Genomic DNA, 72089 nt, shown 5'->3' on the forward strand with positions numbered 1-72089 from the left:
AGCTTGGTCTTTTTATACCCACACAGGGGCTGAAATGAAGGCGGTACAAGGCACAGAGCGTTGGTTTCAAATACATATAAGGTCATACAGAGAGTGTGCTAGCAACAAGTGGGAAGGGCTGACAGTTAGCTAATTCTGGTGGACACATCTTGACAGTTACAAGTTGGAGACAACTGTATGCTCAACTGAGCATGTGAAAAGCAGAAGAGGATAAATATATCTTGTCTCTAGGCAGATTTCAAAAGCAGTTAACAGGAAGGTAGGACAGAGGACATGGCAAACAAAATGGCCGACAGCAATACAAAATGGATTCCGTAAAACGGACAAGATAGTCTCTAAATACAAGATGTCTTCTGCTAATGCTTAACCTAATCATTGCTAAATTACCACAGACAACCCTTTCAGCATTTGCTGAAGACATTCGTCTGTCTAGGGTAATCTGGATCTGCATCCTGTATATTGATGTTCATCATCTCAGTAACTTCACTATTTAGCATTTGTTGTTCTTTTGTAATATTTCTTTTGGCAGGTGTACAAGCAGTGATGCACATGGAGAAAATCATGGGACCACATTGTATACAAGTACAGCATGTAAATAGTATCACCAGTAGTATACATAGAATAGTCGGTAGTTTCCAGCCCCAAGTAACAAAGAGTGTCCATATCCAGTTTGAAAATGTCCATGTACCAGTCTCTGGGTGAATGTCTGCAGCAATCTTATGCAGCTTAGAGATTGCATCATAAACTGAAGGTGAGTGGCCAGGTATAAAGACGCAGCAACTGCTACCGATGAAGCGGCATGCACCACCTCGATCAGCCAAAATCACGTCGAGCACCATTCTATTTTGGAGTGCTACAATTCTTGCAATTTGCAGTTCTTCTGTAATGTTCCCAAGTGCCATGGCTGTCTGATTGGTGACAGCTTCCACAACACGAGTCAATCGTCTGATTTTTCTGCTATTCAATGCAGCACCCACAAAGAAAAACAAACCCAAATTGAAATTGACATATTGTTGCAAAGCGGTATCTGTCTGGTCAATCTCATCTGTACTTGTTGTTCGTTTGTATCTATTCTTAGAAATATCATTGTACAACTTCAGGTCAAGATGATATGATGCAGGTGCTAAAAACACAGGGGGTAACAAAAATGATATGTAGCATACCCCTGACCATCCAACAGGTAATTGATAATATCCTTTATTACCACACACAAAATAGGTGTTGTGCGACGATATAAAACTACTATTATTAATACCCTCAATGTTCAGCGTAGTTATACATTCACTTCGTCCTACGGGAATTCTCTCAGCACTGCCAATACATAAATCTGCTTTTGCTCTGGTTACAGAAATCACAAAGGGTCCAATGTTCTGTATATTCCTCATATTTGTGAAGACATATGATGTAGAAATATTGTCCGGTTGGTATTCATCCCATTACCATTTAGTCCCTTTAGCTTGAGGATAACCATTTTCATCTTGGTAACATTCTTTATTTAATTGAAAAATGATTCCACCTACTGAAGGCTTTCCATAAGCAAAAAAAAGGGCATTCCAAGCTTGACATGAACCATTATGGGAAAACGGTAGAGGAATAAAAGGTGTTCCTCCTTTCTTCTGGTGTGCAGGTATCATCCCACATACCCAACAATTGGTAGTATTCGTAGCATTGTGGGTATGATGCAACATCTGAATAAATGTGTTATTCAAATAGGATTGTCGATGTTCCTGCTCATGATAAGGAAGAGTGTAGCAGTAATACTCCAGTGGAGCTGGAGCAGTTGCAACAAAAAGCTGTCGAGCAGGAACTGCTTTCTGAACAAACCAAGTGGTTATTGCCAAAACCACCAGGGCAACAACAAACCCTACAGCACAAATGATTCTCTTATTATTAATTTCAATGACAGCGATGATCAATCTTTCTAAGAACCTGTTGAAAACAATCGTTGGAGCTCTTCTCCCTTGGGTAGCCGTTGATTTCTTCACCACGGGCCAAGCGGGTATCACTACACTAATGTAGGGCTGATCCCCCCCTTGCCTCATTGGCTCTCCGTTTCACAAACCCAGGGCGGTAGCTCAACCAGTCTCGTTCAAAACTGCAGATTCTTTCCTCAGTCTCAAATTGTATTGTGATGTTCCTGGAATCGTGTGGTCCGGGAAGACTTCCGTAGACTCGTCAGATGAGATAGTTTGACCTTTCTCCGTCTCCAGAATTTCTCAATGGTCGGTCAGCACAGCAGGTTCCACCAAAGCAGGCGATACACGCTTGCAATGCGTGGTGTGGAGCCAATTCTTTTTGTTTGTCACTCGAACTGCTGTCCTTGTAGCCAACAGCACCTGCTCCGGATCTCGCCACCTCGGTTCCAAGCTGTTCGATTTGTCGAAGACCTTGACCATAACGTATTCACCGGGACGGAGATCATGGTCCTCACCTGTAGATCTATCAGGAAGAGCTTCTCGAACCTGTCGATGAATGGAGGTCAAACTGTCAGTTAACTGTGCCAAATAATCATTCAACAGAACACAAGGTACATCATGTATGGGGCGCGGCTTAGGAACTCCCCAAATGTTCATCGGTCTCCCAAATACCACCTCATACGGTGTAAGACCTGATCGTGAGTGTGGTACTGATCTTATGGATAACAGTGCCAAAGGCAGTGCATCTGGCTACTTTAGGGGCGTGGAAGCCAGTATTTTTGCCTGCTTCAATTTTAAGGTAGCATTATACCTTTCCAACAATCCTGCTGATTGTGGGTGGAAGACTGTATGGAATTTCTGTTTGATCCCTAACCCTTTCAGGACATACTCAACAACTTGCCCAATAAAATGAGGTCTGTTGTCACTCCAAAATTTTTTACAAACACCATACCTAGGAAAAATTTCCTTCAGAAGCACCTTTGCTGTAGTAAGAGCAGTATTATCCTTTGTAGGATATGCCTCTATCCATTTACTGAAGGCACATACCACCACTAGGACGTATTTTAGATTATTGCAGCGTTCAAGTTGGATGTAATCCATCTGCATAACTTCAAAAAGTGCGGTTGGTGTAGCCAACCCTCCTGTAGGAGTCCGTGTCCCTTTTCCAAGATTGTACTGCCAACAGATCAAACAGGACTGTACCACTCTTTTAGCTGTGCTGGCAATTTCAGGATGCTCCCAGACGTGTGTAAGCAATATAGTTATTGCTAGAGCTCCAACATGTGCCAGCTCATGTGCCATTTGAACCATAGGTTGTATATAGGCTGCAGGCAATTTCCATGTATTCATTTCGTTGTTACGCCAACAACCCTCATCATCTAACGTTCCTTCTTTGGACCACTGCTCAAGTTCTTCCACAGAGGCAGATCTCTGTATATCCAATACTTCCTCTCTAGCATCATGCCAATGTTCAGCTTGTGATTTTACTACGTACATAGGTGTAGTGCTTCGCTGTATTGCAGTTTCACGAGCTACACGATCTGCAAAGGCATTTCCTTGTCCTATTTTGTCAGTGATCTTCTTGTGTGCGCTACACTTCATAATGGCAACTTTCTTCGGATATGTAAGTGCAGTCAAAAGATTATGTACTAATTCTCCGTGCATTATCTGCATCCCGTGGGATGTAAGACAGCCTCTTTCCTTCCAGAGTAGGCCAAAATCATGAACCACTCCAAAAGCATAGTGGCTATCCATGTAGATGTTCACACATAAATCAGTACTAAGCTCACACGCTCGTGTCAAAGCTATTAGTTCAGCTGCTTGAGCCGACTTCTGTGGTATGCGAGCTGTTTCCACTACTGTCTCAAGTGTGGTGATTGCATATGCGGCTGAGGTTGTGCCATCTGGTAACTTTAAACAGGACCCATCAACCCACAGCTCCCCATCAACATCTGGAAGGGGTGTATCTTGCAAATCAATGCGACCCTTTGTCTGTTCCTCAGTAAGGAATATATAATCATGAGGATCCTTTGATTGAGACTGAGTCACAGGATATGGCAACAAAGTGGCTGGGTTTAGTGTAGCACACCTCTTCAATGTAATATGAGGTGCTAACAGTGTCAATTCGTATCCTGTCAAGCGAGCACTAGTTAAATGCTGAGTTTTAGTCTGATTCAAAAGGGCATCTACTGCATGGAGTACTAGCACCAACAGTTTGTGTGACAAAACTATCCCTTCGCTCTGACGTATAGACACAGCTGTCGCTGCAACTGAATGAAAACATCCAGGCAACGCACGAGCAACAGGATCAAGAACTGCAGAAAAATATGCACAGGGACGCTGTCACCGTTTGTCTGTACTAAAACTGACAATGCACATCCATCTTTCTTGTGTACATAGAGTGTAAAGGCCTTTGTGTAATCTGGTGTGCCCAACACTGGTGCAGAGCAAAGAGCTTGTGTCAACTGGCGAAAGGCATTTTGACATTCATCTTTCCAAGGAAGAGGAAGAGGAGTGTTGTTAGTCAAGAGTGCTAGCAAAGGTTTAACAATGTGTGAAAAACCCAATATCCATTGCCTACAAAAAGAAGTCAAACCAATGAATGCACGGACATCTTTCTGGGTGGAAGGTACTGGAGAGTCTATAATTGCTTGAATGCGATCTGGTGTCCCTCCTTAGACAGAAGATGACCTAAATAAGTCACCTTCGGTCTACAATATTGCAATTTCTTCCGTGATACTTTGTGGTGATGTGTCGCAAGAAAAGAAAGTAAGGACAAAGTACATTTTTCACACTGCTCAGGTGTATCAGCTGCCAACAAAATGTCATCGACATATTGTATGAGAGCCATTCCTTCAGGCAAAATAAAGGAATCAAGTTGTCTTTTTAAGGCTTGACTATAGATCCTCAGACTCTCAGTATACCCTTGAGGAACTTTACAAAATCTGTATGATCTGTTATTTAAAGTGACACCGAACAAATATCGGCTATCAGGATGTATAGGAATCGAGAAGAAAGCGTTCTTCAAATCCACTACTGAAAATGTAGTTGCTGTTGGAGGGACCAGGGTAAGCAATGTCGTTATGCCAGACACTACAGTGTATTGTGGTACTACAATCTTGTTGACTTCTCTCAAATCAATGATAAATCTAGAAATCTTAGTGTCAGTATCTTTTTTCAAAATGGGAAGAATCAGACTATAGCAGACATTATAAGGAACTTCTTCCACAACCCCCACCTTAATCAAATCCTGTACAATACATGTAAGTGCCTCTTCTCCTTCTCGAGAAATGTTATACGGAGGCAATCTCGGCAGTACAGCACCCTCCTTGACACTAATATGTACTGGTGGAGTAGTGTCTGAAGTAGCCCACAAAGTACTAGGGAGTGAAGCTAGGGCAATGTCTTCTTTAACAATGCAAGATCTCTCAATCATGGGGTGGTTGTCATTTAAAATAACCCGTACTCCTTCCGAAGAACATCGTATTGTGGCCCTGAAATATTTGAGCATGTCAAGACCCACAATGTTGTCTGGTGTATTTGGAGAAAACAAAAATGGACATGGAGCAGTAAATTTATCAACATGGAGCGCAAGTGGTTGTGACAATGGGCTAAGGGTGGATGTTCCATCGAAACCTATCGATGTAATAGTGAAGCCAGACAGGGGAGCCCTTGGAATCAAGTGTTTAGCCAAGCGCTACGAGTAGCTCCTGCATCAACCAGAAACTGATCAGTAGAACCCAAACATAGGGACCCTTCTGATCTACTGGAACTTCAACTGATTCCTTACCCCATCCTAGGCAATCCTATGCAGAATCTTGCAAATTAGACGGCTCATAGTCGGACATTTGATATTGATTCCGTCTGTCAAAAGTATTAGCCCCCTCTTGTCCACGTGTATTAGCACCAAACCTAGCACGATCATTTGTATTTCCTCTAGGCTCTGAATATCCTGAATGATTTCTCATTTGTTCCCGACCACGTGAACCCTGCTGAGCACGTAGCACTGGACAATTAGAAATCCAATGTCCGAATTGTCTGCAATACGCACACTGATCAACAGACAAATCTACACGAGGCTAGGGAGGAAAAGACATACCATAAGATCCACGTCCACCTCTATTATTACCTCTAGAAGGTGGGCTATAAGCTTGAGCCATCATAACCTTTGTTTTTAACTCTTTAGATTTTTTATCCTCCTTACATTTAGCTTCTAATTGTTTTCGTTCATAATACTGAGCCATAGTTAAGAGAGAAACCGAAGAGGAGGTAGTCCATGAACTTTCACTTGCCTTTAGGCGACTAGTTATTTCTGGCAAAAGGTTTGTGACATATTTATCGACAAACATAGGCCTACCCGTGTTATCTGTCAATGACTGACCACTTAAATCATGGAATGCTTCTTCAAAGCGTGTGAAGAAGTCTGAAACTGATTCATCTATCTTTTGCTTACAAGACGCGAACATAGCCCAATCTATCTTTTTAGGGGGAATATTCGTCTTTAATTTAACCAAGATAGCTGCTGGAAGATCTAAAACTAGCTGACAAGGTTTTTGTGCAGGTTCTCTATCTTTATCTAATCGTTCTATATCTGTCCACAATGCCCAAAATACCACACGATCATCAACTTTACGCACAGTTCTTCACATATCAGGCAGTAATATTAATCCAAAAAACAAATCAATGTCAGACAAGGTCATAGTACAAGAAGTAATGGCACCCTCAATTTCTTCATAAAAGGCTGTCGGATTCTTTTGCGGATCAGGCAATGCATTTTTAAGAGCCATGACATCTGCTCTATTCCAAGGAGTGTAAACCCAATTATAAATAAAATATCCTTTCGCGTCAGTAGTAGTCTTATCATCACTTGTGCCTGTTCCTTTAGGAGGAACATATAAAGGGGCGGCTTCCCGCATAGGTTTCACATTTACAACATTCTTTTCTGTTTCGAGCGTCGGAGCTCGTCCCATGTTGATTCGAGATGTTTGTGCAGCTGCAGCTGCTGCCTTTTTCTCCTCCCGCAAACGGACTGCTTCATCACGTAGTTTAACCAAGCATCTGATCGTGTCAGCCACCTGGGAGAAGACAAAAGAACCTTCACGTAATTGCTTACAATCAGCTGCTATATCATCTGGCTCTACTTCCACCGAATATTTCCTAAATCGCTCAAGAACCTCTCCAGCAAATATCTCGGTGAAATATTTTTGTTCCCTTTCTGACCAATTCTGAATAGTATCTAAGATTTCAGAAGCAGTATTAGTACTACGATCGGCTTAATGCGCTGCAGATCTAATCTGAGAGGAACATTTGGTATTTAACATTGAGCGAGTGTCTCTGGCTATATCCTGCTCCGTAGGAGAGTCATCATCTGACTCATCAGGAGCAGAGGGAAGAGTATACGGAGGTGGACAATGATCTAATAAGAGAGAGTCATCTTGGGTTTATTAAGAATAGGGTAAAGAGGCCTACGAATAGCGTATTGGCCATTTACTTGTAACTGACGCTCCCTATCTTCCCTTTCTTTAATTTCTTTAATCTCTTTATTTTTCATTTCTACTGCTTTCACATGCACACTTTTACGCTGTTCTTTTTCAATCAAGGCCTGTTCACGCTTCATTCGCTCACGCACTTCCTTCTCCCACATTCGCACACAGTCAAACATATCTTGCCTAGCCTTTCGCTTGAACATCCGTTGCTCCACATACTGAATCTTTTGAAAATCAAATGACCCATGCATAGGCAAACGCAACTCAGGATCCTTGCGGGTGTATTTATTCCACAATGTGCTGTACATTATGGACGAAATACCATGCTTAATATACATGTCCCTATTAGGCGTCCCCTCCGGGGGGGCTGGTTGTGCTTTATCGAGTTTCAATGTGGTACCACCACAAAAGCAACACATCTTACGAAGTGTGCTGGAAACAGGCATGTCAAAAAATAATGCAAAATATGCAGTATTATAATCAAAAAATTACCACAGACAACCCTTTCAGCATTTGCTGAAGACATTCGTCTGTCTAGGGTAATCTGGATCTGCATCCTGTACATTGATGTTCATCATCTCAGTAACTTCACTATTTAGCATTTGTTGTTCTTTTGTAATATTTCTTTTGGCAGGTGTACAAGCAGTGATGCACATGGAGAAAATCATGGGACCACATTGTATACAAGTACAGCATGTAAATAGTATCACCAGTAGTATACATAGAATAGTCGGTAGTTTCCAGCCCCAAGTAACAAAGAGTGTCCATATCCAGTTTGAAAATGTCCATGTACCAGTCTCTGGGTGAATGTCTGCAGCAATCTTATGCAGCTTAGAGATTGCATCATAAACTGAAGGTGAGTGGCCAGGTATAAAGACGCAGCAACTGCTACCGATGAAGCGGCATGCACCACCTCGATCAGCCAAAATCACGTCGAGCACCATTCTATTTTGGAGTGCTACAATTCTTGCAATTTGCAGTTCTTCTGTAATGTTCCCAAGTGCCATGGCTGTCTGATTGGTGACAGCTTCCACAACACGAGTCAATCGTCTGATTTTTCTGCTATTCAATGCAGCACCCACAAAGAAAAACAAACCCAAATTGAAATTGACATATTGTTGCAAAGCGGTATCTGTCTGGTCAATCTCATCTGTACTTGTTGTTCGTTTGTATCTATTCTTAGAAATATCATTGTACAACTTCAGGTCAAGATGATATGATGCAGGTGCTAAAAACACAGGGGGTAACAAAAATGATATGTAGCATACCCCTGACCATCCAACAGGTAATTGATAATATCCTTTATTACCACACACAAAATAGGTGTTGTGCGACGATATAAAACTACTATTATTAATACCCTCAATGTTCAGCGTAGTTATACATTCACTTCGTCCTACGGGAATTCTCTCAGCACTGCCAATACATAAATCTGCTTTTGCTCTGGTTACAGAAATCACAAAGGGTCCAATGTTCTGTATATTCCTCATATTTGTGAAGACATATGGTGTAGAAATATTGTCCGGTTGGTATTCATCCCATTACCATTTAGTCCCTTTAGCTTGAGGATAACCATTTTCATCTTGGTAACATTCTTTATTTAATTGAAAAATGATTCCACCTACTGAAGGCTTTCCATAAGCAAAAAAAAGGGCATTCCAAGCTTGACATGAACCATTATGGGAAAACGGTAGAGGAATAAAAGGTGTTCCTCCTTTCTTCTGGTGTGCAGGTATCATCCCACATACCCAACAATTGGTAGTATTCGTAGCATTGTGGGTATGATGCAACATCTGAATAAATGTGTTATTCAAATAGGATTGTCGATGTTCCTGCTCATGATAAGGAAGAGTGTAGCAGTAATACTCCAGTGGAGCTGGAGCAGTTGCAACAAAAAGCTGTCGAGCAGGAACTGCTTTCTGAACAAACCAAGTGGTTATTGCCAAAACCACCAGGGCAACAACAAACCCTACAGCACAAATGATTCTCTTATTATTAATTTCAATGACAGCGATGATCAATCTTTCTAAGAACCTGTTGAAAACAATCGTTGGAGCTCTTCTCCCTTGGGTAGCCGTTGATTTCTTCACCACGGGCCAAGCGGGTATCACTACACTAATGTAGGGCTGATCCCCCCCTTGCCTCATTGGCTCTCCGTTTCACAAACCCAGGGCGGTAGCTCAACCAGTCTCGTTCAAAACTGCAGATTCTTTCCTCAGTCTCAAATTGTATTGTGATGTTCCTGGAATCGTGTGGTCCGGGAAGACTTCCGTAGACTGGTCAGATGAGATAGTTTGACCTTTCTCCGTCTCCAGAATTTCTCAATGGTCGGTCAGCACAGCAGGTTCCACCAAAGCAGGCGATACACGCTTGCAATGCGTGGTGTGGAGCCAATTCTTTTTGTTTGTCACTCGAACTGCTGTCCTTGTAGCCAACAGCACCTGCTCCGGATCTCGCCACCTCGGTTCCAAGCTGTTCGATTTGTCGAAGACCTTGACCATAACGTATTCACCGGGACGGAGATCATGGTCCTCACCTGTAGATCTATCAGGAAGAGCTTCTCGAACCTGTCGATGAATGGAGGTCAAACTGTCAGTTAACTGTGCCAAATAATCATTCAACAGAACACAAGGTACATCATGTATGGGGCGCGGCTTAGGAACTCCCCAAATGTTCATCGGTCTCCCAAATACCACCTCATACAGTGTAAGACCTGATCGTGAGTGTGGTACTGATCTTATGGATAACAGTGCCAAAGGCAGTGCATCTGGCTACTTTAGGGGCGTGGAAGCCAGTATTTTTGCCTGCTTCAATTTTAAGGTAGCATTATACCTTTCCAACAATCCTGCTGATTGTGGGTGGAAGACTGTATGGAATTTCTGTTTGATCCCTAACCCTTTCAGGACATACTCAACAACTTGCCCAATAAAATGAGGTCTGTTGTCACTCCAAAATTTTTTACCATACCTAGGAAAAATTTCCTTCAGAAGCACCTTTGCTGTAGTAAGAACAGTATTATCCTTTGTAGGATATGCCTCTATCCATTTACTGAAGGCACATACCACCACTAGGACGTATTTTAGATTATTGCAGCGTTCAAGTTGGATGTAATCCATCTGCATAACTTCAAAAGGTGCGGTTGGTGTAGCCAACCCTCCTGTAGGAGTCCGTGTCCCTTTTCCAAGATTGTACTGCCAACAGATCAAACAGGACTGTACCACTCTTTTAGCTGTGCTGGCAATTTCAGGATGCTCCCAGACGTGTGTAAGCAATATAGTTATTGCTAGAGCTCCAACATGTGCCAGCTCATGTGCCATTTGAACCATAGGTTGTATATAGGCTGCAGGCAATTTCCATGTATTCATTTCGTTGTTACGCCAACAACCCTCATCATCTAACGTTCCTTCTTTGGACCACTGCTCAAGTTCTTCCACAGAGGCAGATCTCTGTATATCCAATACTTCCTCTCTAGCATCATGCCAATGCTCAGCTTGTGATTTTACTACGTACATAGGTGTAGTGCTTCGCTGTATTGCAGTTTCACGAGCTACACGATCTGCAAAGGCATTTCCTTGTCCTATTTTGTCAGTGATCTTCTTGTGTGCGCTACACTTCATAATGGCAACTTTCTTCGGATATGTAAGTGCAGTCAAAAGATTATGTACTAATTCTGCGTGCATTATCTGAATCCCGTGGGATGTAAGACAGCCTCTTTCCTTCCAGAGTAGGCCAAAATCATGAACCACTCCAAAAGCATAGTGGCTATCCATGTAGATGTTCACACATAAATCAGTACTAAGCTCACACGCTCGTGTCAAAGCTATTAGTTCAGCTGCTTGAGCCGACTTCTGTGGTATGCGAGCTGTTTCCACTACTGTCTCAAGTGTGGTGATTGCATATGCGGCTGAGGTTGTGCCATCTGGTAACTTTAAACAGGACCCATCAACCCACAGCTCCCCATCAACATCTGGAAGGGGCGTATCTTGCAAATCAATGCGACCCTTTGTCTGTTCCTCAGTAAGGAATATATAATCATGAGGATCCTTTGATTGAGACTGAGTCACAGGATATGGCAACAAAGTGGCTGGGTTTAGTGTAGCACACCTCTTCAATGTAATATGAGGTGCTAACAGTGTCAATTCGTATCCTGTCAAGCGAGCACTAGTTAAATGCTGAGTTTTAGTCTGATTCAAAAGGGCATCTACTGCATGGAGTACTAGCACCAACAGTTTGTGTGACAAAACTATCCCTTCGCTCTGACGTATAGACACAGCTGTCGCTGCAACTGAATGAAAACATCCAGGCAATGCACGAGCAACAGGATCAAGAACTGCAGAAAAATATGCACAGGGACGCTGTCACCGTTTGTCTGTACTAAAACTGACAATGCACATCCATCTTTCTTGTGTACATAGAGTGTAAAGGCCTTTGTGTAATCTGGTGTGCCCAACACTGGTGCAGAGCAAAGAGCTTGTGTCAACTGGCGAAAGGCATTTTGACATTCATCTTTCCAAGGAAGAGGAAGAGGAGCGTTGTTAGTCAAGAGTGCTAGCAAAGGTTTAACAATGTGTGAAAAACCCAATATCCATTGCCTACAAAAAGAAGTCAAACCAATGAATGCACGGACATCTTTCTGGGTGGAAGGTACTGGAGAGTCTATAATTGCTTGAATGCGATCTGGTGTCCCTCCTTAGACAGAAGATGACCTAAATAAGTCACCTTCGGTCTACAATATTGCAATTTCTTCCGTGATACTTTGTGGTGATGTGTCGCAAGAAAAGAAAGTAAGGACAAAGTACATTTTTCACACTGCTCAGGTGTATCAGCTGCCAACAAAATGTCATCGACATATTGTATGAGAGCCATTCCTTCAGGCAAAATAAAGGAATCAAGTTGTCTTTTTAAGGCTTGACTATAGATCCTCAGACTCTCAGTATACCCTTGAGGAACTTTACAAAATCTGTATGATCTGTTATTTAAAGTGACACCGAACAAATATCGGCTATCAGGATGTATAGAAATCGAGAAGAAAGCGTTCTTCAAATCCACTACTGAAAATGTAGTTGCTGTTGGAGGGACCAGGGTAAGCAATGTCGTTATGCCAGACACTACAGTGTATTGTGGTACTACAATCTTGTTGACTTCTCTCAAATCAATGATAAATCTAGAAATCTTAGTGTCAGTATCTTTTTTCAAAATGGGAAGAATCAGACTATAGCAGACATTATAAGGAACTTCTTCCACAACCCCCACCTTAATCAAATCCTGTACAATACATGTAAGTGCCTCTTCTCCTTCTCGAGAAATGTTATACGGAGGCAATCTCGGCAGTACAGCACCCTCCTTGACACTAATATGTACTGGTGGAGTAGTGTCTGAAGTAGCCCACAAAGTACTAGGGAGTGAAGCTAGGGCAATGTCTTCTTTAACAATGCAAGATCTCTCAATCATGGGGTGGTTGTCATTTAAAATAACCCGTACTCCTTCCGAAGAACATCGTATTGTGGCCCTGAAATATTTGAGCATGTCAAGACCCACAATGTTGTCTGGTGTATTTGGAGAAAACAAAAATGGACATGGAGCAGTAAATTTATCAACATGGAGCGCAAGTGGTTGTGACAATGGGCTAAGGGTGGATGTTCCATCGAAACCTATCGATGTAATAGTGAAGCCAGACAGGGGAGCCCTTGGAATCAAGTGTTTAGCCAAGCGCTACGAGTAGCTCCTGCATCAACCAGAAACTGATCAGTAGAACCCAAACATAGGGACCCTTCTGATCTACTGGAACTTCAACTGATTCCTTACCCCATCCTAGGCAATCCTATGCAGAATCTTGCAAATTAGACGGCTCATAGTCGGACATTTGATATTGATTCCGTCTGTCAAAAGTATTAGCCCCCTCTTGTCCACGTGTATTAGCACCAAACCTAGCACAATCATTTGTATTTCCTCTAGGCTCTGAATATCCTGAATGATTTCTCATTTGTTCCCGACCACGTGAACCCTGCTGAGCACGTAGCACTGGACAATTAGAAATCCAATGTCCGAATTGTCTGCAATACGCACACTGATCAACAGACAAATCTACACGAGGCTAGGGAGGAAAAGACATACCATAAGATCCACGTCCACCTCTATTATTACCTCTAGAAGGTGGGCTATAAGCTTGAGCCATCATAACCTTTGTTTTTAACTCTTTAGATTTTTTATCCTCCTTACATTTAGCTTCTAATTGTTTTCGTTCATAATACTGAGCCATAGTTAAGAGAGAAACCGAAGAGGAGGTAGTCCATGAACTTTCACTTGCCTTTAGGCGACTAGCTATTTCTGGCAAAAGGTTTGTGACATATTTATCGACAAACATAGGCCTACCCGTGTTATCTGTCAATGACTGACCACTTAAATCATGGAATGCTTCTTCAAAGCGTGTGAAGAAGTCTGAAACTGATTCATCTATCTTTTGCTTACAAGACGCGAACATAGCCCAATCAATCTTTTTAGGGGGAATATTCATCTTTAATTTAACCAAGATAGCTGCTGGAAGATCTAAAACTAGCTGACAAGGTTTTTGTGCAGGTTCTCTATCTTTATCTAATCGTTCTATATCTGTCCACAATGCCCAAAATACCACACGATCATCAACTTTACGCACAGTTCTTCACATATCAGGCAGTAATATTAATCCAAAAAACAAATCAATGTCAGACAAGGTCATAGTACAAGAAGTAATGGCACCCTCAATTTCTTCATAAAAGGCTGTCGGATTCTTTTGCGGATCAGGCAATGCATTTTTAAGAGCCATGACATCTGCTCTATTCCAAGGAGTGTAAACCCAATTATAAATAAAATATCCTTTCGCGTCAGTAGTAGTCTTATCATCACTTGTGCCTGTTCCTTTAGGAGGAACATATAAAGGGGCGGCTTCCCGCATAGGTTTCACATTTACAACATTCTTTTCTGTTTCGAGCGTCGGAGCTCGTCCCATGTTGATTCGAGATGTTTGTGCAGCTGCAGCTGCTGCCTTTTTCTCCTCCCGCAAACCGACTGCTTCATCACGTAGTTAAACCATGCATCTGATCGTGTCAGCCACCTGGGAGAAGACAAAAGAACCTTCACGTAATTGCTTACAATCAGCTGCTATATCATCTGGCTCTACTTCCACCGAATATTTCCTAAATCGCTCAAGAACCTCTCCAGCAAATATCTCGGTGAAATATTTTTGTTCCCTTTCTGACCAATTCTGAATAGTATCTAAGATTTCAGAAGCAGTATTAGTACTACGATCGGCTTAATGCGCTGCAGATCTAATCTGAGAGGAACATTTGGTATTTAACATTGAGCGAGTGTCTCTGGCTTTATCCTGCTCCGTAGGAGAGTCATCATCTGACTCATCAGGAGCAGAGGGAAGAGTATACGGAGGTGGACAATGATCTAATAAGAGAGAGTCATCTTGGGTTTATTAAGAATAGGGTAAAGAGGCCTACGAATAGCGTATTGGCCATTTACTTGTAACTGACGCTCCCTATCTTCCCTTTCTTTAATTTCTTTAATCTCTTTATTTTTCATTTCTACTGCTTTCACATGCACACTTTTACGCTGTTCTTTTTCAATCAAGGCCTGTTCACGCTTCATTCGCTCACGCACTTCCTTCTCCCACATTCGCACACAGTCAAACATATCTTGCCTAGCCTTTCGCTTGAACATCCGTTGCTCCACATACTGAATCTTTTGAAAATCAAATGACCCATGCATAGGCAAACGCAACTCAGGATCCTTGCGGGTGTATTTATTCCACAATGTGCTGTACATTATGGACGAAATACCATGCTTAATATACATGTCCCTATTAGGCGTCCCCTCCGGGGGGGCTGGTTGTGCTTTATCGAGTTTCAATGTGGTACCACCACAAAAGCAACACATCTTACGAAGTGTGCTGGAAACAGGCATGTCAAAAAATAATGCAAAATATGCAGTATTATAATCAAAAAGTAGCGCTTAAGGTACTCTTCGTGCGTTGCGCCATTCAAATAATCTTAAAAGTAGAGCAAAATCTCCTCATTACCTGCATATATGTATTGCAACACATATATATACATATTCATAGGACGAGTTCAATATTTGGCCAATTACATATACAAATGCCACAGTAAGCGTTTCTAAACTACCTTACCAATCCAAGGCGTCAAATTTACAGCAAGTGTCGCAAAACGGCGCTTACCAATCAAATGGTGTCCAGGTTCCTACTGTCAAGTTCTCAAATCGACCAAACGGTCACTGCACAGCGAATCAACAGAAGAGATCTCAGTCGAGGACCAGCGCCACCTGGATGGTCAGATCAGAAAGAAAGGGAAATCGCCGTGGATGCCAAGACTCGGGTCTCCTGCGGCAGTGATCACGTCCAAAGCGAGATTCCAATCCTTCGTCTCGACCACTACTTCGGGCATCCGAGTCGCCGATGAGCCCCGCATTGGAAGCGCCAATTTGTGGTAGCAAGCCTCAGCCAGGCCTACTAGTGCAAGGGATTCGCCCTTCTCTGCTTAGAGTCCTTAGACCAATAATAAGAAGTTGGCACAGAAACTGGAATAGAAAAGACAGAGTTTATTAAACCTTATGAGGTGGAACTACATTCACACTACACCCTTCGGTATAGTATGAGGTAGCACACTGACTAGAAGGAGCTTGGTCCTTTTATACCCACACAGGGGCTGAAATTAAGGCAGTACAGGGCACAGAGTGTTGGTTTCAAATACATATAAGGTCATACAGAGAGTGTACTAGCAACAAGTGGGAAGGGCTGACAGCTAATTCTGGTGGACACATCTTGACAGTTACAAGTTGGAGACAACTACATGCTCAACTGAGCATGTGAAAAGCAGAAAAGGATAAATATATCTTGTCTCTAGGCAGATTTCAAGAGCAGTTAACAGGAAGGTAGGACAGAGCACATGGCAAACAAAATGGCCGACAGAAATACATAATGGATTCCGTAAAACGGACAAGATAGTCTCTAAATACAAGATGTCTTCTGCTAATGCTTAACCTAATCATTGCTAAATTACCACAGCCTGTAGCATGGTCCTCCTTTTATAAAGCCTCCATGCTGCTTAGGTATTTTGCCCAAATTCACAGTATCTTGAACCCAAGCCAAGACTCAAACCTCCATGTCCGCTGTCGACAGGGGGGAGTGGTTTTGCCTGCAGCGGGGGCCCTGTCCATAAAGCCACCTTGCTCCTTCAGTGATTTGCCCAAATTCACAGGATGTTGAGCCCATGTCGAGACTCAATCCTCCATGTCCGCCGCACGTTGTTTTTACCTCCACCTACACCACATTGCGTATGCAAGCGGTCACAGCAGTGGGTAGTTTTGCTGTGCAGCATGGACCTCCTTCAATAAAGCCACCATGCTCCATGCTGCCCGAGTAATTTGCCCACATTCACAGGTTATTGAGCCCACGCTGAAATCAAACGTTCATGCCTGTAGCCACACTTACAAGCACTTCCCATAAGTGCCCCCGCTTCATCTTTCAGCCGTGCGGCTGTTTTGGGCTGAATAATTAACTTATTGCAAAGTTCAAAAGATTTATTTGCCACCCTTTTATTTCACTTAACTTATCCGATCCTAGTTTAGTTTGCAAGTGCTTGTTTTTGCAGCTGATCCTCGTTAGTTGCTTGCAAACTAATGAGGATCCGCTGAAAACACAAGCGCTTGCAAACTAAACAAAGATCGGGTGAAAACACATGTGATTGCAGCTTGTGTTTTCAGCCTATCCTTGCCCCTCCCCTCCAGCCGTCCCCTCATGGTTTCATTTTTCAGCAAGCACTTGTGCTTTCAACCAATCCTCGTCCCCTCCGACCCCTCTGTCCAGGTGATAGGCATTCCCGCAAAATACATGTGCCAAGGACACTGATGTAGAGAGCCATCTCGGCTCTCTCATATAATGTAACTCTCGTACATGCATGCATACACCCCTGGGGGTGGGCTTGACCCGAGGGGATAAATAAATGTCAGGAGACTGCTTGGGGTCTTCCGGCCAAGTACAATATACTAGTGTTGCCTACCTTGTGTAATTCAGCGCTGCAGCGGCCTTAGGTGTTCGGGGCCTGCCGCACTACATTGGCGATGAGGCCGGTTGCTTCCAACACGTGCACCGCCTCCTCTGTGTCACCCTGCTGGGAGAGCGCAGAGCCCACCCGCGATGCTCCGCCATCATCAGCACGAAGATCCTGCCCCCGCCCACGAGCACCGCCGACTTCAGCAAGGCCGGCCCCCACCCCCTCGAGTACCGCACTGCTGCTGCTGGTCCCAAACACCGCTCAGCACTGCGGCTCATGTAGGCAGCCCATCAGCCATGTTCTGCACAGTGCTGTGGCCCACCACTACGACAGGATCCAGGGACACGATCCTGCCAGCAGGCCACAGTCAGCCAGCACAGCCCTGCAAATTCATGCTCACACGCTGGGGAGGGAGATCTGTGAGCCCAGCACCAGTCACTAGGACCATTCCTCATCTGCTGGGCTCCCCAGGCTGGCAAGTAGGACACCTTCCACCCCAGAGCACGTTGAGGGGCAGAGCCACCTCCCCAGGAGATATGGCCTGGGGACCTGCTGCTCTCACGTGGCCACACCCCCTCAAACAGTTTGGCTCACAGGACCCCTGGTGTCTGGACCGCGCCAACGCACCCGTGCACGAACGCACTAGCGTCATGAGCAATCAGGCCCAAGCAGGCGATGCAGGTCAGCGGGCCGCAGTGGACAGTCCAAATGTGAGTGCCAACACACTGCCCCCAGACACAGCCATACGGCTGTCACCCACTGTCACCATTCAGCGAAACAGCAGACCTCGCAATGGCGGCCCTCGGTGGAAGGCATGGGTCAGACGGCTGAACCACTACTTCAAGGGCACAAAGGAGACCGATGGCACTGTGAAGAGGTCTCTACTCATCTATTATGGATGCTCAGAAATCTATGATCTTTTCTAAACGCTCCCCAACACAGGCAATGATGATGACTATGAGGCGGTGGACGCCAGGCTCAACAAGCGTTTTGACCCTCAACTTAACCCCGATTTTGAGAGGTTCAAGTTTAGACAGGCATTGCAGTCAGACACTGAGTCCGTGGATATGTTTCACGCATAACTGGGCAGGCTGGCCGGCACATGCGCCTTCCCAGATCAGAGGAGGAGATACGCGGCCAAGTCATACAGGGGTGCCGCTCAAAACTGCTGCGGAAGCTGATCCTATGACATCCAGTAAACTCCCTTGGCAAGATCCTCATCTTGGCCCGGTCTCACGAATTATCGGACGTCCGGGCTGGAGCGATGGAAGCTGATCTGCACAAACCCGTTGTGGTGCCACACGCATCTATATATGGGTCCGTCAAAGAAGAGATGTTCGAGGCAATCCAATGGCACCCCAATAAGGCTCGCCAGGCACCAAAGACGGCAACAGGAGGGCCATGTGGCTGCAGTGGAGAGGACCTCTCGGCGATGGCCGTATGCGGAGCGAGAGGAAAGACGTGCTCATGCAGCAGGAAGATAAACCACTTCGCCAAGGTGTGTCACAGTCGCTGGTCCTGGCAGGCTTTTCCGAGGTCATGGGGAATATCGCATCGCCTGCGCCAGCTCTCACTCGATAACACGCCGTCGACAGGGGATGACCCAACCACGGGAATGCTGTCTCACCCTTGAAAATGATGATGACGAGGTGTTTGTCGTGTCTTTTGTCAGCAGGTCTGACAAACACCGGAGGCCGCCACCGATGTGCTCTGTCCTGGTAGAAGGAACGGCCGTACGGGCACCTATCGACATGGGCGCATCCGTCAATGTAATGGATTCGGAGCAGTATGACCGTCTGTCGCCACGGACCCCGTTCGCAACCACCAAAGTCCGGATATACACTTATGGAGGGACAGATCCGCTTCCCCTCTGAGGAGTCATCAAAGCCAGTATAGCCAGCGGAAAGCATGTCACGGAGGCTTGGTTCCACATTACAGAATGGAGAAAAGGCACACTGCTCAGCTGCCATACGGCTGAAGACCTGGGTCTAGCCTTCTTTGCCCACCAGATCAATGGCTCCCATGCTGATGCCATTTTGAGGGAGTTCCCAGTGCTGTTTAGTGGACTGGGCAAGCTAAAGGGGAAAAGGTTCAGGCTCCACATCGACACTACCATGTGGCCAGTCGCCCTGAGGCAACGGAGGGTGCCATTCAATCTCCGCACGCAAGTGGAAGAAGAGCTGAAGAAGCTGGAAGACCTCGACGTGATCGAGAAAGTGTCCGGTCCAACACGTGGGTGTCCCCGCTGGTCGTGGCTCCCAAACCAAAGCAGCCCAAAGCCATCCGGCTCTGTGTGGACATGAGGCAACCGAACATGGCTGTCAAGAGGGAACGCCACATCACACCCACTATGGACAACATAGTGGCCGACCTGAAGGGAGCCAAGTGGTTCTCGAAGCTGGATTTGAACGCGGGGTGACCACCAGCTGGAGCTCGAACCTGAGAGCAGGTACATCACCACCTTCTCAACACATGTTGGAGGTACAAGAGACTGAGCTTTGGGGTGTTGTCGGCAGCTGAAGTCTTCCAGAACGCTATCAGGGTAGCACTGTCGGGTCTGCAGGGCGTGATCAACCTGAGCGATGACATCCTGGTGTTCTCGAACACCCTAGAAGAACACCACACTCACCTTCGGGACACCGTCCAGAGTCTCGAAGACTGCTGACTGACTCTTCATAAGACAAAGTGTTAATTCTACCAAGAGTCGGTTGATTTCTTCGGGTACACTTTCACCAGGGATAGCCTACAGGTGGACCCCAAGAAGGCCGTGGCCATCCGAGCGGCCAGCACTCCGAAGAATCCCAGGGAGGTACGAAGCTTTATTGGCATGGCCACATACTGTGGCAGACTCAATACAAACCTGGCCGCCCTGTCAGAATTGCTCTGCAGGCTCACACGCAATGACCGCAAGTGGGAATGGAATGTGGCTGCCAACACAGCATTCAACATCATCAAGGCAGCACTCCTGGACAAGATGGTTATGGCCTACTTCCACCTGGGGCGGCGCACGGAGCTGATTGTCAACGCCAGCCCGGTAGGCCTTGGGGCTGTCCTCCTTCAAGAGCATGGTCAGGAAACTTGGAGACCCGTGGCATACTCCAGCAGGGCACTCATGGACACAGAAACAAGGTATGCCCAAATCCAGAGGGAGTCCCTTGCAATAAAATGGGCATGTTAACATTTTCATTTATATCAATAAGGACAAGAATTCCAGGTGGTCACCGAACATAAACCATTACTCCCGCTCTTTGCAGGATTGTCTAGACTGGCACCCCCAAGAATAGAGAGATGGGCCGTGCAGTTACAGGCATACAAATTCAAAGTTGTCATTCGTCCTGGGGCACACAACCTGGCAGACTACCTATCGCGACACCCGGAAGCCATGCCGCCTCGAAGGTCACCGGCGAATGTTGCATACTCTGAGGGGTTTGTGAGAATGTTTCTCACAGGAAACCTGTCCCGCAGCCATGACGCTCGAGGACATTGGCCACGCAACGGATGATGACAAGACTCTGTCCCGGGTGAAAGCTACAATCCTGAGCAATGGTTGGGCACACTTCATGGACGGGGCTCCGGCACTCAGAGCGGAGGACAGTCACGCTCGACAACAGATCTGGCAAGTACGCCATGAACTAAGTGTTGGAGAGCAGGGAATAATATTAAAGGGGACATGTGATCATCATCCCGAAGGCTACAGCGAAGGATCCTTCAGCTGGCACATGTCGGTTACCAAGGGTTGGCAAAGACAAAAGACATGCTAAGAAACAAGGTCTGGTTCCCAGCGATGGACTCCATGGTAGAGGAAATGGTGAAGCAATGTCATGCCTGCACAATCACTGGGGGAGACCCGGCGCCGGTGATCACGGAAGAGGCCAGCGAAACCCCATGGACCAAGATCAGCTTTGCTTTCAGGAGTTTTCCGGATGGGTGCACCATGCTGGTGATGGTTGACTCATTGTCAAAGTTCCCGGTTGTGGAGGTGGTGGCATCAACGGCGTTCACCCATGTGCAAAGAGTACTAAACAAGACTTTTGCGCTCATGGGTCTGCCGGAGGATATTCGGACGGACAACGGGCCTCCGTTCCAAGGCCAGGAATTCCAAGAGTACCTGGAGTGAAAAGCAATCCACCATCAGAAGATCACCCCACTGTGGCCTCAATCCAACGGAGAGGTGGAGAGCCTCATGTGAACACTCAACCGGGCCCTGCGGATTGCTGTGGACCAAGGTCAGGATGCAGAAGCGGCACTTGATCAAACGCCACACAGTACCACCGAGTGTGCTCCCTCTCACTTGCTCTTCAAGAGGCTCCGCGGGATAGCATCCTGACAGATCCAATATGGAAGCCCCCAGAGCGGGACAACAAAGCTGTCCAAGCAACAAGAACCAGGACCAACCAGAAGGCGAGTGAAGCCCGCCGGGCACAAGAGCCGCAGCTGAAAATAGGGGGCCGTGTTGTGGTCAAGGACAGATACCCTGGCTGGAAGTTCAGGACACCCTATGAGCCAGAAGAGTGGACTGTGGTGGACATTCAAGAACCATGGTCACTGCCCAGAGAGGGCAGCAGGTCGTCACAAAGAATGTGTCCAGTTTCAAGTAGATTTATGATCAGAACTCTGGCCAAGGTGAGTCGGAAAGTCTCTAAGGTGTCCCACGTTTCACCCCACCTGGCTCGCCAGAGCTGATAGTTTCTTCACTGCAGGGCTCGCAAGTAGAGAGGGAAAAGACTTTGTGTGCACCTCCCTGTGAACCTGAAGAACCTGATGGTTGGTCACTAAAAGAAAGGAGGGATGTAGAGAGCCATCCGGGCTCTCTCATATAATGTAACACTCGTACATGCATGCATACACCCCTCGGGGCGGGCTCGACCCAAGGGGATAAAAAAACATCAGGAGACCGCTCGGGGTATTCCGGCCAAGTACAATATACTAGTGTGGCCTACCTTGTGTAATTCAGCACAGCAGCGGCCTTAGGCGTCTGTGCCTGCTGCGCTACAACTACCAGCTGTCTGCTTCCCGGAACTAAGGGTGGAACATCCTATCTTAGCAACATGTATGACTGCAGTGGGGACAACTGCAACCAGACGTAAAACACCAAGGTAGGTGACCCTGTTTATTTCTTTTTTTAACACCCCATATTATTGCTGTGCTTTTTACAAGCCGCTTCACTTTTAAAATAATGCTCATTTCACAAGGCATGTTTATTAACTTTCCCCATGTTTCTCCAGCCCCTAATTCAGCCCTGCCATTGCTGCTTCATCGCTTGTGTTGGTTCCCTTCCTCTGCCAACCCGGCCTCCCAGCTGTTTCTGCTTGCTTTTCCCCCCCCTACCACACTACTCCACCCTATGTCCTGCTTTAATTGCCACCAACATCCCTCCCTCGTGTTGGTTGTTTACTTTTTTCTCTAGGACGGTAGAAAATCATTGCCTGTTCAGCCTCACACATAAAGGGAGATTATAAATTAAAATTCAGCATTCTTCTCTTTCTGTTTACCTTCTTTGTTATGTTCAATTAAGACAATGAGTGACAATCACACTTGGAGCCCAGCTTAAGAAAGCAGATGTTAATAATGCAGGGTTGCTGCCCATAACCAGACACTCTTACAAAGAGCCCCCAGTTTAACACCTCCCTGTTAGGCTCCAGGTGCCTGTAAGAAGCCACTTTGTCTGCCATTTGCTGATTATGCGTTTTTTACATGTTCTGTGCATCTGGAATGCTTTCATAAAAATAATTTTCGTCATAAAAGCTTACACTCATCCACTCCACACCACACAATTCCACCACTAACAATATCAATTCAACCCACAAAACTCTACTCCACTCCTAACTAAAACATATAGGTAAAATACATTGTGATTAACAACGCAAATATCTCTTTCTCTTACAAATGCGAGACCTATTGCATTGCAAATGCTTGTTTTATCACCCATCACCTACTCACCATACAATTCACAATAATTAACTCTATCTATCCCAGAGCGTGACATACACTTTTCCAGTTACATTTCTCATCACTACCAATAATAGGACAGATTCTCAAATGTAAACTTACGCTTTTGTGTAAGTTTACAATTGTTTGCTGTTCACGAAGGTATTTTACAAGCAGTATCTTTACAACTGCGGATGACAGTTCTATACAAAAGTCTATGTTTGCCTGTCAATTATGCCCATGATTTGTCTGGGTGACCAGTAATGCATAGGACGCTTGAGTGGAGTAGTTGCCTGGCGATCTTTGAAAGTTGGAGCATTCTCTGGAAATGTGTTGGCCTGAAAGTTACTGTTTGGACATATGTGTCATCATTTTGGTATGGATGCAGATAGTTTGCTATTAGAGCCAATCCCAATTGGCTTTGTAAATGTTTGTTGTGAATGCTGCTGACCTTTTTTTAGTGACTCTGGGGGACAATCTTCCCAGAGCATCCCCTCTTGTGCCCCGCCACCCTCCACTATTCAGGTTTGACTGTTTCTGGATTTTGTCAGCTAAATCATTACTTAGGGAAGCCGGGAATCAAGACGATATAAAGTGGCCTAATTCTGTTGTGTTTCTACTTTGCAGGATAAGCTTGCTAGTATGGCAAGACAACAGGCAGATTGTGGTAAAGAGACAGAGATTATGAAAGTGAGCCATAACCAAAAAAGTACTTGTTCACACTCAAAAAAGAACATTCCAAAAGAAGCCCAAAGTTCTCAACATAATTCTTTCATTGAATCATTTTTCAACAAAAGAGAAAAAGAAGGGCTTGCAAACGTAAAAAAAGCAATTTGCAATGGATAAGTACTTCTTCCTGATTAGTTGTAATTGTCTTGGACTGTGTCATCCTGTTTATGTGCTCCTGCTGCAGCTGGAGCCTCATGTAGGAGAATGCATTTTGTAAAAGGGGTCCGAATTTGCACTCCAACTTTTACCAAATGTGTACTGACGTATGTATTCATAGATTGGTTCACAATGTAACAAAACATAGTGGGTTGCAGTTTGAACTACCTCATGAATATTAATGTGGTAGGTTGCAAATTGTGGCCCACTACAATTCCTTGCCATTGCTAAGATGGTGGCCTGCTGGCGTCAGCAGACCACCATGTCTGTGATTGCTTTTAAATAAGCAAAAGACCCACAGCTGATGGACAGAATGCAGAGCAAATCAAACATTCACTACCCAGTCAAGAGATTTGGGTTAAATTATGTTTTCTTTTGCTCACCTTGCCACCCCTGTTTGGAGCCAGCCCTATGCAAATCAGTATTGACCCTGTGCCGCATAATATCAGTCCAACCCAAACTGCCAAGCCAGGTGCTTCCTGGATCGGAAACAAGCATCCTGGGACAGGTTTTGGGTCATCACCCCATATCAGCCAGTTAGCTTGAATCCAGTGAAACAGTGAGCCCAGGACCCACGTCTGGACATACCCAGCTTTGCTTTTAAATTAAAGCAAACTTTTTTTTTTACTGAAGCTCATTGTTCTTAAAGGAAAACGGGATGCATTTAAAAAAATATAAACTTTTACAACATTTTTAAGATTAGGCAGTGGTCCATAGGACCACTGCCTATTCTTTAAAAAGTTTTTGCCAACTTCACAAAGGGGTTCCTTAGGATCTCTTCCCCACTTGTAAACGGTTTACACTACCTTTCAGTAGTCAGCAAAATGTTAATGTTTTGCACTCAAATTTTGGTCATAAAATGTGTAGCCCCTGTCTGTGTCCCTGCCACTACAGTCCTATTTGGGTGCCTCTGTCCTTGCTCATGCTACTGCCTCTCTGTATGGCCATCACTGCCAGCAGGCACTATGTGTGCCCCCAGGACCCTGAAGCCCCTCAATGTGCCCCTTCCACCCGTGATTGCCACCTTGCCCTGCTGCCCCTTTGTATGACTCTCAGCCCTCTGTTAGTTGGAGTGTGTACCCACTTAATCCTAATTAAGCTCCTCTGTGTGCCCTGTGGCCTCCTGCAGAACCTAAGTGTTCCCCCAACAGCCTGCAGCATTCGCAAACCAAATAAATGTAGCCAGTAACTAAAACACGAAAGCCAGACCCATTTTTTTGCTTATATATATATATATATTTCCTGCCAGCATAGTTTGGTGCATGCTGGAACCTGTAGGCGCAGAACAACATGTGTCCACAAGGAGGTCAAGGCGTGGTGGAACTTTCCCATGGGGCGGAGCAATTTCTCAGAAGCAGGAAGGGGCAGTATATTTGAATCTGGAATACTCACCTGCTTCATGGACGCTAAACCCACGGCGCTGAAGAAGGCAGAGAAACGCCGAAATGCATTCGCCACAGCGGGTGTAATTGAACTTCTTTTTTCCATCTGTTCCTGATTAAAGGTGTCTCCAACGTCTCCCCTCAAGTTGGTCTTTTCTTTCGTCTTGGATGAAAGTGGATGCACATTCATAACGCGATTACCAGTGACGCGTTACAAAAGACTCCTGCAGCATAAGCGGCTTTGCTTCCTCACTGGAACCACTTTGGTGCTTTTTTTCTCCTGGGTACAGGAATTAGCAGAGCCCACCTCTAAATCTCAGGACGAACAGAGCGGTGTAGGTGCCATTGGACATCACGCTGGGCGAGGTAATATTATAGCCTTGTCCCCGCTATAATTAATCATGAGACAAGGAGGTTGTTGCGGTTGGGGACTCAAGGGGGCACCTGACATTGGGACAGCTGGATTTTGGGGCTCAAACGCAAAATTGCTCCACTCCGCGCATTTCCTGCCAGCATAGTTTGGTGCATGCTGGAACCTGTAGGCGCAGAACAACATGTGTCCACAAGGAGGTCAAGGCGTGGTGGAACTTTCCCATGGGGCGGAGCAATTTCTCAGAATCAGGAAGGGGCAGTATATTTGAATCTGGAATACTCACCTGCTTCATGGACGCTACACCCACGGCGCTGAAGAAGGCAGAGAAACGCCGAAATGCATTCGCCAGAGCGGGTGTAATTGAACTTCTTTTTTCCATCTGTTCCTGATTAAAGGTGTCTCCAACGTCTCCCCTCAAGTTGGTCTTTTCTTTCGTCTTGGATGAAAGTGGATGCACACATATATATATATATTCACTGAAAAAACCATAGGTTATAGACCATATATAGTTAGGAATTAGCATTTAAAAAACCTTATTTTACTCACACAAAACCATTGAAATTCCATATATAGTTAGTTGCACTAACTATATATCGCGCACCCGCAATCCACTGCTGATCATGTCACATATTACATCATTCATGACATGGTCAGTGACATCACTGATGACATCACTGATGACATCTCAAATGACATCACTGATGAGATCACTGATGACGTCATCCAGTGACTGTATAATTCTGTAAAGTTAAAATATGTCTTACATATTGAAGAATGAATGGATGTATAAGTGTCTTGATGAAGGATTTAGTAGGGGCATGGCTGACTGTATGAGTGACTGATTAAATGTGTCTCACTGAGTGCATGGGTTAGTGACTAAACTGTCTTAATTTGTGCATCATTATGTCTGTTGTTCTGTAAACTGCTGCATGTGTTGATCATTAGCTATATGATTAACTGTATGGGTTATTGATTGGTTGCCCAAGCATTTGTATGGGAGACTGAGTGTGTGTGTGGGTGGCTGGGAGGTGTATCACTCTCTGCATAGATGTGTGAGCAGTTGATTGACTGGATGTATGGGTTCAAAAGTGCATGTGGAAACAGCTGTATGGGCGGATGACTGTGTGCATGAGTGTATTGGTGAGTGAATGGATATCTCAGTGCTACATGTCAAAGTAAGTACATATGTAAAACACAGTACATGTGAGAGTTACCATGTATAAATAACTGTGCATAAGAGCCAGTGAATGTGTGAGTGGCTGTATGGATCATTGTGAACTTGTATCCAGGATTGTATAAGTGAGTAAATATGTTTTAGTATATGTTTGAATAAGTAAGGTGTGTATAACTGTATAGTTGAGGAAATGGAGGTGTGATTGATTCTTTGCATGACTGACTAAGTGTCTGAGTAACTCCATGGATGAGTGACAGTCTATGAGTGTCTGTTTACACTGAGTGTATCTAAGGTTATATTAGAGTCTGAAGAGGTTTATCGTATTATCACATGAATGATGTCATCAGTGATGTGATCAGTAATGTCAAATGAGATGTCATCAGTGATGTCATCAGTGATGTCATTTGAGATGTCATCAGTGATGTCATCAGTGATGTCATTTGAGATGTCATCAGTGATCTCATCAGTGATGTCATTTGAGATGTCATCAGTGATGTCATCAGTGATGTCACTGACCATGTCATGAATGATGTAATATGTGACATGATCAGCAGTGGATTGCGGGTGCGCGATATATAGTTAGTGCAACTAACTATATATGGAATTTCAATGGTTTTGTGTGAGTAAAATAAGGTTTTTTAAATGCTAATTCCTAACTATATATGGTCTATAACCTATGGTTTTTTCAGTGAATTTTCAAGGTTTTGTAAATGCTAATTCCTAACTATATATGGTCTATAACCTATGGTTTTTTCAGTGAATTTTCAAGGTTTTGTAAATGCTAATTCCTAACTATATATGGTCCATAACCTATGGTTTTTTCTGTGAATTTCATTGGTTTTTTAACAGCTAATATCTGTAGCTGTAAAATGTATTCTTCTTTAAATCCAAAAATATATTTTATATGTTTATGAATAATTTTTTTTTTAAATATTTTTTTTTCTTCGTTCCCGCTTCGCAAATCGGGAAGCTTCCCGTTAGCTGACCTTGATGCCGCGAAATAGACCGCGAGCCGGTAAACGTTTCTTTACCGCAAGTGCCGCGTTACAAAACAACATCGTGACGCCTCCCGTCCGCATGACGTTTCACGTTGTCGCGTGATACGTCATATGACGTACTACGTTAGCGAACTGGTACGCGAAGCGAGTCGCAAAGCGCAGGTTTCTGGAAGCAAACCGGGAGGCCCTGCAAAGCGCTTAACGTAAACACAGCAAGTCATGTGACTTGGTAATAACACTTTTCATTGGTTCATTTCACTTTTGGTTTCCTAATGATGTAAGACTAGGTCATATAATCTAAAATGAACACTTTTGATTGGTTGAGAACTCTTGTTTTTCCCAAATGATGAAAATCCCTCCTTCTTTCCTCACTCTGACTTTCATCATTGTGAGAGAAAGACCCTTTGTGATCACTGAGCAATGGCTTCTTTAGTAGCTTCAGCTGGTGCTTCCCCACCACCTCCACCACATCCAAGGAAGAGTGGACCACCTGCTCAAGTTATAATTCAACAAGAAGAAGAAGAAGAGGAACAGGAGGACGAGCACGAAGAGAGGCAGTTTTTGCCTGAGCAGCCCAGGACGTCTCACCGGAAAGAAAACTTCATTTGGCAATTTTTTAAAATTCCCAAAGGTCAGAAAAAAGTAAATGCAAGATACGTAACTTGCCTTATATGTCAAGATAGACTGTCCAGAGGGACCGACAAAAAATACAGTTTCGGAAACTACACAATGCATCGCCATATGACTAGGTGGCATCCTAACAACTACAGTGCTGCACAGTTTCGGAACGACCTAGATAATCTCCCTATTATGGCCAGAAGATCTGTTGTACCGGAAGTAACGGGACCAGAGGGCAGGGAGATGGTGCCAAATATACAAATGAGATTTGGTGATGTAAAACACATCTGCGTATTTTGCGATGGATTCATTTCCTACGGAGAAAAAAGCATCACTCTGATCAACAGAGCTATTGACTATCATATGCAAGTTTGTACGAAACGCCCAAAATAATAAATACTTCTTTTTTTTGTTTTGTTGCTCCTGTTGAGCCCTTTACAATGAATCGTTTTCATTGCCCCCTCCAAGAAAAACCCCAAAAAATATAAAACTGTTCCGAAAAATTCAAAAACAGTAAAAAAATGTTCAGAAAAATAAAAAAAAAAGTTCTTTTCAGAACTACCTCCCCGTTATTAAAAAATTGGTACAATATTTGGAACTGTGCCAACCTCTATTTCTCTTAGTTCGCTTCCCAGTTCGCTCGCCGGTACGCGAACCGGAAGCGAACCAAAAACAGTAAGTATAAGGGAAGGAAACAGACACTTATGTTAAAAGAAAGACAGCTATAGGGGAGTAAACTAGAGATACTATTACCCGTAATCCACTGCTGATGATGTCACATATTACATCATTCATGACATGCTCAGTGACATCATCAGCAGAGGATTGCGGGTTTTTTGGCAACATGCCTTATCCACGGTTTAATAACGCTGCCTTTTGCTTTATATAAGTTTTCAAATTGTATGAAATATATACCAATAGGTCGTTATGAACCTTTAGGTAGTGCTTTTCTTCATGAGGTCTGGTCGCTTCCATACACATACAGATGTTTCAAAGATGATCAAGAAGTTTATCTGAATGGAGAGGAATGCACTGAGACGCCAGATGATCATTCACTAATGTGTAGGCACATACAGTTACACGGTTCATGCAACAAACACCGACCAAATATGGCTTGCGTGTTGCAAGGCACGCCAGTTCCTGCTATCATCCCCACGTTCAAGTTGTTGGAAAATGGTAGTTATTTGATGCTCAATAATGAAGATTGTTCTGAGTTAATTAAAAGTATTCCTTTTATCGTAACAGTAAGTGAACGGGTTATTTGCTGCAGAAATGTTCTATTTCCTCCCACACATGAACATAGGGAGTTTTCAATCTGGCCACAAATACCAACCTTGGGACACGTTTCAACGGCATGGCAAGAATAAGAGCTCTTTTGTCTCAGAGAGAGGTGGCCTTGAGTTCGGCCCGTGAAACTTTCGTACTTCACATAGCGAACACCCGTACAGAGGTGCACACCCTTTTCAATTAAGATTTGCCTTTCAATTTCAGCAACATGTTTCCGACTATCTTTAACGCATCCTCCACAAAGTCCCTGGCGCACTTTTTTAAAGTTGTTACCAGTGGTCTCGTGACTTCATTTGAGAAAATCTTTGGAGTCATCCCTGCTTCCTTTCATTCTATTTTCTCCACTCTGGTTCGTGGATTGGCATTTTTACTTGCATTACCAGCGGACGCTCTTGTGCTTTTTTACATTTTTAAATATGGATGTCCCTCCTATGCAACCTCCCACCCTGCAGCTGCTGACACTGTTCCGCAATCGCATGCTAGAATATTATGGCACAATGCCGTTGGCGATATTAAGCACGGCATATGGATTATCTTTTCGATTCTCCTACTTCACCTGTGTCCAGCCTGTATTTCACTGCCTGACCTGTGATTTCGATTGGGCCATTGATTTGTGTCTCTGCGGACCGGTTTCTCCTGACGTCGACTTTAATCAGCTGATGACTCCTATCATTACTCACGAGTTGGTTTGTCCTGGCGAAAGGATTATGGCTGTGGCATTGATGCATGGACTACTTGGTCCCTGGAATTTACTGGCGGCAGCACAGTCTTTCTTGGAACAGAGCTTTCTTGAAAACCCACCGAGCTGTCCTCTGATGGTGATAGAGGATCCGGTGCTGGGAGAGCACGTATGTTCTTTTCCGCTTTTAAATTGGATGGCTGAACTGTTTTCGGATGAAGACGGTGACTTCCTATTGGAGGCTGTTGCAGCTTATTTTGCATACACAGTTATGTCATAGACCTTTTTCATGTTTGATATGCTGAGTACTAGCATTTCATTGACAATTCATTGACTTATTTGTCAAGTTTTTATTATTTACCTTGCCTATTGGCTTAAGACTCGATAAAGTACTTGGCTGTTTTATTTTTCTTTAGCATTAAATTTTCCTAGTTTTTAATGCTTTACCTTGCGGACCGTCCACATATAAACTTGCAATCTGCTCTCATGAGATGGCACTTCTATTATCTTATTCAGTTCGTTTCCGGATCATGGGGAGGTGTCATCTAGGTCCTGGATATCTTTACACCGTGTTAAGTTAGCATGGGCTCATTACCGGTTTAAACGCCATTTTTCCTTTTTTGCAACTTCTGCACACGACACTTAGTTGTTGCTTTAGCTTTCCACCTAGTAGTTCGTCGTGGTTTACATGAGAATAATATGTTATTGCTCTACTATCTGCTTTGCTTGTTAAACTATATCTGTACAGCGAGTGCTAAAGTTTCAAGAACAACACGATACAGAATTGTTATGAGGTCTGATCTCCACGACTTCATACTCATAACATAAGTGCAACTTCTGCCAATTCTGGGCATGAGGCGGGTTTTATATTGCTTTGCCGAACACACATACACAACAGTTGATGCGGTTCACATGAAGAGAGAGCTGGTGTATGCTGATGTGATTCCTTCAAATCTAAGACACTAAAGTATGGGCACGCCCTAAACCAACACAAAGAGACCTTCTTAGCAAATAATATAATATGTGTATTAGGGAGGGTGAGATATAAGCAGCCGCGGGCCGTGGAGGGAGTTACGATGGTGCAGGGAGGCGGGGAGGGGGAGAAGCAGGGTGGAGCCCTCTCTACCTTGCCCCTCCCCCTCCCCGCCTCCCTGCCCCACCGTAACTCCCTCCACGGCCCGCGGCTGCTTATAAGTGTTGCTAACTCTTATTCATTTACAGCATGTTAACATACTGTCACCATTCGCTTTTTATGTACTAGTAACTATGCTGGTAATTTTGCTACTGATAATATGTGTACTTGTATTCTCCACCCTGCCCCTCCCCCTCCCCGCCTCCCTGCCTCACCGTAACTCCCTCCACGGCCCGCGGCTGCTTATAAGTGTTGCTAACTCTTATTCATTTACAGCATGTTAACATACTATCACCATTCACTTTTTATGTACTAGTAACTATGCTGGTAATTTTGCTACTGATAATATGTGTACTTTTATTATCTAAGGTACTACGCCTGAGAAGACGGCATTAGTAAATAAACATTTCAAATACACATCTGTTCTTCTTAACTCCATGTTCTGGTTTCTAAGAAATCTATAACGACCAACTGTTCATGAGTTCCACGTATCCTGAGGTACTATAAGTTCATATTCTGGATTGTCTAAACATTGAGAGTTTGTTATATCCAATGTGACACTGTACCTAGCTTGCTAAGGAGTTTTTCATTACTAACGTGAGTTTTGGGACACCCTAATTCGCCGAGGTTCCAATCCTCTGTCCACAGTTCTGTGTGAGAACAGAAACCCTGCGACAGGGGCACCCCCAACCCTTGCTGGAGCTTCATCACACTTGCGATACAACTCCAGCAATGCATTCGCCGAGGTTCCAATCCTCTGTCCACAGTTCTGTGTGAGAACAGAAACCCTGCGACAGGGGCACCCCCGACCCTTGCTGGAGCTTCATCACACTTGCGATACAACTCCAGCAATGCGCCACCTTTACGGCACAGATACATCACGCATCTGTGCTGTTTTTGCCCCATGATGCGCCGCATTGTAAATGCAGCACACCATAGGTGACGGAACAGCGGCACAGAATGACTAACACATCCCTGGTGATGCGCCAGTCATCATAAATGTATCCCTATGCTTCTTATCTTGTTAGAGATGAACCGCCATATGTATCATCAAAGTTTTTTGCATTTCCTAAATAGCGAACTTTAAGGAATAAATAGCGATTCTTTACCATTCCTAGTTTGCGATGAGCTATTTGCTAATTAGCCGAATGTAGCCCAATGAAGCCCAATGTAGCCCAATGTAGCCCAAAGATGGCCGCCAGACACACAAAAAAACAAATGTAGCCCAAATATCAGCCAGATGTAGCCCAACTATAGCCCAGTGACAGAATGACCAATCAGCTTCGCAAACCTCCGTTACGCGAAGCGGAGCGCTGTTACAGATATATATCTTTTTTTGAACGTTAATTTCTCAAAATCCACTGGAGCACATATATTGAGACCTAGCAAAGGCACATCGGGCTACCAGTCCCTAATATTTTGCCAAGTTTCGTGCAAATCCATTCAGCCGTTCGATTATTATTATTATTTTTTTTTTTTGCCCCGCGGGGCCCTTTTAAAACCTCCACATCAAACCTAGGGGGTCAGCGAGGATCTACTATGCCCCCTTATAGTTATTTCCCCCTTTGTTTTGACCTCCTCTTGTCTCTCGATCCTACCGAGAGACAAGATGGCGGCCGCTACGGACTGTTTGGAATGTTGACAGACGCCGGAGAACCAATCAGCTTCGCTTCACAAAGCTTCGTTGCGCGACAAGTACGCGTCCTGGGCCGCTGCCCAGTCCGCTGTTACAGATATATATCTTTTTTTAAACGTTAATTTCTCAAAATCCACTGGAGCACATATATTGAGACCTACAAAAGGCACATCGGGCTACCAGTCCCTACAATTTTGCCAAGTTTCGTGCAAATCCATTCAGCCGTTCGGGCTAAAAGTGAGGCCAACCGCCCTATGGAAATTAACATGGGAAAAACGCGTTTTGGGGCCCCCCTTTTTTCTCGGCCCCCCCTTGACGAACCCCCCCAAAATTTTCAGGGGCTGCTCAGAAACAAAATGTGCCATTTTCCTGAAAATTTCAGCCAATTCCTTCCACAAACGCCAAAGTTATTAGACATAGAATTTTCAAAAAACCCATAGAGAAAAAATCCTAACTATATATACCTACTGGCGACCGCCAGTAGGTAATATATATATATATATATATATATATGTATGTATGTATATATATATATATATATATATTTTTTTTTTTTTAAAGAGTGCAACCCTTCAAAACTCCAGAGATGAAACAATTGACACACCGGAGGATGGCACAATTACACTTTATTGTGCCCACGACAACGCGTTTCGGCGATGCCTTTATCAACTTGAAAAAGGCATCGCCGAAACGCGTTGTTGTGGGCACAATAAATTGTAATTGTGCCATCCTTTAGTGTCTCAATTGTTTCATCTCTGGAGTTCTGGAGGTTGCAAGCTTTTGAAAATAATAAAGCGGTTGTCGTCACTGCTTTTGGCACCCACGTCGTTAGGAGGTGGATCGACGAAGCACGCCTCCCAACTCATCTCCGCTGGAAACAAGATGACCGCACTCAGCTTTAAGGGGATAATCCAGTTACTTTATTTACAACGGAAAACTCATAAAGGGGGACAGGACGCATTTCAGCTCTGCGCCTTTTTCCACTGTGAGTGGAAACAGGGAAGGGTGCATTTTTTTAAAAGTAAATCATGAACATCAAAATAAGACAGAGCAATTTCTTTCAAAACACATTTTGAAAGAAATTGTTCATAACCTTAAATACAAGCCACAATTAATTTTTCAGTGACATTTCGTTACATTCAAAATTAAAATACATTTAAAAAAAGTGATTTATGCCAGGGCAACACAGTTCAAATTTGTCTTTTCTCTAACTGTGTTCTTAAATCAAGGTATTATTCTCTCGAACTGTTTTTTCTTACAAAAAGCAATTTTATTGAGGAGTTCCACTCAAGTAGTGATGAGCCCACAGTTTAAGCAAGCAGTGTTCCAGCATTTCAACATAATTGAGCCCTGAATGGGCAGCGGTATTTTGCAATTCATCAGAATATATGACAGTTCATTAGATTACACCTGGAGTGTATTTAATGCAGGTTTAAAAGCATACATCACACATCAACTGATTCATAATAATATTACATGTTGTCAACACTTTTTCACCTTCTATGTAATCATACAAAAGAAACTAAATCAGCTGTGGCAGGTTTATTATAGACCATCAATTATGTGTATGTCTGTGGGTGAGACCTATCACAGGTGGATTGCTAGCTCTTCTTCTGTATTCAATCCCCATGGGGCTTTAGATTGTAAATCCACTTTGTAGCGTGACTCTAACCTTCATAATTTTAACTCCCTATTTCCTCCTCCTTTGTGTACGGGTATGTGATCAATACAGAATCTTAACGATTTCCTGTGGCTCTGATAGATCTGAGCAAAATGTCTTGCGACAGGATATGAGAAATCATGTTTTTCAATAGCTCAAGCGTGTTCCAGAACACTACATTTTGTAGGGTGTATCGTGCTCCAGATATATATCTTTCTACAAGAAAACACCAGACAGTACACACAAAAAGGGGTAGTACATGTTAAAAATGTATCGATGGTCCGGTTTTCTTTCCTGCTTGGAATTTCATAAGAGAGGGTTTTTGGACTATTTCTACATGCCTTGCAATTAGAACAGGGAACAAATCCTGTAAGGTTGCCTATTCTTGGATACTGTGAGATCCCTTCGAAGTGACTATGTACTAAAGTGTTCTTAAGGGACCGGCCACGCCTGTAGGTTATTTGCGGGCGCTCGGCAAGGCTTTTGCCTATTATGGCATCCGATTTGAGTATGTTCCAATTATGTGAGAAGATAGTTCTGATATCATTGGAGTCACTCGAGAAAGTTGTAATGAATCTTGGTGTATCTCCTGCCTTACTTGTCGGGTGTTGTTTATCTTTTAGAAGGATGCGCCAAGGGATTCTCTCTACCCTGCTTAAAGTTTTCTATAATAATGTAGTGTTATATCCTCGAACAACAAATCTCTCTCTAGACTCCTTAGCTGCCTCTTGAAAATCACTCTCATTAGTGCAGTTCCTCTTCAGCCTGAGGAGTTCCCCATAGGGGATACTATTTTTAAGAGATTTAGGGTGGTTACTGTGTGCTTCTAAAATCGAATTGCCTGCCATGGTTTTTCTAAAAAGTGCAGAGCCAGTTGACCCATCTTGTATAAAGACTTTTAAGTCAAAGAAATCAACTTCAGTTGCACTTATGGGCCCACTGAATTGAAGGTTCACTGTGTTGGTATTGAGCTCTTTGATGTTTACTTCTGCCTCTATGCGCGAGCCCTTCCAAAGAATTAAAAGGTCGTCAATGTACCTATACCAGCATACTACAGACAAGACCCAGCAGTTGTTACATTCAGCCCAAGCCACCTGCTTCTACCACCAGCCCAGGAACAAGTTTGCGTGACTGGGGGCAAAGCAGGTGCCCATGGCTGTGCCCTTGATCTGTCTGTAGAGCTGCTTTTGGAAGAGGAAGAGGTTGTTTGTTAAGCAGAAGATTAGGAACTCTATCAGCATTTCATTGTGTTGAGTACATTTAAGTTATCTGCTTTTCAAGAAATACCTAACTGCTCTCACACCATTCTCGTGATAGATACAGGTATACAGGCTTGTCACATCTAAAACAATCATTAGCATGTCTGTTTCCCATAATTTATTAAGGATAGCTCTTATGAAATCTTTTGTGTCACATATAAATGATGGCAACAATTTGATCTATTCAGCTAGAAAAAAGTCAATATATTGTGACATTCACTCCGTCAGACATCCTTTGGAAGATATTATGGGACGACCCAGAGGCTTCTTTGAGTCCTTGTGTATTTTCGGCAGATGGTAGAATGTGGATAGTACCTGGTGGGAACATGATAGGAATTTTAATTCATCCATATTGAGCATTGATTTCTCAAACCATTTCTGAATGAGCAGATGATATTCTTGTATGGTGTTATTGTATTCATCCCTTGATATTTTTGTATAACAGTTGACATCTGATAACTTCCGCATGCTTCCTTACAATAATATTCCATTGTCATCAGGACTATATTTCCTCCCTTATCGGATGGTTTACAAACTATCAGGGGATCTTTTTCAATGCTGGCTATTGATCGTTTCTGATCCATTGTTAGATTCATATTCCTGTCATTCCTTTTTCCGAATTTTTGTTATCGTAATTTGATAAGGTCTTTAATTACTGTTTCCTCCAATACATCAATGGTGTCGAAGCTCATTGGTGGAATAAAAGTCGATTTTGATTTAAAGAGAGTCTTTACTGTCCTTTGTGTGATGCCAAAATCTTCAATAGCAGGGATAGAGAACGTTCCTTCCTCAGTATCTTCTAGGACCATTTGGCTTTCAAAAGCTTGTAACACTGGCAAGACTTCTCCTATAAGGTCATCCCTAGATAGATCGTCAGTAATTGCAGTGTGTTCGCTCCTATTTGATCCTTGCGGTTCTCTCATTTTGAAGAATTTAAGAAGTTTCAATTTTCGGGTGAAAAAATAAATATCTATCCGTGCTTAGATATATTCAAAGCCTTGTGTTGGGCAAAAAAAGTCAATCCTTTCTTTAAAGCTGTTTCATCATTTCGCATTAGTTTTCTCTGAGTCTGATTGATGATTGTGAGGTCATCGGTGGAATTTATTTTCTCGCGCCTCTCTTTCTCCTTGTCTATGAGGCGACACCCTGATTTCCACCTGTTGCTGCCCCCTGTATCATTTTTCTTGATTTCCTTGTGGGCATTTCAGTTCAGGGGTCTGCCTCTCCCTCCCCGTGGCCTGAGACTGCCTCATTAGCTGGAATTCCTCGTGAAAATGGGAGCTGCTGGGGAGAGTCGCTTGCAAGTCTACATTGCCCTTATCAGATTGTTCATTATCTGTAGTAATGTCAGACTCCGAGGTTTATTTTGGATCCATTGCTCTGCGACTTACATTGCTGCGTAAGGCTTTGCGAGGTGCATCAAATTTCCAGGCAAAAGTGAGTATTTTGCCTTGTTCATAGTCTTGGGAATCTCTGTTAAACTTTGTGTGTTTCTGATTTTTTATTTTCTCCTTAGAATTTAAGAGGCATGCTTTCATTGCCTCCCTGAGCTCTTCTCTCAATGTGGTATCTTGATCCTGCATTATTATGGTTTCCAATTCTGCTATTTCCTTTAAACGTTTCTCGCGGTCACTCCACGCGAATGTTATTAATATTTTTAACATTCCCACTGAAACATCCGTTGTCTACCCCGACCACTCATCGAGGAGTTTGGGGTCCAGATTCTCGTAGGCTGGAATGGTGTCTATGCAGACCGCATGGTATGCGCTGCACCTCAATGTAATTTTGTAGGGAGGTAGCCTCCAACCATTTGGTTATCTCACGCTCAAATAATCATTCTAATTTTATCCAATTCGATTTAAAAGTTCCATGTGTTTCTGATTCATTGACTCTTGTGCCTCTTTGTTGTAACAGGCCACATTTAAAAATGCCGGCTGCCGCTTCATGGCGTGATTAATCAGATTGCATTTGTGCATCTAGCACCTCGAACACCCGTTCCTGTCAATACATGTTAATGTTAATGAAACTTTTAAAGCGCACGTATACCGTGGGGTGTTTTGGCGCTGAACTAGAGTAGGACCTGATGATGAGGAAGGAAAAAGGGACTAGTTTGAAAATAACCAAGTTTTTAATTGTTTTCTGAAGGAGGAGAGGGAGTTCAACTCTCTCAAGGCAACAGGAAGAGTATTCCATATAGTATAAAGTTTTATACAATGTCAGTTCACCCCTTAAAACGTTCCTACCGTGTGCTGGAAATCCAGGCAATGTAGATAGAGAAGTGATATTCAGTATACGTAAAAGAATCCAACCAGGACTTGTGGGTCCTCACCCAACTTGATCTTCATCTTCCGTTTTTTCACTCCTGCAAGATTGCTTTCAATGACACGGCGGTGCAACTGCAGCTTGCAAAGACTTGCTTCAGCTCCCAACCACCGTCGGCCGCTGTGCACTCCGGAACGGGTGCAGGTCTGTTTATGTAGCGGTGGAACCACAGCTTAATATTGGCTACCAACTCATCTCAGCAGGAAACAAGACAACCACACTCAGCTTAAGGGGATAATCCAGTTACTTTATTTACAACTGAAAACTCATAAAGGGGAACAGGACGCGTTTCGGCGTTGCACCTTTTTCCATTGTGAGTGAAAACGGGAAACGGTGCTTTTTTTTAAAAGTAAATCATGAACATCAAAATAACATAGCGCATGTCGTCTATGCTCTTGTCATTAACATAGGTAAAAGACAAACACACTCCCGCAGTATTCAGCGCCATCTTGTGATTGGCACCACAATACCATTATAAATAAAGTTTTCAACTTTTGTTAAAGCATGCCATAAAGTATAAGTTCATGTTTCAATTGCAACATTATTAAGCTCTGGATGAGCAATTCATTATTAAAAAAAATCAGTACTTTAAAGGCATATACATTTTTAGGTCTCGGTTACATCACTACAAATATATATATTAGCAAAAATATATATATTAAATCTTGCAATGTGTGGAGAGATTTTTTTTAATAAATGCTGCCGGGGTGAGGGGGGTTATTACAAATGACCCCTAAAATAAAAAAATTAGAGCTGTCTGCCCCATCATGCTCAAGAGGGAAGGGTACTGGTTTATGATTACTAAACCAGCCTTGCCAATGGAGGGTGCAAAGGATGGAACTGTACCTAGTGCCTATCACCTTGCCCAAGATTGAGGGTGGGGCCTTAAAAAAAAAGGAAAGATTGTATGAGCTACCACCTGTGTATGCATCCTGTCCCTAGTTTTAGGAACGGGTTCTTGGAGCAGTTGGCAGCTGATCTGCTCCTTGATGGCCACAAAGGGTCCAGTTAGCTGACTTCTATTTCCACGCCCTGTTCCTTAATGTAAACAAGGTTCAGGAGTAGTAGTCAGGTGATCAGCTACTCAATGTGTCTCAACTTTATGAGGGCCAGAGACAAGCGGGTAATCTGCCACCCGCCCCAGAGCATTGTTCTGAGTAGGGAAAAAGGCATATGAGGGGTGTCCAGAATCAGTGATAACACACAAGGGAATGTTGATAGTGAGGTTAGATAGGCCACAAGAAAAAATCAGCATGGATTTTGCGGTGTACAGTGTCCTACTGGTGTTCCTTCAGATCCAAGATGGTGGATTTCCTGTGTGCTCAAATGTAGGCTTCCCAAAAAAAAATGGCAACCCAAAACCTATACTGGAAAGTCTGGGTCAGAATAAGTAGCTCAGGTATAAGGAAACAAACACGCAGCAGGTTCCCTTGTCAACTGTGTATCTTGTTGGGTTCCTTTCATGATTTCATTCCATCACCAGACTTCCTTCAGAGAGCACAGTTTGGTTTTTGCTGTCCCCTTTCATGTTGCATTTCAGATCTATCCAATTTGTTGCTACCTATGCAATTTGTTTCATTCTTGCTGCCTGTTCTCACCTCACCTCCTTGACATTGTTACCTGCACTACAGTCCATTACTTTAATACTTACAATGGTGAGAGTAATATGCAGTAAAGTGCTGAATGCTTTTCAGTGAACCTGCACCATTTTAGAGTAATATTAATGTATATTTGTGCATATATTTTTCTGCTAGGTGGTGGTATTTCATCCAGGGTGTATGAGTGTTTCTCCATTTCATACCTGTTCTTCCCTGTTTCCTGCGGGTCTGAATTATAGTATATCTTCATTTTAAGAAGTACATATACTCTTGGCTAATGAGGGCAGAGGACTGGGTGGTGGCATCCACCATAGGATTAATGGCCCATTGGCCTCTGATAAGTGGGTAAACACAAGGAGATGATGGAAGGAGTGCTTAAACTTTTCAGACACTCACCTCCAGTCACATATCTGGGTTGAATCCATCCTCGTTCTTTCGCCCACTTTGCCACCTAAGTTCAAACCCAGCTATATGCAAATCAGTATTGACCCTGTGCCTCATGGGAACAGTCCAGCCCGAACTGGCAAGCCAGGTCTTCCATGAACCAGAAACAAGCATCCTGGGACCGGTTTCGGGGTAACACCCCTCATCAACCAGGCTAGCTTGAATCCAGTGGCAAAGTGCTCTGATAAGAGGGTACCAAAATGTAACCCCCTCCTGTTATTTTTTGTTTCTAAAGGACCCCTTGCCATTGTGCAAGGCAAGGAAAATCAGAGAAATGGTTCGATCTTCCCTAGATTTAGTCAGTTTTAAGTGCAAGGGAAAATATGTCCACCTCACTCTTTAGCAAGGTGTGGGGATTGAAGGAGTAGTGTTTTTATACTTTGGCAGTGTCTGGGGCAAATTTTCCCCTCCACTCTTCGACAAGGTTCGGGGGGAGAGTTAAAGAATAGTCCCACTGCACTTCAGCAATTTGGGGTAGGTGCAAATCCCTCACCCACTCGAAGACAATATGAGCTGGTTAAAGGAATAGCCCCCCTGCACTTTGACAGTGTAATGAGACAGGGACAGATTCTCCCCACTCGCTCCTGGGTAAGGTGAGGGAGTTGGGTAGACACACCAAGTCAGCTGTAGCCTTCCTTGTGCTAATTTGAGCATAGCAAGATGGCATGGATAGACTGAGAAGGAAGTCAATTACATTGTCACCACCTTTGGGCCTGAATAGGAGCTGTGATTAAGCCAATCTGGTCCTGGCAGGCCAGGGACACAGGAGAGATGCCTTATCTTTCTATTTTCTTCCCTGCTTGTCAAGTTGGCTGTGGATAGATATTCATAAATTGGCAGGCATATGGTCCACTTATGAATCACACAGCATTGGCTCTTCATTGTGCTGCCTTCTTTATTTTTATTTTAACTTTTGTTTTCCTCCTTTTATTTGAAAACATTGGGAGGAAAAGGCATGCTATTTGGAGCAAGTATATTGATAAACACAGACTCACACATTTATTACTATAGTGTAAAGAAGAAAATACTGCTGATTCACAAGGGCTATGCATTGTGATTCTGTTTCACTGCTCAGATTTAACTCAGACTGTGATCCCGGGACAGTTAAATAACTTTGTTAATATCCCCTGCGTATGTAACCACAGCCTGTCACAAACCATACATACAAATCCGCAGAGTGTAATAGACTATGGATTGCCATTGTTGAAGGAGGAAAGGGGCAACATGACTCCATTGAGGCGTTGCCTCTTATAAGTCAAGGGTCCTTCCCACACTCGACACACATAAAAGATGATGGGAGGATGTTTGCAATAAGTCTAACCACCGGCACTTGCTCACCATGCAACCTCAGTTTGGACCCAGCCATATGCAAATCAGTCTTGACCCTGCTCCTCATGGGAACAGTTTATCCTGAACTGCGAAGCCAGGTCCTCCCTTAACCGGTAGACAAGCAACTGAGGAACGTTTTACCCTTAGCTATGGGCTTATCATCCGGGTACAGCTTGGCTCCAGTGACACAGTGATCGTGGTACCCACATGTGGGCATGCCCATGCCACTTAGGGTGGGGTACATGAAATACACAAAAGGTGATGGGAGGCTGCTTGCAAAAAGTCTAACCACTAGCAATCGCTCCTGGTAGCACTCTGGCCCATTGTTCTTTTGCTCACCATGCCACCTCAGTTGTGAGCCAGCCACATGCACATCATTCTTGATCCTGGTCCTGATGGGAACAATCCAGTTCAACCTACCAAGCCAAGTACTACCTGAATCAGAGCACAAGCAACCTGTTTCGCCCTAGTTATGTGCTCATCAGCCGGGTGCCGCTTGTTTCAAGGTACCATGTGAGCATGGGACCCACGCCTTGGCATACCCAGTTTACAGTTTATTTATTATGATTTGGAACTCCGAAGAGTTCCACATAAAAGAAAAGATACATCTAAAAATCAACATTACATCCCATAAAGAGAGACAGTGAAGTACTAAATTCATCATAGCATATCATATAAAAACAAAGAAAAGCATATAAATGGAAACCATTCAATAGACTTTCAAGTGCCAAGGGGATTGATCCATAATAAATCCAATTACCATTGATTGGTTCTTATGGGCCTTTACAAAGATTATAATCTAATGCTATCATAAAAAACTTTCAAAATTAAAACCATATAATAAAATACGGGGATTTGTAAATTCGCAATACAGTACTAGATAACCAGCAGAAAAACCATGTAGTGAAAAGCGGGAATTTGTCAACTCACTATACAGTGGATTGGTGTCACTATATTGCGGATTATTACAACACATTCCGTTACATCGGAATTTTTACAACGCAGGATCTATTACATCGGATGCCATTACAACGCATGGCATTACATCGCAGATGCTATTACAACGCATGGCATTACATCGTAAGTATAGGTAAGTATACTTTTTAAAAAAAATGTAATTAATTTAATTTAATTAATTTAATTTATTTAATTTAATTAAAATACATTTTAAAATAGTAATTAATTTAATTTAATAAATTTAAATCTATTTATTTAATTTAATTTTAATAAAAATTGTAATTAATTTTAATTAATTAATATAATGAAATTATTTTAATTTAAATATGTTTAAAATTGTAATGAAATTAAATTAATTAAAATAATTTTTTTAATTAATTTAATTAAAAATGTAATTAATATAATATAATTAATTTAATTTAATAAATATATTTTAATTAATTTATAAATGGTAAATATAATTTATTTAGCCCTAATCACAAACCCAACCCTGAACCCTAAAAACACCCCTGTACCCCAAAACCCAAACCCTACCCTGAAACCTAAAAACACCCCTGTACCCCAAACCCAAACCCTACCCTGAAACCTAAAAACACCCCTGTACCCCAAACCCAAACCCAAACCCTACCCTGAAACCTAAAAACACCCCTGTACCCCAAACCCAAACCCTACCCTGAAACCTAAAAACACTCCTGTACCCCAAAACCCAAACCCTACCCTGAAACCTAAAAACACCCCTGTACCCCAAAACCCAAACCCTACCCTGAAACCTAAAAACACCCCTGTACCTCAAAACCCAAACCCTACCCTGAAACCTAAAAACACCCCTGTACCTCATGCACATCATTCTTGATCCTGGTCCTGATGGGAACAGTCCAGCTCAACCTACCAAGCCAAGTCCTACCTGAACCAGAGCACAAGCAACCTGTTTCGCCCTATTTATGGGCTCATCGGCCGGTTGCAGCTTGGTTCAAGGTAGCATGTGAGCATGGGACCCACGCCTGGGCATTCCCATACCGCTTAGAGCAATACATGAAACACACACAATGTGATGGGAGGTTGCTGGCAGTAAGTCTAACCACTGGCAAGTGCTCGGAGTAGCACTCCAACCCATTGTTCTCTTGCTCAACTTGCCACATCACTTTGGACCCAGCCACATTCAAATCAGTCTGGACCCTGATGGTAACAGTCAAGTCTAACCTACCAAGCCATGTCCTAACTGAACCGGAACACAAGCAGCCCAGAACCGGTTTCGCCCTATCAGCCGGGGCACAGCTTGGTTCCAGTGACACAATGAGCAAGGGACCCACGTCTGGGCATACCCATGCTACTTAAGGCCGTACGTGAAACACACAAAAGGTGATGTGAGGCTGGGCAATCACACGCCGTAGCACTCCAACCCATAATTCTTTTGCTCACCATGCTACCTCAGTTTGAACTCAGCCACATACAAATCAGTCTTGACACTGCTCCTGATGGGAGCAGTCCATCCTGAACTACCAAGCCAGGCCCTCCCTGGACTGAAACACAATCAACCCAGGACCTGTTTTGACATAGTAATGGGCTCATCAGCCGGGTACAGCTTGGTTCAACTGACCCTGGGAGCATAATTCCACATCTGGGAACACTCACGCCACTTAGAGCAGTACATGAAACACACAAAATGTGATGGAAGGCTACTTATAATAAGTGTAACCACTGACATTCGCTTGGTTAGCACTCTAACCCATCGTTCTTTTGCTCACTATGCCCCCTCAGTTTGGACCCAGCCATATTCAAAGCAGTCTTGATGCATCTCCTCATGGGAACAGTCCAGCCCACACTGCCAAGCCAGGTCTTCTCTGAACTGGTGAACTGGAGCACAAGCATCCTAGGACTGGTTTCACCCTAGATTTTGGCTCATCGGCCGGGTGCAGCTTGGTTCTAGTGACCTATTGAGCATGGGACCGCCATGGGTAAAGCCGGCAGGAGACTGGATGGAGCAGAAAATATCTGTTAGCAAGACATTTTTTTATGTGAGTAAGCCCCCTACCCGTGTGAAATAAATTATATAATATCTCATAACTTGAAATTTTGAGAAATTATTAATTGAGCAGGCATAATTAAAATGTTGTCCTGGCCCAATAGTTTTGTGTGTATTTGGACGTATGAAGGTAGGTTTGTTTTCATATAATGGTAAGTGTGGATAAAGGTTTGCAACAATGGGTCCATTTGATGTTGACTAGAAAAACATATTTTGCTGGGTATTGGCGTATAACCAGGGCTGTGTGGTTGTCTGGAATATGGTGTATGGCCATATACTGATGTTTCAGTGCACATATAGTAATGTTTCTGTATTCACACATGATATTGGGTTGATGGCTGCATGTTTGTGATTGTGTTGTATGATGTTGGAAGGATGGAGTCATGGAGAGAGGTGAGTTACTTGTATAAAGGTATTATAATGATTTGTGTGCCGGTAGTTTGTCATTTTTAGTTTCTTTGCATATATAATGAGGCATGTGTTGTCATATATGATGCTGGGTTGGTGTATGGATGTTTGTCGTTGGACGGAGGCATGTATGAAGAAGGATTGGCTGATTTGGTGAAGGGATAGATGATGGTGGGAGAATTGCCATCTCATGTACTTAATAACTATTAACATTGAGTAATATCGTTTTTTTTTTGTTCGACCAAGTGGTGTACTATATTGGATACCGTATGCTGTGGATGGGGCTTCCGCTTGTCTTAGTATACAGTGGATTGGGACACAAGGTTAAAGTGGTAGCACCTGAACATTTCTTTACGTTTTTTTAAAACCAAAGTTACTATAAATTTGTATGTCAAAATGGCAATTTAAATATGTGTTATTACGTCTGAGTTGAAGACTGTTATTCATATTTATGTATTTAGCACGTGTTACATTTAAAAAAAATTATTTAACTTACATGGGTATGATAATGTGAATTTCTGCTGGGAAAAAACATACTAGGAATTTAAGAATACTTTTTTAATCTTAGCTAAGATAGTAACTGGGTTTATTAAATGCCCTTCATCCGCACACTTTTACTAAATATTTCATTTTCGGTAATATAAAGTAAGCATTTCCTGATTTCATGGTGGTGTATCATTGCTAGCTATCACTCTGTAAATTACTTCCTATTATGAAGTTGGTCTTCAAGCATATGCGTTATAATGCAATTGCTCAATTTGTTTCTATCCCACCTACTGTGCAGCCCCTCTAGGTGTGTCCTGTCCCCTTTGTAATTGCACTATATGTTTATGTGTGGCCCTGTCATCTCTGCAGTCCTTGAATGGACCACTTAACTACTCAGATATTCTTCTGTGAGCTTCTGTGTTCCTTTTACAAACTATTTCAAGGTTGCCTGTGTGACTTTAAACATGTGGATGTAACCCCGCATCAGTTGCAGCCCTTATGTGTTCTTCCTACAGACTTAAATAATATATTGCAACGTAAAATTATCTTGGGTATTTATGATGATCTTTTACTAATGGAAAGTGCTATCAAAAAGTTATGTTTGTGTTTTAAATAATAGAATGAGAAGTTTTATAATGCACTCCAAAAAGTCCGTTTTACTAAGTCAATCAAACAAAGGAATACATGTCATGCCTTTGTATTAAATAATACCCACTAATTGTACATGTAAAAATAAGCATGGATTATAATATTTTCTTTTTTTTTATAGTAAGATTAAATAATGAATGTGTTTTTTTAAGTATCTAATTTATATTTACAAGCACTCAATATACAACAAAGCAGACCAGGTCAAGCGATGGTGTGTAACTATACCAGTGACTAAGAAACAGGTTGGATGCATACGTGCATCAGTGCTGTTGGTGGTTATTGGCAACAAGAAGCTAGAAAGAATCCCATCAGACCACCCTTTATGGTGGAGTTTACGTCACGTGGGACTCACTGATCATACCATACCACATCTGGCCATGTAGTGCTGTTGTGGAAATCGATGTCAGTAATCTAGCCATGATGTTTGCCATCAAGTGGACCAAATAATGTGCAGTGCTCAAGTGATAAAGGTGAAGTAAAAGTGAAAAGTAAGAGCCAGGGTAGTCAATTTTACTTCACCTTTATCACTTGAGCACTGCACATTATTTGGTCCACTTGATGGCAAACATCATGGCTAGATTACTGACATCGATTTCCACAACAGCACTACATGGCCAGATGTGGTATGGTATGATCAGTGAGTCCCACGTGACGTAAACTCCACCATAAAGGGTGGTCTGATGGGATTCTTTCTAGCTTCTTGTTGCCAATAACCACCAACAGCACTGATGCACGTATGCATCCAACCTGTTTCTTAGTCACTGGTATAGTTACACACCATCGCTTGACCTGGTCTGCTTTGTTGTATATTGTGTACTCTGATAGTAGGGGAATTAGCAGACAGGTCGTTAAACATTCCCCTTGACCCCCCACACACATTTTGTTTTTTAAGTATTGAGAGCAACTTTTTAGTTGCGGGTCTATTGACAATAGGTGCAATCATTGGTTATTCGCACCTTTATAGCTCACCTAACTTAATTGTGTGTGTCCCCCTTTCTGCCTACTTAGCCTGCTCCATACCCCTCCTTCATTGACACTTCCAAGATAACAACTTCACATTTTTCAATCCCATGACATTTTACTTGTGATTATGATGTTTTTGTTTAAAGTTAAGTCACTTTCCAGCATCCAGTGACTGCTGTTAGAGTAAATGCTTTTCAGACCACTGATGTCTCTAATTTCATAATATTAGCCACAGACTTATTCTGGTCTTTTTGCTCTAGGAGTATGTGAATGTGCATTCTAATACAAACAGTATGCTGACTGTTTACATCCACAACTCAATGATAATGAATTTTCAACCTACCCAGTGCGGATATTTTTGTGATGAGAGCATATTCTCAATTTAGTAGTTTTCCTGTTGTAACATTACAATGAGGGTAGCTGCTCTTCGGTACAGTGGCGGCTCTCCCATCTGGAGATACACGCCAGCGTTGTGCATTTACATTTGCAATACTGCTTTGTAGACTGCTGGCTGAGTGCATTTTGGACCGCCGGGCGCATGCCCAAGGGAGCAGTGTCTCCCGCGCCGGTCATGCGCTCGAGCTCCCAGTTTACTCTGAATAATAATACAGGGCAGCCCTCTTTTAGGGGGCTGATCTTTGCATTTACCTTCGAGTTTGATGATAGATACCTGTCTTTTCTTCACTGCACAATGCAGTGTGGACAACAAGGGGAATCCACTGTTGGCGCGGCACTACCGCCTGCGCATGCGCGACGGAGCAGTGTATCTTATCGCGTTTTTTCCATTTTTTCCATGTTACACGCCACCTTTAGGAGGTTATTTAAATGTTTGGGGCGTCCCTATCGATACCTCCTCTTCCGCTTGGCTCATACACCGGGGCACCGACGGACAGGTGAGTGTCTCCATGCCTTGCTCTCCTGGGTACAGAAGATCAGATAACCGGCACCTAAAATACAAGATTATATGGAGCTCTAGTGGTCCGAGCTCTATGCTTGGTTGGGCAGTCTAAGGGGACTTTTTGATCCACATTCCATTGCACACTTAGAAGCTCACGCTTCAGGGTAGCCGTTTTGGTCTCCTTGAGGCGAGCTCTAACTTCTCCTACAAACAGCAGATGATTGAGATGTAGTGGTTTGATGTCCATTTAACTGTTTGGAAAAGTAAATGATATATCAACAAAGAGAATGGTCATAGACACTCCTTTATGTCTACATTAAGTCTCGGGACATGAGGCATTTCGCAATATATGCGATTTCTAACATGTGTCCAGTGATGGGTTATGAGGACTTTGGTTTGGCAGAGGGGTACTTATCACACGTTTGTTAGGTTTAGTGTGTAGAGCGATTGGCTTGGGCACCGTAAAGTTGTGTACTTACTGTGTTCTTTTTCTACACCGCAGAGCGGGGCCTCATACTCCCGAGCGGTTGCCGGGTGAGGTGAGGTCGTCACCCACACAAGGCTGGGTGAGTATCACTTTGAGGAAATGCCTCGGGGTGATTAGGCTATTATGCTTCATTATATATATGCGGAATATAAAGTATTCATGCAGATGTGTTCCTTATATGCGGTCTCTCTGTATCCAGGTGGCTGTGTATTTGAAGGTCAGTGCTGTTGTACAATTATTTTTGTTTGTTGACAGGAAGAAGACAAACTTCTCCCACCAGTGGACGCCCAAAACGTTTGAATTGCTGGTAGATATGTATCAATTTACTAGTAAATTTATTGTCTTTTACCCAACACATCACTTGTGGTTATAGCTGCAGTAGCCATCTTATACCTATGGTCCTGAAGAAAGCCGGGATAGTGTCCCTTAGGCTGAAACATGTCGACCGTTCTGCATAGCGCCACAGGGTAGATTACCTACCAGGCGTTTTTAATTTTTGACACTCTGGTTTCCGAATGTACATTCTGTCAGAGCCAGGGTAGTCAATTTTACTTCACCTTTATCACTTGAGCACTGCACATTATTTGGTCCACTTGATGGCAAACATCATGGCTAGATTACTGACATCGATTTCCACAACAGCACTACATGGCCAGATGTGGTATGGTATGATCAGTGAGTCCCACGTGACGTAAACTCCACCATAAAGGGTGGTCTGATGGGATTCTTTCTAGCTTCTTGTTGCCAATAACCACCAACAGCACTGATGCACGTATGCATCCAACCTGTTTCTTAGTCACTGGTATAGTTACACACCATCGCTTGACCTGGTCTGCTTTGTTGTATATTGTGTACTCTGATAGTAGGGGAATTAGCAGACAGGTCGTTAAACATTCCCCTTGACCCCCCACACACATTTTGTTTTTTAAGTATTGAGAGCAACTTTTTAGTTGCGGGTCTATTGACAATAGGTGCAATCATTGGTTATTCGCACCTTTATAGCTCACCTAACTTAATTGTGTGTGTCCCCCTTTCTGCCTACTTAGCCTGCTCCATACCCCTCCTTCATTGACACTTCCAAGATAACAACTTCACATTTTTCAATCCCATGACATTTTACTTGTGATTATGATGTTTTTGTTTAAAGTTAAGTCACTTTCCAGCATCCAGTGACTGCTGTTAGAGTAAATGCTTTTCAGACCACTGATGTCTCTAATTTCATAATATTAGCCACAGACTTATTCTGGTCTTTTTGCTCTAGGAGTATGTGAATGTGCATTCTAATACAAACAGTATGCTGACTGTTTACATCCACAACTCAATGATAATGAATTTTCAACCTACCCAGTGCGGATATTTTTGTGATGAGAGCATATTCTCAATTTAGTAGTTTTCCTGTTGTAACATTACAATGAGGGTAGCTGCTCTTCGGTACAGTGGCGGCTCTCCCATCTGGAGATACACGCCAGCGTTGTGCATTTACATTTGCAATACTGCTTTGTAGACTGCTGGCTGAGTGCATTTTGGACCGCCGGGCGCATGCCCAAGGGAGCAGTGTCTCCCGCGCCGGTCATGCGCTCGAGCTCCCAGTTTACTCTGAATAATAATACAGGGCAGCCCTCTTTTAGGGGGCTGATCTTTGCATTTACCTTCGAGTTTGATGATAGATACCTGTCTTTTCTTCACTGCACAATGCAGTGTGGACAACAAGGGGAATCCACTGTTGGCGCGGCACTACCGCCTGCGCATGCGCGACGGAGCAGTGTATCTTATCGCGTTTTTTCCATTTTTTCCATGTTACACGCCACCTTTAGGAGGTTATTTAAATGTTTGGGGCGTCCCTATCGATACCTCCTCTTCCGCTTGGCTCATACACCGGGGCACCGACGGACAGGTGAGTGTCTCCATGCCTTGCTCTCCTGGGTACAGAAGATCAGATAACCGGCACCTAAAATACAAGATTATATGGAGCTCTAGTGGTCCGAGCTCTATGCTTGGTTGGGCAGTCTAAGGGGACTTTTTGATCCACATTCCATTGCACACTTAGAAGCTCACGCTTCAGGGTAGCCGTTTTGGTCTCCTTGAGGCGAGCTCTAACTTCTCCTACAAACAGCAGATGATTGAGATGTAGTGGTTTGATGTCCATTTAACTGTTTGGAAAAGTAAATGATATATCAACAAAGAGAATGGTCATAGACACTCCTTTATGTCTACATTAAGTCTCGGGACATGAGGCATTTCGCAATATATGCGATTTCTAACATGTGTCCAGTGATGGGTTATGAGGACTTTGGTTTGGCAGAGGGGTACTTATCACACGTTTGTTAGGTTTAGTGTGTAGAGCGATTGGCTTGGGCACCGTAAAGTTGTGTACTTACTGTGTTCTTTTTCTACACCGCAGAGCGGGGCCTCATACTCCCGAGCGGTTGCCGGGTGAGGTGAGGTCGTCACCCACACAAGGCTGGGTGAGTATCACTTTGAGGAAATGCCTCGGGGTGATTAGGCTATTATGCTTCATTATATATATGCGGAATATAAAGTATTCATGCAGATGTGTTCCTTATATGCGGTCTCTCTGTATCCAGGTGGCTGTGTATTTGAAGGTCAGTGCTGTTGTACAATTATTTTTGTTTGTTGACAGGAAGAAGACAAACTTCTCCCACCAGTGGACGCCCAAAACGTTTGAATTGCTGGTAGATATGTATCAATTTACTAGTAAATTTATTGTCTTTTACCCAACACATCACTTGTGGTTATAGCTGCAGTAGCCATCTTATACCTATGGTCCTGAAGAAAGCCGGGATAGTGTCCCTTAGGCTGAAACATGTCGACCGTTCTGCATAGCGCCACAGGGTAGATTACCTACCAGGCGTTTTTAATTTTTGACACTCTGGTTTCCGAATGTACATTCTGTCAGAGCCAGGGTAGTCAATTTTACTTCACCTTTATCACTTGAGCACTGCACATTATTTGGTCCACTTGATGGCAAACATCATGGCTAGATTACTGACATCGATTTCCACAACAGCACTACATGGCCAGATGTGGTATGGTATGATCAGTGAGTCCCACGTGACGTAAACTCCACCATAAAGGGTGGTCTGATGGGATTCTTTCTAGCTTCTTGTTGCCAATAACCACCAACAGCACTGATGCACGTATGCATCCAACCTGTTTCTTAGTCACTGGTATAGTTACACACCATCGCTTGACCTGGTCTGCTTTGTTGTATATTGTGTACTCTGATAGTAGGGGAATTAGCAGACAGGTCGTTAAACATTCCCCTTGACCCCCCACACACATTTTGTTTTTTAAGTATTTACAAGCACTACCCAATGTAATGGAAAAACATTATTTGAACTGCTTATCACATTTTTATTTTCATCTTCGTACGCTGCAGTTGTAGGTATCTCATAAAGATATTACATATAAATGTAAATGGGACGCGCTTCTTTGTGTTGTTGTAAGGGGACTGTAAGCCAAAGAAGTCACTGTCAGTCCCAGGAGGAGGGGCGGAGCAACCTCTTGGCGCTCCTAAGTGCTGGGGACTCCCGCGTGCACAAGACACACTCCTTTGTGTTGCTGTGAGGGGATTGCAAGCCCTAGAAGTCACCCCTAGACCCACGAGAGGTCTAGCAACTTTCTGTGCTTTTAAGCCCACTGGTGCAGGATGCACAGGGGACGTACCCGGGCACGTACTCTGGCGAAGACCAGGACAAAAGCAGGCCAGTCTTTGCCTGTCAATGGCCGGAATAGGCTGGGCCATCCCTCTTGGCATCTGAGCCAAACCTTCGCAAATGGTGAGTCTGTGCCTACCCTTATCTGTTGGGTACCCCATATATGATAACTCCAGCCAATCTCCCTGAAAGATACACTTAAAATTTCTCTTGAGATATGCTGGAAGAATATGGGTAATAAAATTGACCAGGGTCAAAGATAATGGCAAAGTTAATCCCAGTCATGGCACTATGATGGATCCCATCCTTGCCCGAGCAGTTGAATTGATTTCTAAAGAGACTGATCTCTCATAGAGAAGCCTATCCCTGGACTTAGGGGAAGGCTCAAATTGTCCTTCTTTGGGCCAGTCAGGATACTAACCGTGCCTTGGGGTCAGTGACTTTACGCAGTCCATTACCTAATGTACCTGAGCTTCATGTCCATTCGCCACCCAGAGAAGTCCACAGTGATTCAGTTACATCGCATGTTAGTTACAATGGGCCCTCTGCTAGGAGGAAGGGACACCCTAATTGTGTTGGCAACTCCAAACCTTGTGTACAGAGGAATCCAGGCAAAAACACTATGGTCATTGCCCAGGAGCCTGGACTAGCCCAACCACTTGCAGTTGGAGATTTAAACATTGACTGGGATCAGATATTGGATATGTTAAATCCATTATCGCTGCTGTGTCACCTCATAGGTGGATAGGTTGAGAAGCCTGGAAAATGTACTTTTGGAGTTAACCAAGTCACATGCCGGCAAAAATGCCATTCCCAATGCCAGTCAAAAAGACCCCCTTTGCTCAGCTGGGGCTGTAGGCCCAGTGATTCCAGCTGCTAGTGTTTCTATTTTGGTTATGCCTGTATCTCAAGTACACACAGGTTTTGTCAATGCTCTGGCCAATTAGTTTGTGGCACATCAGAATCTTTGAAAGGAGGGAGTGGTATACAACAGGGGCCCAAGGGACCATATACCTCCCTTGATCAGGACATTGGTGTTTATGCCCTGCCCATTAGTCTTAACCAGCCGACAGAATGTAGTCCGTATGTTGCCATTATGATGTGTGGGCCGTCCTTGCCTCCCTCTACAGAAGAATCCACTTTTCAACTAAACAAATAAAGTGTGTCATTGCCTGGCCTATAATTCAAGTTTTAACTTCTGGGAATACAGGGACCTCACATTTGTGAGGAGGGATGTGTGGTTTGGCCCTACTACCAAGCACCTGATGGGGGATTGTACAGTGATTGGTTGCAGGTCTCCAAGTCTGGCCCAACATTTGATCTCAAGAAAAGTGAGGAAGCATTCTTTGAACCCTGGTATCAATATTCGCCAGCAAGGCTTTTTCTACAAAAACTTTCAATCAAGGGTACAAGCAGGGTCCCAGAGGTCTCCATCAATGTTTTGTGAGTCTGTCAGACCATCTGTCCCTACTTCAAACAGATTCCTTCCTCTGTCAGAGTGTATAGATTGAAGCTTAAAGAATCTACCATTACCCAAAGATATGGAAAAGATATCTACGGTTTGTCCCTTAACTAGAGACTCAGCTTCTGAACAAGGCTCTGTCTTAAGGCTTGTCTGCTTGAAGATTGCTGGCTTCATGACCAAACAGCAGGATCGGACTTGGTTTGACTTAATTACCCAACTGGATATAGTTTTGGTGCCAGAAATCTGGGCCCTTGAGGATATTACTTGGGATGGCATTTTTGAGTTATACTATTCTAGCCATTCCCTCATATTGGCAAAGAGCACGGGTGGTCTTGTTGTTATGATTCACATCTCTACATTTTTTAAGATTGTTCCAATTGTTTCCAATCATATTTGGATCCAGATTTTGTGGACTGTTTTACCCAATAAATTAAATTTTTTTCTTTTCAGTTTTTCCGTCTATAAATAAGATTGTCACATAGAGACACTTTTACACGTGCTGCTAATCTTGAAAACAAGGGGCCCGATTTACAACGGTAAAGTTAGGCGAAAGTCTATTTCGGTATTCACAAAGAGCATTTACTAGTAGTAAATGCACATTGTGAATATCAAAAGTCGTAAAGTTAGACTTTCGTCTAACTTTACCTTAGGTAGCCCTAGGTCTTTTAGTCTGTTAAAAAATGTTATGTGATATAAGTGAACTGATTTTAACATAAATATGAAGAATGCCTGATGTAGTGTAATCGTGTTATGACTGTACATTTTCGAAATTACCATTTTGGTGATATTCATTATGGCAATATAAGATATGATTTATACAGACAGTGTCAATATTGCTGATGTTAGTACTGCTGCCTTATTACATCTAGTCATGTTTAATAACATCTATCCACTGAACCCCATGGGTCCTTAAAGAGCTTTTGTTTTCATTATATCATTTTGATTGATTTTATTGATTTAAAAAAAAAACTATCGTTTGAACACATCCTGAAGAAGTTCCCAAACTATGGTAACATTTTAAAAATGATGACTTTTAAAAACTATCCGATCTATTTTTAAATCATTTGGTGACCGAACCAAGGACATTAGAATAGTGAGTGGAATTGATACGGTCATAATATATGACAAGATAGAAAGTGTAAACCATTAAATAAAATGCAAATTTTTTACTATTTATGGAGAGTGCGATTAATGTTCATGAACCCCGAAATGCAGTTTTTACTGTTTTGCCCACCACAGAACATGTATCTACCAGAGCAGTCGAAATGAAGAGACCTTTTGCGCCTATCTTCTGCTGGCATTGTAACAGAAGTTCCTGTCACTGAGCGTTCTACTTCAGTAGTTGCGTTTGTGAAGTAGATTACCCTGAGTCTCATGCAGAACATGCTGCTGTTCATCTGACTCAATCCCTTCAATATGGTCAACATGTTCTAATGTATGAGCTGTACCTACCTGCAGGCATATTTCATGATAAATGCTATAGAAGTGGAATGTTCACAAGTGCCTTACCATTGTGGTTGTTCCTAGATTGCACTGGAGATGAAGGGTATCACTTTTTATCACCACATTGTCGCCACATTACCACATCTGCATGCTTACAATGTGCACCATTCAAAAGTTAAAGACTCAGAATCACCAGAGAGACTAACTACCATCACTTGTTCTGTGGATCTAATGCCAAAGCTGCACTTTCTCCAATGCTACCTTGTTATAAATCTGTCCTGTGGACCTTTACCCACTTTCGCCATTGAGCAATGTCAGACTCAAATCTAAGTGAAATTAGTTCCCCAACTTTCAGAAGTAGTTGTGGCTGTTGCCTTTTCCTCCAGCTGTGAGAGGAAACCAAAGGAGTTTGAAAATATAAATGATTTTCTTTGAAATGTGAAGGTAATACAAAATCGTTCCCTTGCATGTCCTTATTCCATGGTTCTCTCTGTTTCAGAAACCGTTACTTTATTTATAAGATTGGTGGAGTCTGTTAAACAATGCTGCATGTTGACAAAAGAGTTTTCTTTAAAGGATTTTCTTGAAGGTTAACCAACATTGGTTTTTTAAAGGTTAATCAAAGTTAGTTTACATAATAAAACATTAATTATTTGTTTCAGTTTACTCTATATTTAAATTCTAATTGTCTGTACAAACTTCATTTGTAAGCCTGCTCATATGAATAACTCGATGTATTTCTTTCCAACAAAGTCTCTGCTAAAGCGTAGGTACTTTTTAAACTTCTGTTGTCACGTTTTCCTTTTCTTTCTACAAATGGAACTTTGTTTGCTTCAGTGTTACATTCTAGTCAATTATCAGAATGTTGTTTTTACCCCTTCAGTTACTGATTGGTTTTAAAGTCTAGTGTGAGTGGTATTTCACAATGTGCTTTCATGAGAAATCTCATGTGTGGAAAATAAAACGTCTGTCACTTTAATATGTCACTTACTCTAATGAAAAATCTGAATTTTATTTAGAGAAATCATTGCTGTCTAGTCATAGCACTGAGCAGGTTCAATTACACTATGTAGATACAGTTCCGGTAATTTCTATGCCTTGCACTATGATCTAGCCCACTGAATAAGTAAGTTATTGATGGAAACAGGAGTGTTGACAGAGAGATGTAACCAGAGCCTCTTTGGCTGCATACAGGACTTGGACCTGCAGAGGCTGTTCTTGGTGTCATCCTGGTTGGAAAAAATCCCCACAACTCTTGGATATGATTGCATTACATTCAATACCCAAAGGCTGACTGTCGAATGTCAGCTTGTGTTGCCTTTTGCGTCATGTGGGGTAATGGGTTAAAGCATGGTAACATGGCCAAATCCCATTTAGGCAGAACAGTGATGCTGCAGCACACGCGATCAAAATATTTGGAGTCTTTTCTGTGCAGAGTGCATCAAATTTTATAAACTTGAGTCAGGAATGTACATACTCAGCGGTCAGGTTGGTCTTGGCCAGGAAGAGGATGGATGGTGCTAGGTCTTCCACTTCAGTTGGAGCCCCTACAGGTGAAACTGCACAGATGGTGGCCCTATGTTCATCCAAGAACAGTTGGGGGGATAAATTGAATGTTACTGCATCTGTGGGCTGCAACATCTGTTGACCCGTGCTCTGCTCGGGTGCTTAAGATGATGATAAGTGGGAAAATATTATTTTCAACAATCATCTCACATGTACCAAGTGCTGAAGGAGACATTTTCAAAATCTGTCCTCACTGTTCTGCTTGCACTTGACCCCTGGGTCACTAGATATTCAGTAGAGTGAGTGTACAATTTAGAGTATACAGCATTATCTGTTTTTAAGTCTTCACAAACATAAGCTTGTTTTTGTGTTAGTCAACTTCTTGGTGTGTGCTGTGTCTGTTTTGTGTGCCTTGTTTACCAATTCTTCATGAACCCTGGAAAAGGTGTTATCAATCTCCATTGTTCACAAACTTCCACATTGTTCAAAAGCACTTTTGAGCAAAGTGAGACTGCAACAATAGTGCAACGTTCTTTCATACACATTGAAACTCCTTATGTTCCACTGTTTTGTTGTTAATGTCAGGATTGGTGTTAATGACAAGCCATTCCTCGTGGTGTGTGCTGTGTGTATCTTGTGTAGATATTTTTCATTGAGTGTCAAACATTGAAAAAGGTGAAACGTTCTTTCGTGTAAATGAAAACTCCCTGGAGCCTATTCACCAAAGCAAATTTATGTAAGTAAACTAGTACTCTTGAATTACTACCTTATGTACTCCCAAATGCTATTCACTTTCAGTGAAAGATCTTTCTTTAACCCCTTCGCAGCTGGGGGGATTCCCCCGCTGTGCTGGGGGGCGGGGGGGCGCGCACAGCGCCCCCATGATCATGACGAACTCAGCTCGTCATGAGCGAAGGCGCTCCGGTGCTCATGACGAGCTGAGCTCGTCATGACCACGCCCGTTCCAATAGAATGTTCAGCACAGCAGGGGAATCAGCCCAGCGTGTGAGCGTTCCAAGTAACGGGCGCGGTCATGACAAGCTCAGCTCGTCATGAGCACCGGAGCGCCGTCGCTCATGACGAGCTGAGCTCGTCATGAGCATTCGAGAGGTTAATGTGCAGAGTTATATACCACATGTGCAGTGAACTCCACATATGTAGGCCTATATTTTAGGTGTAAACCTCAGGAAAATGGCAAGTAGTTGGAAAATGGGGAATATGTACTATAAAATGGGAAAAATTATTGGAAAAATAAAGTGTGCCCTGAGGTACATGCATGTTTATAAACACACCTACAGATGAGTATGTAAATTGGTATGCACCAACATTATAACCACATATACTTCAATAGTGTTACAGCTCAAATAAACTTAAATCTACACCAGCCAAACCGTGGAGTAAATCACATACCATACTTGGCCACACGTGGGAACTGCAAGAAAAACATAAACAAAGCAATGAAGGCAGGGAATAACACTATCAGGACAGGAGGAAAGAAACAAAGTATTGAAGGGAAAACATATACAAAAATATATTGATAGAAATACATTTTAGTGCATTTCTAAAGAAGTAAAAAACAATTAAAAAATGCATACACTGGCACAGAACAGTAAAGAGAGGTACAAATATATGTTTCAGATTGACTAGAGAACATATACAGCTTCAAAGTTACTTTCCCATTCAAAATCTAAACTAATGCAATTGTTGAGGGAATCAACAGCCATGCGCCACCAAATTTGTCTTCAGGTGAAACGGTGCAACATCAACCAATAACAAGCCACAGCCAAACCAATGTGTTCACCATGTTGGCGAAAGTCTTTTTCTCCTTGAACCTCATCTTAAGGAACAATCTCTTGAGGAGGGGCGGTATATTGCACAGGCAAATAACTACTTTGTTTGGTGTGTCTATAAGGAAGCAGTAGTGGCAAGAGACTACTTCCATCTGGAAGTGAATCTTGACATGGAAGTAGACTGAGATCCGGAACTCACTTCACCCACAGCCGGCTCCCAGGCAAACTCTGCACATGTCAAAATACTGACTGCACTCCACTTCCTCGGAACAGGATGTTTTCATAGGGCCACTGGGGACATAGTGAGCATCACACTGACAATCCAATCCTGCTGCATGTTTGTGGTACTGAGATGCATCACCATGCGAGTGCACCAGGACATCAACTTGCCATAGTAAATTCTGGAATTGCAAAAGGTGGCAACTGAATTCTATACCATTGCTCACTTCCCTTGTTTATTATGTGTCATTTATTGCACCCATATGGCACATCAGCCACCCCATCACATGGAACAGCATTTATGCAACAGACACTGCTGGTGCTCCATGACATCACTGATAGAATATCGACAACAGAAATGGCAACCTACAAAAATATCATGACAAAAATATTGTTGTCAAAAATATCGAAGTCCTATCTTCATAATGGTAAGTACAAAAATATCGAAAAAGATATTGTTGTTAAAAATATAGTTTTTTAAAAATGTTTAAAAAATAATGTAAAATAAAGTAAATAATATATATAATTAAAAAAGATAGCTAGAATTACTAGAATTTTTTTAAAATTATTAGTAATAAATATAATGTAAAAATAAATTAAACGGGGGAGGAGCCAAGATGGCGATCCGGACGGACGTGTAGGCTCCCAGCTCCATGACCCTCCGAGCCCCGCACGATTCTCCTGTCATCATCCTGCTATTGCGCTTCAATTTGGTGTTTGGGAATGAGCGCTGCAACCGATAGCGTGTTCCCGAGCCCCCTGCTGGCCCCATAACCGGAGATATCTGCGATGGCAGTCGGCGGCCCTGAGAGACTCTGGAGCCGGGACATCTGCTTCTAAATATGGCCGGGTGCTGATGCAACAACAGCGGCCATCTGTTCTGGGGCGGAGTCGGTCCACAGGAGCGCAGGATCCATCGATCAGATTTTTACCACAGGCGTCCTGTTTGACAAGCGAAGCGGCCGTGGGGCACCCCCGAAGCGATGATCTGGTAGAAATTTGATATATATGAGGAGCGCAGATGGTAACTGATCCGACGCTGTTTGAGATTCGGCCCGGTTTTCGCGGGCCGCTCCCGAATTTTTGGCTGGCGCTGAACTGGTGCGCAGATGATCGCTGCAGGAGACCGTTCCTTGGGGACCTGCCCTCCATGTCTCTGCGATCCGGATTGTGGTAGCATCGAGCTGACCTCGCCTCTGACCGCCTCCCAGTCCCCATTTACGATGGAAACACCGGAATGCCGCCTGGATGAGATGGAGAATGCTATCCTGGCTCCCGGGGTGCAGCAAGAGGTGGTGTATGTACAATCAGGAGGCGCTGCGGTATGTGCAAAAAGGGCTACGTTGTTCTGCGGTGACATACTTGCTGCTCTTGATGACTTTCGATCTGCCTGGGAACACTGCTCCCGTGAACTGGGGAGGAAGCTGGATGATGTCATGCTCGCGCTGGGGCACTCACGGTCGGACGACTTCTTGGTACATGAAGATCAGCCTCGAACTGTCTTCGAGGGGAGTACCGTGACCACCCGTGTACGCGGAGGAGTATGGGTGCCAATGGACTATGCGGTACATTGTGGACAACTATCCGTGGCTTTTGACTATTCTGATGGTTCCCTTTCACAACAGCTGTTAGCGGTTCCGTGCGCTGCTCCGCTATTGACGTCCTATGCTTTGTCGCAGCGACGGCTGGTGCCCGTGCCTGTTCCCTCCGTCTTTGTCCTCGCATCCCTGCTGTGGAATACAGGTCCTGGGACTGTCTTGGGGAAGATGGCCGTATGGGCCGAAGACTCTGCTGGTGACCAGCGACGTCCATCTTGTATGCTCGTGTTGCTCTCCGGCCTTGCTTGGCCTCTTTGTTTCCTTGTATCGGCTGATGCTGTGATCGATCGGCAGACGTGCCTTCGGGGACTCGTAAGGACGGGCCAAGGATAAGATGTATCCCTTAAAATGTTGACAATTAGGTGGCTGGCGGGGATGGGGGGCGCGTGTTATTCTGCTATGCCTTTTAGTGCAATATGTTGATGATTCTCCCCATTACTGATTGACTCGATTGATTACTGCTGTGGATTATGTATCTTGGGGAGGAGTGTATTTTGCGGGAGGGGGTGGCTGGGGGCCCGTACGGTGGGCCCTCCCCCAGTTTTTACAAACCTACTCTTTTTTCTTTTTCTTCTCTGTGGGGCAATTCCTGGCCGTAGCCATTACAGTGGTGTGGGGTGGCGGGTGTGGGGGGGGGTTTGTTATTTTAGTTTGTTTTCTTCTATGGTCCCTTTCTTCTTTCTTCTTCCCTCTCTTGGGCCCTTTCTTTTACTTTAGTTGGGCGATGGCCCTCTTCTTCTCTTTTCTAAATTTCGGGTCTATACACCGGGATCCTTTATTTCCTTCTTTAGGGTAATTCTGGGGCGACAGACTCGCTGTTAGTGGGATAGGCCATAGCCATTACGGTGATGTAGGGTGGCGGGTGTTGGGGGGGTTTTGTTATTTTAGTTTGTTTTGTTCTATGGTCCCTTTCTCCTTTTTTTCTTAGTTGGGTTGGCTGTATCTTTTTCTTTCATCCTTTTCTCTGTTGGGCATCTGCACTTGCCTCTACTTTATGGTTTCGGAAGGCTTGGTTTTTTGATGATGCTTTCGTTATATTGCTTGCCATTGTTTGACCTCTCCTCCTGGCCTGCCTTCGGCGGGCGTAGTGTGTTTTATGCCGTATTGCTCATCACCGATTCCCGATCGCGTGGAGGGTTACGCCCCTCCCGTCTCTTCTTCTCTATCGTGCAGTGTAATGCCTTCGATGATATAGCCACAGCTACTTCTTCAAAACTATAAAAATGAAACCTCTTTTATCCTTGTGCTTTGTGGAGCCTACAACCACGTATTATGATTACACCACGTTAACTCCTTGAGCCGTAAACATATGCAATGCTCCTGCTTATATTTCCTGAGTTTGCGGCCGGCCCCTGTGGTTGTAGGCCTGTGCTTGTACTGCTTTGATTGACTCAATAAAGGTTTTAAAAAAAATAAAAATAAATTAAAATAAATTAAACAAACATATATAAAATATAATAAATACATTTACTTAATAATATTATGAAATAATTATTGTTATTAATTATAAAATGTTACCAACATATTAAAACTTATAATTACATATATATATATATATTACCTACTGGCGGTCGCCAGTAGGTATATATAGTTAGGATTTTTTCTCTATGGGATTTTTGAAAATTCTATGTCTAATAACTTTGGGGTTTGTGGACGGAATTGGCTGAAATTTTCAGGAAAATGGAACATTTTGTTTCTGAGCAGCCCCTGAAAATTGGGGGGGGGTTCGTCCAGGGGGGGTCGAGAAAAAACGGGGGTCCCAAAACGTGTTTTTAACATTGAGTTTTCCATAGGGCGGTTGGCCTCACTTTTAGCCCGAACGGCTGAATGGATTTGCACGAAACTTGGCAAAATTGTAGGGACTGTTAGCCCGATGTGCCTTTTGTAGGTCTCAATATATGTGCTCCAGTGGATTTTGAGTAATTTAGGTTCAAAAAAAGATATATATCTGGGCGGAGCCTAACCACACATCTGATCTGATTGGCTGTCAGCACTTCATCCAAGAAGTGTTGGCAGCCATCTTGGGACCAATATACATGATAGCACCTCATTAAAAAGCATTGTAGTTAATAGAGGGTTTTAGGACTTTAGTTACATTATAAATCATTTGTTGATGGTACCATACTCGTTTTAGGAATTGTGGTGGGTTCTAAGGTGATTTTACCATGTGAAAAAACCTTCTGCTGTGATATCATGAATATTGTTTGAAAGAAAACTAATATCTCATGATTTTCCCACAGTGGTTTGGAAGGGGATCTATAAGCTAAACTGAAAGCATATTTTCTGTAAATTCACATTATCTTTCTCAGTCATGTGAAAATGAAGTCTGACATTCTCAGTAAAACATGTACATCCAACAAGGACAGAGACTGTCAGTTGATTCCTTTGTGTTCTACTGCAGCCTCCTAGAGTGTTCTAAAGAACAACTAGAGCGCTAACAGTCCTACTTATTACAAAGGTATGGCACACCTGAAGCCATCTTGATTGGAATAAAGTGGTAACTCTTAAAACATTTAATTTAAAAAGAAACAACATGAGGGGGTATATTTTGCCATAGAAAGTATGATTAGTGCTGCAGAATGAAAAATTAGGGCACATTTTGAGTGACTTCTCAAATCCTTTTCTATTTCATTAAAACATTCTGACATGCAGTCTCCCAAAATGGCCACCAGAGACAAAAGAGCCCAAATGTAGCCCAAATATCACCCAGATGTAGCCCAAGTATAGCCCAATGACAGAATGTCCCAGAGTGTTCTAAAGAACAACTAGAGCGCTAACAGTCCTACTTATTACAAAGGTATAGCACACCTGGAGCCATCGTGATGGGAATAAAGTGGTAACTCTTAAAACATTTAATTTAAAAAGGAACAAAATGAGGGGGTATATTATGCAATAGATGGTATTATTAGTGCTGCAGAAAGAAAAATTAGGGCACATTTTGAGTGACTTTTCAAATCCTCTTCTATTTCATTAAAAAATTCTGACATGCAGTCTCCCAAAATGGCCACCAGAGACAAAAGAGCCCAAATGTAGCCCAAATATCACCCAGATGTAGCCCAAGTATAGCCCAATGACAGAATGTCCCAGAGAGTTCTAAAGAACAACTAGAGCGCTAACAGTCCTACTTATTACAAAGGTATGGCACACCTGAAGCCATCTTGATTGGAATAAAGTGGTAACTCTTAAAACATTTAATTTAAAAAGGAACAAAATGAGGGGGTATATTTTGCCATATGAATTATGATTAGTGCTGCAGAAAGAAAAATTAGGGCACATTTTGAGTGACTTCTCAAACCCTCTTCAATTTCATTAAAAAAAATCTGACATGCAGACTGAAACATGCACTTTGAATACCAGCAGCAGACGTCCCTGGTGAGCAGTAGCTTTACTACAGTGATCTAATGTGCAACTAGAGTGCTAACATTCAGAATTTATGGCAAATGTGTGACACATCTGAATGCCTTCTTGATGGAACCAAAGTAAACAAGCATTGAAAATGCAATAGATCTCGCCCTCGTTTAAGTTAAAGCCATTCTGTTTGTAATGAGGTGGCTTTTTAGCTTTGCTTTTATTAGTGTTTTTTCAACTTTCATGTAAATAACATGCATCTGTATGCATATAAGTATATGTATGCATGCATTTATGTTTGTATTTATATAGATATACAGATGATATATGTTTATATATGTATGTATATATATATATTCACTGAAAAAACCATAGGTTATAGACCATATATAGTTAGGAATTAGCATTTACAAAACCTTGAAAATTCACTGAAAAAACCATAGGTTATAGACCATATATAGTTAGGAATTAGCATTTACAAAACCTTGAAAATTCACTGAAAAAAACCATAGGTTATAGACCATATATAGTTAGGAATTCGCATTTACAAAACCTTATTTTACTCACACAAAACCATTGAAATTCCATATATAGTTAGTTGCACTAACTATATATCGCGCACCCGCAATCCACTGCTGATGATGTCACATATTACATCATTCATGACATGGTCAGTGACATCACTGATGACATCACTGATGACATCTCAAATGACATCACTGATGACATCACTGATGACAACATCCAGTGACTGTATGTTTCTGTAAAGTTAAAATATGTCTTACATATTGAAGAATGAGTGGATGTATAAGTGTCTGGATGAAGGATTTAGTAGGTGCATGACTGACTGTATGAGTGAGTGATTAAATGTGTCTCACTGAGTGCATGAGTTAGTGACTAAACTGTCTTAATTTGTGCATCATTATGTCTGTTGTTCTGTAAACTGTTGCATGTGTTGATAAGTAGCTATATGAGTAACTATATGGGTTATTGATTGGTTGCCCAAGTATTTGTATGGGAGACTGAGTGTGTGTGTGGGTGGCTGGGAGGTGTATGACTCTGTGCATAGATGTGTGAGCAGTTGATTCACTAGATGTATGGTTTCAAAAGTGCATGTGGAAACAGCTGTATGGGCGGTTGACTGTGTGCATGAGTGTATTGGTGAGTGAATGGATATCTCAGTGCTACATGTCAAAGTAAGTACATATGTAAAACACAGTACATGTGAGAGTTGACATATATAAATAACTGTGCATAAGAGCCAGTGAATGTGTGAGTGGCGGTATGGATCATTGTGAACTTGTATCAGGGATTGTATAAGAGAGTAAATATGTGTTAGTATATGTTTGAATAAGTAAAGTTTGTATAACTGTATAGTTGAGGAAATGGAGGTGTGATTGATTCTTTGCATGACTGACTAGGTGTGTGAGTAACTCCATGGATGAGTGACAGTCTGTGAGTGTCTGTTTACACTGATTGTATCTAAGGTTATATTAGAGTCTGAAGAGGTTCATCGTATTATCACATGAATGATATCATCAGTGATGTGATCAGTAATGTCAAATGAGATGTCATCAGTGATGTCATTTGAGATGTCATCAGTGATGTCATTTGAGATGTCATCAGTGATGTCATCAGTGATGTCACTGACCATGTCATGAATGATGTAATATGTGACATCATCAGCAGTGGATTGCGGGTGCGCGATATATAGTTAGTGCAACTAACTATATATGGAATTTCAATGGTTTTGTGTGAGTAAAATAAGGTTTTGTAAATGCGAATTCCTAACTATATATGGTCTATAACCTATGGTTTTTTTCAGTGAATATATATATATATACATACACCACTTAAATAAAAATAAAAATAAAATATATATATATAATAAATTAAAATATGAAATTTTTCATTTTTTACTATTACACTTGACACTACATTAACTGTTACAGTAGGGCAAATGTTGGATAGCGGAGGGGATAACATTACTATTCCCACTCCAGCGAGTGCAACAGTAGGGAAAGTGTTGGATAGCTGAAGGCAATATTTTACTATTCCCACTCCAGGGAGTGCAAAAGCAAGGAAAGTGTTGGATAGCAGAGGGGATAAAATGTACTATTCCCACTTCTTACCTTCTTCAGATGTTCAACCACCATCCCTAAACAGAGGTACAACATATGTGAACCATCATTGAATGTACTTTTGGCATGCTAATGTTGTACTTCAGATGTCTTGATCTTGCCATACAAGAGGGCCTGTATGCAGACCTTACCCTTGAACTATGACCCCGTCCACATTCCTAGTGATGACTACTTCCCAGAGATCAAAGACTTTATGTGCATGATCAACTAATTCTCTAAGATTTCTCTTTAGCTTACAATCGTTTTGCTGATCAAAGTGACTGGAGAGTGTTGAGTCAGTGATGGAAGGTGGACTGAGTCACCATCTCCACATACTATTCAGGGACTCCACGGTTGCATCACCATGATACCACAACCAAACTTGCAATTTTAAATGAATATGTGTCTGCATTCCAATCATTTACTCATCCACACCTTCAGTCCTACAACTATATGTATATTATTCACTCACAACTATAATTTACCCTCAGACCGAGACACCGTGTATGTACTGTGCAAAGAAAGACACCTAACACAGGTATAATTGTACACATTTAGCCTACTTTACACATTTTACACTTATATTTTCCCAGTGTCTAATTTCACTGAAAACTGTTGCATGGTATCAATTGGGTATGGCATTTGATCCCCTTCACTCTCTCTCCTTTCCCCTATGTTTGATGCTTAAGTAGCATAAAACTACATAGCCAAAGCTGTGAACATTGCCAGCCGTAACAAATGTATGGTTACATTCAGGTAGAGGGTAACAAACACAATTCTACATACAAGAAGTGGAAGTAAGGCCATTTCTGCACGACCCTTAGACAAGAGCAGCATTCTCCTTCATCCTCCTGCTCATTTCAACCAATAAATCCCCCAAAAGGCTGAGGAGAGAAACAAGAGGACTACTAACCCTGTCCTCAGAGGATGCCTAAGTCATCAAGGAGGGGGGGTCCTCCAAAACTGTACTCAGTTTTATAGGAGCCTGGACATACAGCTGAGTAATGCAGAGCCCATAGATATCTGAGCAGATATGGCAAAGTGCTGCAATGCAGTGGGTTTTCATTGCTGTGAAGCCAGGGAGTGGGGGCAGTACTTAGAGGACCTTTGGTGCTAGCCATACCTAAAAATACAATACTAAAAACAGGGGCCACACTGACCACCTGGAGCCTGGGGCAATATAAAAGATATGTACACAATGATTTTTTGCAGTATATATTTTTATTTTTTTTGTGTGATCATTATTGTAAAAATTAAGACATTAATCGTTGTGCGTTTTCCAGTTTTCTAGAGGCTATGGGTCTACTGGATGGCTGGAGGACGCATAACCCCGAGAAGGTACAATATACCTTCCACTCAGGGGCACACAACAGCTTATCCCGTCTGGATTATATTTTGGTCCCGGCTTCACAGATTACAGGCATACACGAAATCCGCCATCTGGCAAGAGGTATCTCCGATCATTCTCCGCTATGGGTCCACAAAGTTTTAGATTACAGACAGGTGAGTAGGGTTGCCCCAATAATCCCATGGTATTTTAAAAAACCCAAAATACAGAAAGGAATAACCAAATCTATTGAGGACTACTTTCTAGAGAAGAAATACTCAGTTGAATCACCCCAGATGCTTTGGGAAGCTTTTAAAACGATGGTCCGAGGACAAGCCCTGTCCTTGATAGCTGGCTCCAAAAAAGACAAGATGAGAGAAATCTCAGACATAGAACAGGACTTATACCGTTTAGAACAAGATGTCTCCTCAGATGCCGCGCCCGAAGCCCTCCATTCCCTACGCCTGCGACAGGGAGAATACAGGGCATTGGTCACCGATTGAGCCAAACTAATGGGGCAAGAAAGGTTAGGGCGGATATATGACTGGGGCGACAAGGCTGGCAAACTGCTCACATGGTTAGACAAACGTGATCAGGCCAGCAGGTTCGTACCAGAAATTAAGAGCACTGATGGTTCCTCAGTGACGGACCCCCAAGACATAGCTAACCGTTTTGCAGCTCATTTCCAAACTGTGTACAGTTTGGTGGCACAGTACCCTGAAGTTGACTTTACTGATCTTATTAAGGATATAACTCTTCCAAGATTATCGGATTCAGACTTCACGTTCATGGACAGTGTACTCACTGCTGACAAAATAGCCATGTCAATAAGAGCGCTGCACTCCGGGAAAGCTTTGGGCCCAAATGGTATCCCGATAGAGCTTTACAAGCTTCAACCAGACAAATTAGCCCCCTATCTGAAGTCTATATTTGAAGATAGCCTAGGAGAGGGAACATAACCGCCTGATCAAAGAAATGCAACCATAGTCACAATCCACAAAGAAGGGAAGCCGAGGACAGAATGTACCTCTTATCGGCCTATATCACTGCTAAATGCAGAACCCAAAATTCTGGCTTAGGTGCTGGCCAACAGGCTGATCAAGGTGATAGGCGACCTAGCCCATCCAGACCAATCAGAGTTCATGCCTAAAAGAAACACGGCCCTCAATCTGCGCCGGCTACACGGAGCCCTGGGCAGGATGTCGACGAAACGAGAGGAAGCCGTTGTGGTCTCTCTAGATGCCACTATGGCTTTCGACATGCTGGAGTGGCCCTACCTTTTAGCGGCACTCGCCAAGCTAGGATTTGGGCCAAATTTCTGCCGCTGGATACGGCTGTTGTATAGCAAGCCCTTGGCCCAGGTAGTGGTAAATAACAGGAAGTCTGAACCCTTTGAACTTAGCAGGGGAATCACTTTTCTCCCTTACTGTTCGCTCTGGCCCTAGAACCAATGCAGCATGGATCCGTAAAGATGTAATGTTTCGGGGGATGCGCTGGTCGGCAGAATGGGAAGACTGGATTTCCCTATACGCTGATGATATTCTCCTCTATCTTACGGCCCCTAAGAGGTCCCTAATAGCAGCTCTTGATATATTAGATATTTTCGGGAGGTACTCTGGGTTTCGTGTAAATTGGCAAAAGTCACTCCTCTATGTCCTTTGGGGAACTCCTCCCACTCAGACCCGAAATTTCCTGATTCCAGTAGTCTCGGATGGTTTCAAGTACCTGGGCATTTTTATATCTTTGGACCCTATGATTCGCTTCGCCGGCAATCTACTTCCCCCACTGCAATGGCTCAAGAGTGATTTAACACATTGGAAGTCCCTCCGGCACTCATTATTAGGCAAGGCTGCTTTATTTAAAATGATGTCTGTACCCCGCTTTTTGTATGTGCTTCAGAACAAAGCCATTTGAGAAAAAGAGCTGTAGCCGACACTGTCCCAACCTCGTATTTTAAAGACACCGAAGGGCTTCTTAGAGACCCACTATGGGGAGGGAGGCCGTACATAGCTATGAAAAAACTGACACTTGGCTGGTATGATGGGGGAATCGGGTTGTCTGATATCAAAAAATATTACTGGGCTGCACACCTCACAGCTATCAACCATTGCACGTACAGACACCCGAATAACCCGGGGTTCCTGATGGATCGTTGGCTTTTACCCAAAGGGACCTTTTCGAGAGCACTATATTCTACACCAAATAAATATCCACTCTCCGGACCCACAGCCCACACAGTTAAAATCTGGCACTCTGCCACTAAATCGATTGGCTGGCAAAATGAATTGACAATGGCCACACCTTTGTGGGACTCACAAAAACTAGGATATATGAGGAATTCTAAAGGATTTGATCAATGCCATTTAATAGGGATTTTTCCAGTATCAAAGACCTATGGTGTGCTGGGTGGGTGAAGCCCTTTGACACTCTGCTAACTCAGTATGCCCTGGCAGATTCCGAATACTACTGTTATCTACAAATCAGACACTCGCTGCAAACAGCTATTCCTGAGGATTCTGCTACACCAGACATTTCTCCATTAGAGGACAGGCTACTAGATGGCTCCCTACCTGACAAGGCCTTCTCCCTAACATATTGAAAGCTTATCAATAACATCGACAACCCTCCACTCAAATTACGAAGACGGAATAGAGTTAGATGATGAAACCTGACAGGAAGCCGTCTCTTCTCCTAACGTGGTTGCTATCTCTGCGAGACTTCGGCTGATGCAACTAAAGATCCTCCACAGAATTTACATAACCGGTCCCCAACTGGTACACATGGGTGGGCTGGCGGATGGCTCCTGTAGGAGGGGATGCACACAACTGGGCACATTCATTCACATATTATGGCACTGTGAGCAAATCCAAGAATACTGCCGCAAAATCCATGCGGTCATGAGTGAGGTGTTGGGAGTAGACCTTAGACCGGAGGCACCAAGGTGCCTCCTTAATATTTGGGAACCTACCGACCTCAACTCCTACACAACGAAATGGGTCACACTTGGCTGCATGATTGCCAAGCGAAATATCGCACAGCTCTGGGGATCCCCGCACCCGCCCACAGTCATAGCCTGGGAACAAGATCTAGACTGGTGTATGCTGAGGGAGAAGACAGTCTATGTGGCTCGGGGTTGTCCCTGCAAATGGTCTAAAGTTTAGGCCCTCTGGAACACCTACCGGGGAGATATATGTGCCCCGCCCGAGATGTTGATGAAGATGATCCACCATCCCCGTGAATTTCAATGAACTGTATTGCTATATTGTGTATTACCTGATTCTACTGAAAACCCGAACGATTCTGTGATTTGTACCTTCATGTCGAGACTGTTAAATAAAAATATTTATAAAAAACATAAAAGACATTAATCGTGCATGTATATGCACACACTGCCATACCTTCATAGACGACTGACAAACACATTAATATAATGTTTAATTTCATTATACACATGAGAAGAAAAAGAAAGACTAGAGTTTCAGTGCTCAGGTGATTACATAGTGTATCAGATCAAATGAACAAAATGTGACTTTAACAATGGCCAATTCTATAAGCTCCAAAATTTGCTATATAAACAATGAATGGTACCAGAATATAATCAACCTTGATATATTTGAGGATCCAATTCCCAGTTACTTCAACAGTGTTTTTTACTTTAATCGTACACTATACATTTGACCCTTCGTGGTTCTGGCTACCTGTTCAGGTTTGACGTGAACTCTGCTGAAAGCCAAGACCTGCTGCATACACCCACAGCATATGGCCTTTGCCTTTTGACAGCAGAAGTTGGTGACCTCCGGGTGGGAGGGTGCATGGTCTGGGCAAAGGCCAACCACCACTGTGCATGGACAAAGGTTGTTGGCCGCATGAAAGTAAGATGTAGGATATCATTAAAAAATACAGAAGTTCAGTGAATTAAAGGTTTGCTTATTTCAGAGAACGAAAAATGAAAAAAACACAGAAATTCACTGTTATGGTTTGCAATGCACAATGCATACATTCCATAACTGGCACCATGCCATGTTTTCCTCTTGGCAGACCGTTTTTCTATGGTGCCTTCGGCAAATGCATGTATTGAGCATATTTGTTATATATGTACACTCATGTCCATATGCAGTTACACATCCATACTTCTGTTTGACATATTGCACATGGGTAACTAGCCAGCAAAAGTGTCTTTGCACATCATACATTTTTAGGTTTGGCTCAGTATAAGCTTTAGCTGTATTGGCAGCTTCATGTAATCCAAAAATATCAGAGATAGCAGGGAACCCAGTATCAATGTCGCAAAGATAAATAAGAATGTTACCTTTATTTTCGTGCACTTTCTTTTTGCGGTTACTAGGATCTATTTGTTGTCTGCTCCTGTCATCTTCTATGTTTTATAATGGTTTAAATGAAAAATCAATCAAGAATGTTATTAAAAATATATCAGGGATAAAAAATACATAATCTATGCATACGAAGAGTGGCTTTGGGTCAGCCTTTTTTAGCCATTCGCCTGTTCAACGGCCATACGCAATATGCTTTTGCAAACCACAGCATACATCATGGGGCAATGCATCATC

Source organism: Lissotriton helveticus, chromosome 2_1, assembly GCF_964261635.1.
Source record: "Lissotriton helveticus chromosome 2_1, aLisHel1.1, whole genome shotgun sequence".
In the NCBI taxonomy this organism is placed as follows: Eukaryota; Metazoa; Chordata; class Amphibia; order Caudata; family Salamandridae; genus Lissotriton; species Lissotriton helveticus.